Source organism: Pomacea canaliculata, linkage group LG10 (assembly GCF_003073045.1).
Source record: "Pomacea canaliculata isolate SZHN2017 linkage group LG10, ASM307304v1, whole genome shotgun sequence".
Lineage (NCBI taxonomy): Eukaryota > Metazoa > Mollusca > Gastropoda > Architaenioglossa > Ampullariidae > Pomacea > Pomacea canaliculata.
The window spans coordinates 12,336,764-12,398,094 of NC_037599.1; the positions used below are offsets into that span (position 1 = coordinate 12,336,764).

Here is a 61,331-nt window from a genome sequence, read left to right on the forward strand (position 1 = left end):
GCAAAATTTTAAAGGCATTTTTATTCTAGCCTAAAAGGGCTGGGTGAAAACAACAGGCAAGTTGACAAGTATGATCACAGTTGCTATCGATGATTCAGCAAGTTTAAGGATCAGATAAATGAACAATGCTAGTCTTGACTGGGTAGTCAGGTTTCATTTATTCATTTATCATTCGGTAGTTGATCATATCACACTGAACCATAATTTGAGATCATTTCGATATGTTCTTATCTTTTTCACAGTAGCATTCAATCTTTAATAAGTGCTAACACAAACACATTTCTTACCCCTTGGCCTCATATTTTCACGTTGGCAATGTCTGTCACTTTGTTGTCTTCATCTTACCTCAAGAAGTAATTTCATTTTGCTTTGTGTTATCTAAATTTATGTTGCTGTCTTTCAGAGGCAACAAGCATTCAAAATGAGTTCCGGCAAGACAATACTGGTGACGGGAGGTGCAGGATACATTGGTAGCCATTCTGTCATTGAGTTGATTGACGCTGGCTATGATATTGTTGTCATTGACAACCTCGTCAATGCCAGCATGGGTGAGATTTGCAGTATTTGTGTAAGAGGACTGTAGGTTTGGACAGAATTATTGTGACTTTGATTTGTGTTCTTGAAGAAGTCTTAGGCTGAATGTGTAGTTGTCAGAAAATGAAAGGCATTCTTGAAGTCAATGAAATTGTAGGATTTTAAATATTGCATGTGCTTTTTTCTGTGAATCTTTTGTGATATAAAAATTACATTGGTAGGCACATGGTGCTGTTTAAAGATTTGTGATGCTTATTGCTGTAATATCATATAGTGAACCTGGGGAACTGTTCTTTCCAGAAAGTGTTCGTCGCGTGGAGAAGATTGTTGGGAAGCAGATACCATCTTACAATGTTGACCTTCTCAACAAGCCAGCCCTGGAAGAAATTTTCAAAAAGGTTTGAATATGAAAGGTTTTCGATGGGTGAAAAAAGAGTTGATTTCTTATATTTATAGGGGTTGGGTGAGGTTGGGTTGGTGGCTGTAAATGTGTATGTGCATGCATGCATGTGCATCCTTCTAGCACCTTTATAATAATAAATGCGGAATTTGTAAAGCGCATACTCACATCGTAAGGAGTGCGCTCTTGGCGCTTGAGACAAGACATGGACAACAGACAAAGGAACGAAAGGATGAACAACAGTACTGATGACTAATAAAAGACAAATATAGTTTATTCTAGGAAATATCGACTTGTATAATGGGCAGTGGAATATTTCTATTTCAGCACAAAATTTCAGCAGTGATACACTTCGCTGGTCTGAAAGCTGTGGGTGAATCTTGCGAACTTCCTCTTCTTTATTACAAGACAAATGTTGGAGGCACAACAAACCTTCTAGAGGTAGGTACTGAATGTTTTTTAGTGAAAGCCTCAGAAAGATCAGGGGTGTTGTAAATTTTTTTGTTTGTTTTGGCACTCTTATTCAGCAAACCCACATCTTTGCTTTGCCTAGAATCTCTGGGATAATGTAACTGCATCTTCCTGTATTATTTTCAATGACAGCGTTCACTATTTACGTAAGTTGTTTTTAAATATTATATACACAATATCTGTTTATTTCTGAACCATTATCGTCTTATTAATGTACTTTTAACTACAGAGTTGGACTTATAAGTTTTATTGTGTGCTACTTTGAACTTGCCTACTTTACCTGTTTGTGTCAGGTGATGGAGGCCAATGGAGTTTTTAACTTGGTCTTCTCAAGTTCTGCAACAGTGTATGGCACACCTCAGTTCCTTCCCTTGACTGAAGACCATCCAGTGGGCAGTTGCACCAATCCTTACGGCAAATCCAAGTATATGATTGAACAGATCCTGCAGGACATTAGTTCTTCAAACAAAGTAAATTTACAGTCCCTTGTTTTTTAATTTTCATTTTAATTTAATTTTTGATTTAGTGTCAGTGTGTGAAGAGCTGAAGAGAGATGTGAAATAAGAGAGTGGATGTGTGAAGGAATAGAAAGGATAAATATAGACAAAATAAAATGGAATTGGTTTTCTTTTTTTATGCTTTTTTTCTTTTTTCTTGTACACTGTAGTACAGTTTGAACACTTTGATTATTTAATAAGTAATTATTTTTTGTGGAACAGATTTTATGAAAGCATTGTTTTTGGTATTTTTATGATCAGAAGTGGAACATAGTGATTCTGCGGTATTTTAACCCTGTCGGGTCTCACAAGTCTGGCACTATTGGAGAGGATCCTCAAGGGATACCCAACAATTTAATGCCCTACATTGCCCAGGTGGCTGTTGGACGCAGGGAGTTCCTCAGTGTTTATGGAAGTGACTATGACACACCTGATGGAACAGGTAATTAATTTTGTGTTAGCCTATCTTGTGTCTCCCCCTTGATGATAAGCTACTTATTTAGCTCAGATGTTTGTATTTATGTATATAAAGTAAGTTTCAATAAGGAAGAATGAAAACATTTAGGAGATACAGGATTAAGTATGCTAAAATATTAAGAATTTTTGACACATTCATATTCCTATATTTCAGAATAATAGCTTAGAAATGTCCTTACTTGCCTTGTAATTGGGTTTAAGAGTTTTAAAATGGTAATCATGAACAAAGTCTACGTTTTACAAATTTTAAGGTGTGGCATGCAAATGTTAGCAATATGCAAGATGATTGTTGTTCTCTGAGCAGGAGTGCGAGACTACATTCACGTGGTAGATTTGGCACAAGGTCATGTGGCTGCAGTCCGTAAACTGGATGAGCAGTGTGGTCTAAAGGTTAGCCTGAGGCATATGTGTTAAATTATTTTCTAGATCACTGTTAGTGTCTAATTTCATTGTCTGAAATGCTTTTCATGACTGTTGATACAACTTTATGGGTCAAGAAAAATGTATACATTGTCAGGTGTGTACCACATTACCACAGTTTTTAATTCAAACATGCACACACACACACATGAATAAACACACCTCCAAACCCCCACTTACACACACTCTTTTCCACACCAAACTCACACAACAAAGCATGCACCAAGAAGGAAACTTTTGGTTTTTTATTAACTGGCTGATTGATTGGTTGGTTTCAGATTTACAATCTTGGAACAGGTCAGGGTTACTCAGTATTAGATATGGTAAAGGCATTTGAAAAAGCATCAGGCAAAAAGGTGAGATAGAGTAACGAGATCAATAAGGGTAAGTGTAACTGAAAAACAATGTTGAGTGCACTGGCACTTTTTATTTATACATTTTATTTTTTGACAAATGTTCTACTTGATAGTAAATAGAATAAAATAATTTGTTTGTAGAAGTCAGTATGAAGACAATAATTTGTTTTAACCTCATTGGCATTAACCCCCAAGACGTACTCAAGAAATAAACTTAATGCTGCATTTGGGGTCAAATCAGGCTGCACCAAGAAACACTTAGGTTGAACTGTTTCTATCTAAAATTCTAAGCCTGAGTAATGGTTAGAGTTAATTTCAAAGAGATTGAAATTTTACATATCAACATTTGTGTGTTCGTACACTTTCCACAGGAATTGCAGAATTGTTTAACACTAAAAATTGAATTTTTTTTCCCCCCAATTAGATTGCCTATAAATTAGTGGACAGACGTCCAGGGGACGTTGCATCCTGTTTTAGTGACCCAGCTTTAGCTGCTAAAGAGCTGGGCTGGACAGCGAAAAAAGGGCTGGATGAAATGTGTAAGTTTTTAACTTTTTGGCATAAGTATCTTGTCAGTAGGGAAGTGTGGTGTGTTTGTTCTTCTTGTAAACAATGACCCGCTGGCTTAGCTCACATTTTGCTATGGTAACATTCATCAAGTTGGTTAAGCTGATGGAAAGTATTTTTTTTTGCTAGGCAGTAAACAATTGTGACAAACAAGGCTACTTCAGTATTTTAACATATGAATTGTTTGCTACAAGTTTTGTCCTTTACAAATATCAGAACAGCTGTCTTGTGAGGAAAAGCAAGGGAATAGCAGAATGTGTTAATTTATGTATTTTGGTGCAAACATACATTTGCACACAAGTGAGCAAAGCAAGGTGTTGAGTTGGGGGTGGGGGAGAAAGAATAAATTTATGTTGCACCTAAAATTGTAATACTTTAATAATATTATAATATTTCTTTTTTGTTCAGTCCCGGTCTTAATCATTCTATGGCAGATAAGAAATTCTTGCCTGATCATTTAATGACTGTTTCTTAAAACCAGTTGATAACAGGTTTTAAAGATTCCTGATTGGCTTTTTTTTTCCAGGTGAAGATTTGTGGCGATGGCAGTCACAAAACCCTCAGGGATTTAAAACAGTAAAAAATTGACATACACCTTAATGCTTAATGTTGTGTTTTACTGTCACACAAAAATGTTTGTGCACATATCCCCTGCTTAAAAACTACGATGCTGTGGCTGTAACTGGACAATCATTTGGAAAAAAAGAAAAGAAATCGTTGTACTTTCTTTGCTATTAACGATGGTAAAAAAGTTTTTGACATCTAACAATATCTGACAAGTGTGAAGTTAAAGCAGCTCTACACTGGCTCATTGATTGCAGATGGGCATAGTTTGGTGAGAACTAAAGTGATAAATTTATGCTATGTAGAACTGATTCATCAGAATTAAGTGAGGCAGTTTGGTTTATCCTTTATTACTATAACATCACTTGAAATTTGTACTTTGTTGTGATACATGGCAATATGTGATTCGTCTTTATTATGAAGCAGCTATAAATGAGGCATGTCGTTAGTCTTGTCACCCGAAGACAGGTTTCTGGAAGTGACACTGTAATGTGAATGTTGTTTAGTGACATCTGAATAACTATGCAATACATGTAGATTTTATTTTTTGTTACAGCTTAGTTCAGGTATCAGCTTAGTTCTGCCATCATACCAACATTCCATGAGTTGTTTTTTTAAGTAAACTAATTGCTAAGGATGCAAGATAATTTATAGTTTAGTTTTCTAGTTCCCAATATGATGACATCAGAATGAAAAATTACAGTAGTTGAGTAATATAAATAGAAAGAGAGAGGCACAGTCCAATATTTTGTGCCTGTTTTGGGGTTAGAGTCCCAGTCTGGCATGATATTCTCTGTGCAAACACAGAAGAACTTCAGGCTAGCAATATCTTAGATGAAAACCTGGAAAATTTCTCCAGTATTTGCAAATGCCTATTACTAATTAAATTTTGTAGATGATTGTTTTAGATTATTTCAGTGAAACTCTAATCATCATTAGTTTAAAAAATAATGCTTGCACATAACAGTTATGAAAACTAATGTGCTCATTTGAGCGATCACTTCTTAGAAATTACCTTGTCATTTTAATGAACAAGGAAAGTGTTATGAAAATTAAGCTTGCTTCAGTAGTAGATTTTCCATCATCATCTAAAGATTTTTGTATCTGATTAAATTGTCAGATATATCATTCTTTTTTTGTAGCAGACATATGAGCTGCCTTATAACTCATCATGTTCTTCATGCAGGCTATCTTTCAATAACTATGCTATTTAAACAGAACTATATTTTTCAAACGTTTTAAGTTACTTCCAGTTCTTGTTAAGATAGCTGTTAACCTGAAATTCATTGAAAGAGTATTATGCACAGTATTACTGATGCAGGACTTTCATTTCTCCACCTTTTAGTAGATTTCTGCCTTTGGAAAATAGTTTTACCATATTTTTTTTTCTCCCTGAAGATACAAAAAAATGAAGTGATGTCATACGAGGGTCTGTAAACCATTTGAAGTTTTACCAACTGAGTGAGCGTGTTCTATCTCTTTTCTCATTCTTTTTATCATCCCAGGTGAGATCAAAAGGCCACTAAACAGAGAAAAAGTTTAGAGAGTTAACAGGTGGAAGAGGGTTTGCTGGTGTTAATTGGGCTAGGGGTGGAGTGGGGGTTAAAGAAAGAACAGGAGGAACTGAGAGCAATAATGAACGCAATGCAAGTTGTTTTTAATCAAAGATAATGTGATAAAGTTTAAGAATGTTTTTGTGAGAGCAATCAAATGTAATCTGATTTGTAAAAGAACAGCAGACAATATCTGCAAGTCTACAACATGATAGAATGTCATAAATACAACACTGGCTGAGACATAATATATCAGCAGCTCATTGGAGCTCAATGAAAGTAAAACCACTTAAGAGTGAATTTCAGAAGAGAAGATTGAGACTGTATGATCAAAATGCTGGCGATTTTCTTTAGATTTCAAGTTAAGACTGCTTGTGGAGATAGTGGTAGTAAGGAAGGAAGATATCATTTTGATAATAAGAACTTTTTTTTTATGATTCTGTGTCCTGTTTGTGACTGGGTGATTTTATGCTGATGTTAAATTGGCTAAACTTTATGTCTGACTAGTTTAGAAGAATTTTTGATTGTAAAGTTTTATGCCATTAAGAAAATGAAGCTTACCTATCTTGGATTTAAAAGTGGCTTTCTTTATATGTAGGAGACTCAGAAGTATGGAGTGTTGAACGTGACTGATCTCCAGAAGCTCTTTAATGACTGCTTTATTTCATGACTATTTTATCAATGCAACATTATGTTGTATTATATTTTAATGCTATTTTTGTCTACACAGGAGAAAACATAGGCAGCATGTTTTAGACATTTCAAAAACACAAAAGGCCACCTTCATAATGCCTACCTTTTCATTCATAGCTTGTTATAAAGTCTTTCCAGTGAGACATACCATCATTTCATGTCACAAATAAGTATTAGTTTTATCTTTTGTTATAATTCATGACTGATTGCCATGTCAAAGTGTGTTAAACAATAAATAATTTTGGTTTCTGGGAAGTGTGCATCACTGAGATGGTGTTAATGTTTATGAGGGTCAAAGTAGATTAGTATGGTTGTACTACATGTATCTAATATTTAAAATATTGGGTGTTTCAGACATCTTTTATAAGGATGAAATTTTGTATGGATTGGGTACCTCCTATATTTTTTATATCTTCTTGCTGGTCCAATAAATCCAGTTCTTCTGGTTTTAAAGCCCTATTTCTTGGTTTTTGATTTTGTCACTAACATTACATGTATAAATACTTTCACTTTCTTTGTGTGTGTGCATGCACACATGCATGTGAAAGATAGGGTGATTGAGATGAGAGATTGGCAGTTAATTAAACATGGGAAGTGGTCAACAAACCTACTGCAATCTATTTTGACGGTGTCCAGACACTTAATCCCCAGACACTTCATCCCCAACGCTTCATCCTTAAAATGAAATTTTAACTATAAAAATTATGAAGCCGGCGAATTCAAACACATAAAACGTTTGGAGACATCCACTAGACTTTTAATGCTTTTGTTGCGCGAAAGAACACACAAACGTCGCGTGGCAGCAAAACAAGATGGTGACACAAAATCAATATCCTGACTTTTTTAAGTGTTGAGATGTGTTGCAAATACGTAAAGCAAGCAAACGACAAGATAATGGTAAATCCAGTCGCCGCCTGCAGCCCCCCTGGCCACACCGTGCTCATAAAAGTCTCTGCGGTTTGTCCATCGCCTCACCTGGCTTTTGAAACACATGAGCGTCGACTCCATCAAGGTAAAATTTTGAAAACAATACATTATATTAGGAAGTATTCACGTTGTGTGATATGTGATGCACGTACATTTAATGCTGTATTTTTTTACTTATTTCAACATTTTCCAGTTTATACAGTATTTTCTAAAAAACATGATATTTATGATGACAACAACTTATTAAAGAGAAAGGGAACATGTTGTAATTTTGGAGAATTAATTTAACTAGTTTATGTGATTTTTGTCTCCATTTAAATTCATGTTTTAAGCATGAGAGGATCGACGAATTGCATCCAGTTAATATTGGCTAATGCATGGAATCAATTTAATATAACCTAACAAACTTGAAAACACAGCACCAACGATACAAGCTATTTTCTTCTGACCATATTTTTTTTCACTTCTCTTATGTATCAATAGTCCCGCAGATATTCTTACACATTGTCTAGAATGTTTGTAGGGTCATCCTCTGTAGTTTCATCAAATTTACAGCGAAATTACTCAGCAATGTCCAATTCTGACAAGACAATCTTGATGACTGGGGGAGCCGGATACGTCGGCAGCCACACGGTGTTGGAGTTTTTGCAGCTTGGGTACTCTGTTGTTGTCGTGGACAACTTTTCAAACTCTTCTGCAGGTAAAAGATATCAGTGTAAAAAGCTGTCAGCCCACGGATGTGTGTGGGTATATATATATACACGAAAATATACGTCGGCCCGCGACTGGAGGGGCGCCCGGTAGTGTAATTTCAATGACACCAAGTCTTTTTCAAACAGTTTACAAGTTATGAATTTTGAATATTTTGCTTTGGGTAATTTTATTCTTGAGATTAAAAATTAATAAAATTTTGACTTTGAAAGGTCAATACACCAACAATTAAGAAAGGAGCACTTAGAAATCGGCATCTGTCTGCACTACCTAAACCAATGAATTGCTTTAATTTTTTTTTCAAGACACCCGGATACTGAAAAATATTAGTAATACCCCTTCAAAATTTGGATTTAAGGCAAACTTCAGTTATCTGAAACGTTACCCCAGCATTCAAAAACCAAAAGAACCTGCAGTAGTATTGGTAGTATTGGTTGGTCGTAGCAGACATTATCAAGGAGCGGCTAATTACATCGAGAAGACCTTTCAACAGTAGGAAAGTTAAAAAGCCTTCCGTTGAATTCCATCTTAAAAACACACACATAAGTGCTTTAAAGATATCATCAAAACTAAAACTAAAATTTGTAATAACAAATAGCAGATTTAGATAGAAGCTAAGGCATGATCAGTTAAGTCTTTCGTAACGTTCACATACCTGCGGATGTAATAATGGTAAACCTGTATAAATATAAAAGTATAATAAATGTGATATATGTGTAGTAGGAATATCTACATTAAGTTGTACAAGTTGTTCATTTTTCCTTCACGTTAGAGAGTGTAGTTCGTGTCGAGCAACTGACTGGCAGACATGTGTCTACATATCATGTGGACCTCGTTGACAAGCCTTGCCTACAGGATGTTTTTCAGAAGGTAACATTTCTTAGTCTTGATGGTGGGGACATTCTTACGAAGACACAAGCGTCTGTATATTTGTACAAGGTTGTTTTCTCGCATAAAATTTGTATAGATTCCTTTGTTTTTTCACAGCACAAGGTCTACTGTGTGGTGCACTTTGCAAGCTTGAAGGCAGTCGGAGAGTCGTGCAAGCGTCCGTTCATCTATTACAAACAGAACCTCATCGGTCTCCTCAATCTCGTCGAGGTAACATCTCAACCTGTTTGTACATTTGGTTCTAAAGCTTTCCAAAGTGTTACTAACCCAATACTACTAACTGATGTACGTCATCAACCCAGATAGTGACACCTAACATCAAGTACTTGCTAGTCACCTCTAAGTCTAATGTCACGTGGTGTAAGTGTTTATTTACGCTAAAATTTTTGATCATAGAGGTTCAATATATTTTATTCCGTTATTCCTTATTTGATTCCTTTATTCATAAAAGAGCACTGAGAATATAAAAAAGTATATGAAAGGAATACTTACATATCGTGGCCTTTTTTTCTCTTCTCCTCTCTTGCTCCTTTCATCTCATCCCTCCCTCCTAGTCCTCCCTCTATCCTCTCAATATTTCCTACACCACCGTCATTAGTCATCATCATGTCAGTCATGCCTTCTGTCATCTTAGTAACGTCTCACTCTAACATCCCCCTCTCTCTTTCTCTCTATCATTTTCAACAGTAGTTCGCATCATGCATAACCACAGAGACATGCTTACCCCACCTCTCTCTCACACACACACCATGACAATTGTCTGTGGCATCCCGCAGGTGATGCGAGAGAACGGGGTGCGGAACCTTATCTTTTCGAGCTCGGCGACGGTGTACGGGCCACCCAAAGTGCTGCCACTGGTGGAGACGCTGGAGACGGGTGGCTGCACTAATCCGTACGGTCGCACCAAGTTCTTCATCGAGCACATTCTGCAGGACATCTGCCTCGCCGAGGGGGTGAGCATTGCACTTTGCACACGATAAAGGAAGCTCAATGAAGCAGAATAATGACAGTATGCACTCATATATGTGCATGTATGTAAAATACTCCGAGTAATCATCCTTCATGATACACCTTATAGAGTGTCATATTCTCTGCCGAATTTTCACAGGACTGGAACATTGTGATACTGCGGTACTTCAACCCTGTCGGTGCTCACGAGTCGGGGGAGATCGGAGAGGACCCTCAGGGTGTTCCGTACAATCTCATGCCTTACATCGCTCAGGTGGCCATAGGTAGACTGACTGAACTGGAAATATTTGGTAACGACTTCGATACCCCAGACGGCACAGGTAGTGATAATTTAGTACAGCGGCCATAAAAAGCAAACAAAACGAGAGAGCTCCAGAATATAAGATTCTAATAATACTTTATTAAGAAAGATTCTGCAAATCGTGTGTATGGCTGCGTGACAGTGTATGAGAGCTCACGAGAGAAAGAAATAATAGAAGGGAAAAGGAAAGAGGAAGAGAGTTCCTTCATATTTATTAATGAATGATAGCGTTGGTTTATATCGATAATATCAGTGCTAGTGGCGATAACGATGATGGCGATGTGTCTCCTTGTTTGGAACAAAAACTGGTAAACTATCTCTGACATTCGCTTGTTCCTCTTCGTCTAGTGTCTATCCCCACTGAGTATCGACCTCTGACTTTCTTTTTTAATCCTCGTTTATGGCTGCCTTCACAAAAATGACAAGTACTTCATGAAGCGACGTGATGTCATAAAACCGTTCGTTACAGGAATTCGAGATTACATCCACGTGGTCGACCTTGCCAGAGGCCATCTGTCAGCCATGCAGAAGATCGACGAAGACTGTGGCTTGAAGTATACTGGCTGACCTAAGGCTGTAACAGGACAATAAAAATAAAAGTACTAGTTAATTGATAATCACTGTTTGTAGGAGCACACCTGAAGCCTCGATAGCACGTAGGTAGTAACAGGTGCGAGCGTGCTTAATGTTATCTTTTTTTTCTCCTCTCCATATTTCACAGAGTGGCGCAACGGTAGGTCAGGTCACAGTGACGATTGACTGTCCTTGCTTCAGCTCGAGCACGGTGTTTTTTCTCTGCATATGGCATCTGTTTATAGGGCTGGCTGCCTTGCCGTGATATAACCTTAGTTTCTCGGGGTAAAACACCAATTCCACCTTCTCTCCCTCACATTTCACAGTTGTTCTGCTTCCTGCGATTGCGTGCGCTTGCCATACGAAATCACTGAACTGAGTTCAGAACAAGGAATTTTTTTTAATACCAAATTTGGGGAAATAACCCCCTTCTGACTGTAATTGTAGTCGCAGGACAGACATTAATAGTAGGAGTCCCCGTGAGTCTCTCTCTGGTACACAAATAGTTTTGTTTTAAAAAACCGTTCTCTAAGCATTACTTATTCGAATCATTAATTTTATTTCTATCCCACGATTAAAACTATAGACTCTACAGACAATGTTTTTCTATGGCGATCTCCAGGCTGAGCTTGTGTGCCTTTCACGCCGTAGAGAGACAAAACCATGAACACACTTTTGTTACACGGTTGGATGATTTTCAGATATACAACCTCGGAACTGGGAAAGGCATCTCGGTGCTGGAGATGACGAAGGCGTTTGAGACGTACACTGGAACTAAGGTAAACAGTTACAAACTAAAGCAGACCTGGGCAAGGGGCGGCCCGCGGGCCGCATCCGGCCCGCCTCCTGTCTCTGACCGGCCCGCCCGCTGGCCTGCCCGCCAGTATATATACTATATATGCAGTATTGGGTAAAACTGTGTTAACTATATTAGTCCGGCCCTCTAAAACCATCCCAATTTCTCATGCGGCCCCTTGGGAAAATTAATTGCACACCCCTGCTTTTAAGAGAGTGACGTGAGTGACGTGACTACGTCTGTGTCCACAGATTCCATACAAAATAGTGGGCAGGCGTGAAGGTGACGTGGCCGCTATGATCGCTGATCCCGGAAAGGCCAACAGAGAACTTGGCTGGAGAACAGAACGCGGTCTGAAGGAAATGTGTAAGCAACCATTCATGTACAAAATGCGCCCTTCTCTTGCTGACAAACCTTCTACTAATCATCATGAAATCTCCAACACGGCTTTCCAGCATCATCTCAGTGTTGACCACTTTTCACATTGCTTATAAAGAATTGCGGAATTCATTATTTTCGTACAAAGAATAAGATGCAAACAAGAGTTGTTTTAATAATAATTATACAATTGAAAAGAGGTTTATATTTACTCAGCCAGTAATATCAGTTTCAACCTCTTGCAGGTGAATCTCTCTGGAAATGGCAGTCAAAGAATCCACAAGGTTACAAGACCAACAAGTAGTTCTATAGTCAAAACGAAGCTTTGAGGGTGCTCTTATTGCTCAAAAGTAAACAACCAATCTCTCCATAAGAAGAAAATTCGCGATTAGTTTACACTTTCTACATCACTGTGCAATACGGTATTCTCCCTTTGATGACTCTTCAGTATGTCCTTCATTAGCAGTAAAAGTCTCAAGCAGTCCGAGATCTTTACATATCTTTTGTTTCGTCCCGTTTTGCGTTGGTGGAAGCTTCAAGATTGAACTGTACACAACCTGTGGCGAAAAAGTGTTGAAAAAGAAAAGAGAAACTCGTTAAGCCTTCATATCTAAAATACCTTCAACACCCCTCCCCCTACTACCACCTGCACCCTGCTGTCTCAGCGCTATCTTTGTTTTGAGAGCATTAGCATAATCTTCCTTGCGGGTTATTTTCCAGGAAAAGGAATGGGGTCTGACAGGAATATTGAATTAAAGATGAGTTGGGGGTATTGTTGCGGAACTGGTGGCTGAGCCAAAAATTGATCTTAGTAATCGGCTTATAGGTGCAATGGGAGGTCATGTGTTCTGTTGTGGTCTTTGCTTGCTTTGAAGTTATGGGTATGGAGGTTAGTTCACATAGTTGTTTGAAAACCTTCTTGTTGCTGTCGTGCCTTAATTCAGGGCTTGGGAGAAGGCACCTCTTGCATTTATGAGAGGTCGAGAGGGAAAGGTGCGCACACCGTGTTGGTTGGCTTGCTTTGCTGGTGGAAGTGACTGCCTTATGTATGTGGTGTTTATTCCCTGTAGTGCCAGACATTGTATTTTCATGTGTATTTGTATGATTTTGGTGTATTTGTGCATTATGGAATAAAATGAAAGAAGAAAGATTTGTTTAAACCCTTCTCAAATGAAAAACAAGTAGTGCTCACGAAGCGTTGTAAAGTAACCGTATCCTGAGATTGCCTCTAGAGGACAATAATTGGTAAAGGCCAGAGAAAAAGGCCACTTTAAATTTGCGGTTCATCTTGTAATCAGTTTGGTTTGAGAAATTAACAAATAACGTAAAAAACTTATTCCTGTTTGAGATTCGATGTAGGACAATGAAAAAAAAATCCCTATCGGTCTTAGTATCCCCGCGTAAACTGTAACTCGAAAAAGTTGCTGCCTCAGCCTAACACCCCAACAACCAAACCAAACACCAGCAAGCTGCACGTGTTGAAATATAAATATTTATGTCATAAGTAATACCAGCGGCTTTATAGACAGGTTTCCATATTCTGACCGTGCTGACACGTGATTACCCTTCACGTTTTGATGGAGTTTGCACATCTGAGCCATTAGGTTACCCTTGTCAATATTTTCTTTTCAAAGCCTGCGAAATTCTTATCGATGGCCAGGTTGCATTGAATGTTGTAAATAGACGTTGGAAGTTAAAAATGTTCTCACCTGCTTCAAGGGCTGATGGTCTTGTGTAAGATAATCTGAGTTTTGTTATCGCAGTAGTATGTCCACACTAACAGCTTTATTCAGAGATCAAAGTAATGGGAGCACTGAGCTGGAGGGCAAGCAGAGGGCTGAAAGAAAGGAGTGAGTATAGATCACTGCCTGTTGACGTAACCTCGGTTTTTGACGCGTTGTTCCCTCGCACAAAAGAACAGTTTTCAACGCTGTGACGAAGCGAAGATGACAGCTGCTGACGACATACGTCAGTACGAATTATAGACAGTCCCTCCATCCCCCACCCTCTATCTCACTGTGCCTGCGTGAGAGTGAGTGTGTATGTGGGTGATATGGCGTTGGAAAAATGCTCACACCGCAAACGGCTCATTAGAACTGGTGTACACAGTGGTAAAGTGTGAAAAACAAAGTGTTTTTGCAGCAAAGCGTGGCACAAACTTTAGATGGTTAATCTGAAGCATTGAGTATAATCACGAACGAATATCCCTGGACTGCTGGCATTTTAACTTTCTTGGAATGAATCATTTTATCTGGACTCGATATCCAGCCAGGGTCAGCTAGAGTTTCCTGCAACTGCCCCTGGAACCAACAAAGAAAAAGAAATCCCAATCAAACAGGATGACCAAGGTCATTTATCTCTCTACCAGAAAACATACTCTCAGCTTAGGCTTTGAAATGATTTACTTGTAGAAACAACTGGCCTTCAGACGTGCATAAAACATACAAGGACATATTTTAAAATGCTTTTAATGATTATCTGTTGTCAGCCCATTTACGTTAATTTTCCAGGTTGAACAGAGTGGACGTGAAAATTTAACAATCCCAAGGAATATAAAAGCCAAAAGTGTCAGTATTAGTGACAATTACATGGTGACAGAATATCACAGAGGGAGTGGGGGTTGGTGTTTTACAGTGAGTCAGCAACTAAGACTTTATCATGGCAAATTAGCCGGACTTGTCAACAGGCACTACATACAAACATGCTTGAGACCATCATAGTGCATGGAACAAAACCTGATGAGATTTTAAAAATGATTTTCAAGAAATGCACAAGGATAACACATCATCATAGCTTCTTTATGCTACTGCACTTATGTATAAAGAAGTGCTAAGATATTAAACGGCAAATGCATCCATAGTGGGGTTTCAATAAGACAGATTTTTTACTTGTTTGCAAATAGCCTGGCCATTTTATTCAAACTTTCTTGAGGACAAACCTAACAGGCAGTAATACTGCACTTTCCTTCGCATTTATTCAGTTGTGTATAATACTGATTGTGTTAGTGCAAGTGACATTTCTCAGATCAATTAATGGGTGAAGCACATTAATAAACCAGGGAAGCTTTAATTTATTACTTCATGAAATTCTCATAATAGTGATGCATAATAATATCTGAAGCTCCATTTTTAGAGAAAAAACCCCCCAGTAAATAGATTTCTTCAGTTTGGGCTATGTTTTGTGATCGTATTCGTATAATGAGTGTGATTTTAATAAATGGGTGACTAGACAATGAGTTTTATCTTGTTTACTCTTGTGCATGGTAGAATCTGGTTTATTAACCTGCATCTCCGTGTTGTGCACTCTCAAAATTAATTGCTATTACTATTTTATTACTACTAACATTAATTACTGTGCATACATGTAAATTGAGAGAAAGTGAGGAATAACAAAATCTATTATAAATAATAATGGAAAATGAAGATTTAGTAAAATAAATTCTTCAATATAAATATAGCATGATTCCATTATGGCAATTCCTAGTTTCTGGGATCAAATGAGAGCCAGATAAACAGTAAGACAATCGATGTATATATTTATGAAGATGATATATAAAGTTATTGGTGCTACTCTGCTCATATGACTGTCTTTTTAATAAAGGGATAAAAAACAATAAATCAGCATAACTCTTATCTCTGCCACTGCCATCCTACTCCTGACCATCATCAACACTATAGTCATGAACATCAACACCATGTTTCCTAATATCCTAAAATTTCTTAAAAAATTTTAAAGGCACAAGGTCAAATAGAAATAAACTATAATACAAATCAAATATTCTTATCAAATTCACAAAGTCTTATTGAAAAATCTCCAAATAAATCAATAAAATGAAACATTTAATAAAAGTATTAAGGATGTCATTTGTCATCTGTTCAGCACAGACATATAAATGAATAGTATCTACACATACTAGGATAGACTAATATCTCAGCCTATTAAAGATCAAAAAAAAAATAGTGGGTGATATATACACCAGGTGGTTAAGTGATACATAGTTCCTGTCAGCAACAATACCAGAACCAACTCAAAGATGATAACAGTTCAGATCCACATATGGTCAACAAGAGTAAATATACAAGGTATATAAAGGTTAACTTCCCTACAAATTGCAGTGTGGCCTGGTGGTTGTATGCTAAAGAGTTTATGTGTTAAAGTCATTTACGAGGATCAAAATCAAGTTGGAAAACATTGTTATAGTTGACACAATTTGCATTATTTTACCAACAGCCAAGTATTATGCCTGATAATGCAGATTAAACAAGTCTGTCAGATTGTTTTTATTTAACATTTAAAAGCATTTATTCCAAATATTTTTTGGAAAAAAGATCACTTAAAAAAATTCTTGTTCAAACTTATTGTTCAAGTATGTAGTACATAGCAAGTCTTAAATAAAAAAAATGACTTTTATACATATTACAAGTGCTTGCACTGCTCAACAGGTTTCCATTTAAGGTAAAATAAGTTGCAACAATTTAGAACTTGAAAAGTCTACAAAAGTAACAATTACTCCAAAAAAGCAGAGTAAAATGGCATGAAATGTATGCAAGATAAGTGCAGAAAATTTTTGTAACAAATTTCCTGAAGTAAGATGATCTTATTCTGATGATTTTTTAAAAGTATGATGACGATGTGATGCTGTCAATTACAAAAGCTTTAGATGTTAACAAAAAATGCAAGATTAGTGACTGGATCAGAAAACTCAACAAGCTGTAGTTCACCGGATACTTATGTCATCCAATCAGACAACTCTTTACATTTGACTTGAATACTTATAGCTGAAACAACCATGTCTACAATTCTGCAGAGCAACCAAACATTTCTAAAAAACTAGAATTGAGAAATGAATGTAGCCTTAAACTGAAGATTTTATGAAAAACCCAAAACAAAAATCAGAAAAATGAATACCTTCACAAGATATATTTCTGATATAACAAAACCCTTTGTACCAAATAACTAGATGTAAAAATTAAAACAATCATAGGAACAGTATCTTAAAATAATGCCATAAAGTTGCCACAAGGCAACATTTGATAAACTTGGACCCAGAAAGCTGACTGCATTCTTTTTTCAGAGGAAAAAATATTAATTTTTCTCTTTTCTGACACAATTAGCTAAAATTTCCTTAAGAATGTCTTTTCGATCTCGGGGATCAGTTTGAAAATACTTTTTCTGTTCTTCCGAGTATCTTTCATCAGCCACCACAATGTCTCTGTAGCTCCAATCGTGATAGTTAAAGTTAAAGGATTCTAGAAGCATTTTCCTGTCCTCCTGGCTTGGCAAGCAGTCCACTGGTTCTATGCGAGGCAAGTCTGGTTGATGGATGCTTTTGAAGATAAAGACCCCCCTCAGTGCAAACCAACCCCCATACTTAGGATGTATGCTGAAGCCACCCATTTTCTGAAATGAAAGAAGAAGCAAGACATCAACTAAAATCTTAATAAAAGTTATAGAGGCATTCTAAAACTCATTTTTTAATGCAATCTTCTACATTTTTTATGACATCAATGTCTTGAAAAGATTACTGCCATAGTACATAAAAACTGTCAGGAAAACAGTCAACATATTCATATGAAACATTAACTTTTGAAGTTTGGAAATGCTCAAGAATCAAAAATCCAAGATAAACTGCACACTTTATCTGGGTACCATGCTTCATCAGTAACATCCTTCTTTTGGTAGTAGTAGGCAGCACCAGCAACATGGCCAGCAGTCTGCACCAAGATCTTTGGCCTTCGTGTGGGTGTCATCTCAAAATCATGAATAACATCAACTTCTTTGTCAGGAAATGCCTACAAATGATAAACAAGTAAGTTTGTAAATACAGTCTCAGCTTGTTATCTTGCCACCCATTATATCACATCACCTACCCCACCTCTAGCCAAACTGTGGGGCAGAACAGATTCACCCCATAGTTATTTCACCACCCTTACCTCTCACAACATTTAGATGGGTGATTGTCAGATATTGTGTTTTGGCTGTTTGAGAATCCAAAATGCCAGTTATTTGAGAAGCTTTTATACGTGTCTGGAAAAACCTAAATATTACAGTAACATTGCAAACCTTATTGCAATACCTGCACACAGTGCTTCATACAAATCTGCTTCACCCTAGTAGAAAATTTACAGAGTATATACATTTATAAATTCTTTTGTAGCTAATGCACCCCTCTTAACGGTATAATTTTAGAAAATCAATCATGATTTTGTTCATCCCTTAAAAAAAAAAAGTGACAGGTAGCTTGTATGTTGGTTGCAGATTGCAGGACACACATATTTATTTAAGTTGTTTTTAATTTTTTACAGACATTGTATAATTTATAAATCAGTGCTTAACATACTTCCTTGATTAGACCAAAGTAGTATCGCATACATTGGTCTATAGGATCAGCTGGCCCTTCACATGATTGTCGATAAATAAATGGCTTAAAGGCCTTGTCAAACATGGCTGGAGTACTTAGGACAACAAAAGCAAGAATATCTCTGTCATATGGCAATTTGAATTTCTCCTGAACAAGATCATTGTACCATCCAATCTGAAAAGAGAACATTTCCACAGAAAGATTAGTGAATTATAATCCCTAGAACAAAGGCCACATTTCATTAAATGAGTTTGTTTGCTAAGCAATGTTGGAAATATGTATTGTTCAAACGATACAATATCTATGGTTTCAGGATACCATCATGCACTCAAATCATGATGCTCAATCATTCTAGACTATGCAACTTGTTGAAAAAGTGAAGATACGACTTTATTCGGCGGACAATTAGATGCAGCCCTCTATATAGAAACACAACAACAAACAACAATACATGTACCACAACACATTTCATAACCGCTCCATTAAACAGACCATCGTACATTCATTGTTCAGGTTAGTGAAGAATTATTTATTATTTCGTATTGGTACAAAAACTGTGTGACAATTTTATTCCTGAGAAAAAACATGGACTGAAGGGCCTTTACTGTAAATATCGAGAACAGACACGGTTAACTTAGAACACTAGACACGCTACTCGCCTGAACATCAATTACTACAGACTAGTACTCACGAGAAAAGGGTACACCTCAAATCCAACCGAGTTCAAAATTTCAGAGATCTTAGTGTGCAAGTCTGTGAGGTGTGTCATTTCTAGTTGATGATTGATTCACAATGACAAATACATGTTTTAGACTAGTAATACTCTAATATAAGCAACTAAGGGAGGCCACTTTGCAGCCTTTTGATTATGTTCCCTGCCTTTAGCAGACGATATTTCACCTTTTTTTCTCTAAAAAACAACTCCCTAATATATTAATGTCACCTGCTGCCAGTCTATTAGAGAAATTGGCCAATAAAATCTTCAAATCTAAATGTCATAATTATAATTAGATTTGCATGGGAGTAGATGCAAATATTACCGCATAAGTTAGATAAAAGGAATATTTTCTGTCGCTCATACATAGTGCCATGCGCCATATATTCGAAGAGAGTTCATTTTTTTTTTCTATTTGATAACAGCGGCGATTGGCCTATGACCTACGTATATTTCACTCGACTGCTTTCTATTGAAAGAAAATGTAGTTTGGTTTTGTTTAAATACAATGAGCAACGAATGTGTCATTACTCTGAATAATATTAACTCGGTATATATAGTCGAGTCGACTGAGGCAACTTGTAGAATCCACTCGCTGGGTTGTGGACAAATCTACTATAAGAGTCGTGGTCGAATCGGTAAATGGTCGAATCAATCGTCAAACGTCTCAATCTATCATTGAGATATGTATTCGTGTTCAGAGGCTTTACTGACATCAGGGCCAGTTTAAACAAACAAACAAAAAACCGCTGATGTGCGTTGCGCCATTGTGACGAGAACCAAACGCCTGCATGGTTTTATCTTATTTAAAATAAATTTAGTTTTAAAAATCTAAAATTGCATTGTGCACAATGCTTGTATAAAATTAAAAACGTAAAAAACTATAAAATTGATTATCGAAATAGATTTAACGCCTAAAGTGTTAAAATTAGAAATTTCTTGTGCGTTTTAGACCTTGAGCACATGTATACTCTCCCTTTTGACCGGGTCGGGGAGTCTGGCGGTTTTCTTGTGTTGTACTATGGACGTGTAATAGTGGTTGTAAGTCATGACCACATTTGTTAAAAGAGTTCAACGCCTGCTGAAAACAATCACTTCAAAATTGAATAATTAATGAGGTAAAATATAATTTTCTGAGAGGATCGAGGGTTGACCATTCTGGTTCTAAAGTCAAGTGACTTTTAAGAAGTGCTCACTAGGAAAGGATACACCTCAAATCCAGATGGGCTAAGGATGTAAAAGATTATAGCGAAGCGATTCGTGGTCACCGTTTTTAGTGCATTTAAGATTTTCTACGAAGTAATAAATGCGAATAAAGGCCTGTTGCCTGATGTCAAAACAAGAGGGGAGGTCACCCTTTGTCCTTTCACGCTATTATGTAAACTGTTGTTGTCTCCCTTCCTTCTCTCTCTCGCGCAAGATAAAGTTCATGTTGAGTTCTGGGTCTGTTGTACACACTTATTGTTGTGAGTTCAGACTGATTTCAATGATATCGTTAGTCATCTGTAGCTTGTTTATGTGACTTTCTAACACGCACTTACACTCACGATCCAGTGGTTCTTTCACCCGGGTGTATGTGTATGCGTGTGTTTACGTTCAACATGCATCGCGATGTCTTGTTTCTTTGACATGCTTTGTTATCATCGCGAGAAGCGTAGTTTGACGATAAGATAACAATTTCAAGGTAAACAACATTATAAATCGTATATTTTATGTTTCGGGATTTTTTTTAGTGCTTTCATCATGACAAATTTAAAACTTATGATCTAATATCAGCGAACGTCTAAAAATGACAGCGCGGGGGTATCTGTTGTAAAGTTTTGGAGGGACTAACAATATGAAACTCTAGATTTTTTAAAATTTAAAAAACCCCACTAATGATTAAAAATAGTCTTTAAAAGTGGTAAATCATGACTTGCAGACAATGTGTAATAAAACGTTACAATCAGTGTAAAACTGGTCATCTGTGTAAAAGCGTCTTTACTCCTGGTCTAACGTTCTGTCCATTTTACTCCGATGAAGAAGGTCCTTAACGCTGTGACCGAAGCTGTTAAACGTTTTGCTGTGAACGTTTGAAGTTTTTCTGTGTACAGTTTACCGGATAAAAATTCAATCTTTCCCTTCCTACTATTCTTTCACTCCTTCAGTCCCTGTCGATCGCTTTAAAATAAATACAGTCGACACCAGTGACAGTTTATTTACTATAAAGACCAATGCGAACAGTGTCAAGTGAATTTCATTGGCACAGACAAGTTCATCAAACCAAACAGTCTGTCGCTAAACTCGATTGATAGCAACAGAAACAAATGAGTGCACAAAAGATAAAATTCACCGGGTCCCTAAGCCCCCCCTCCCAAATGGTAAGTTGAGTTTTGCACCGTGCCAGCAACTAAGGCTATATCACGGCTAGGCCCCCAGGTACACTGACGTTGTAGTTAGATTTTAGATACCGTATCTGAAGGCCTCTGGTCCCATAATTAACAAAACAAAAAAAAAAATTGCTTTCAACTATAAGATGTTTATTAATGGATCCTCTTTCAAAATAATTTGTGATCGAGAGGAGCACTTAAAAATCCGTAACTCCTTTCCCATTTCAAAAAAGGTTCAACAAATGTCTTCAAAGTGAACACTGGTCAGCAGATAGATATGAAAACAATAACAAGTAAACAGACAGATAAGCTGACCAAAGTATTTGAGAAAAATCCGCATTTAAAGCATAGAAATGTCTGCAGAACACTCATACTGGCACAAAACATCGCTGACTGCAAAAAAAAAAACAAAACAAAACAAAATAAAAAATTGTGGCCTTTTCATCGAGCCTGCTAGTATTGATGTACATTACCGACAAAAGCAATACTAAATACAGCAGCGCCAACTTACAAAGTAGGTGAAAAGTATAAATTATCACTTCATGTGGGCCATGCTAGGAAGAGAGTGTACATACTTGTTTAACTTAACTTTCTGATCTGATGTGGAAGGCTACCAGGTTTGTTCTGACTTCTTGAAAATTTGTACGCATAAAAAATGTTCCCCGTTTCTGACTCTTGTGCAAAAAACAGCGAACTTATTATTCACAGGTCTTTTAGTGATGTGTCCTGAGAGTTATATGTTTCTCTCGCAATACTGCTGTCAATCAAGTTTAGGAGGAAATTAGAGCCAAACTAATTAATTTCTGCATCAGATCAGATGAGGTTAGACGGCTAGCTGAGCCGTTAAGCCGATTCAAATCAATTAAAGAGTCAGTAAAGCATTTGCTTTAGAACCACTCAGAAAGAGTTATTTCTCTCAATCTCCATGACACGGGAATGTGTATGTGTGTGTTATGAATGTTTATGTCCATGCCGAAAAGGTGTGTACTTCTGCGCCTGTATGTATATAAGTAAAGGGTTTTGAGTCCCGTTGGTGCTGGGGAAAGAAGATACATACATGAGATCATTTAACTAGTGTAAAGGAAGAATTAATACAACACAAAAGATGGCGCTAAAGAAACTATACAAGTTTTGAGCAAGGGTTATAAAAATATGCATTCTCATTTTACAAACTCACAACCACAAAGAAATCACAGGAACAGTCAGTTTTCATCACAAAAATCATTTCAGAAATTAAAATTCGGAATGAGGGTATCGGAAACTGCTCTTTGGCTGAAACGAAGTGATTCTGGATTATACAACAACATCATGATAGGTGAACGTGTGCGTCTTACCTGGAATGACCAAGAACCTCTGCTTGTAAATGTTAGGAAACAAAAAATGTCCTTAATGACAGTTTCAGGACATCAATTAATGAGACATCGTAATTAAACTACGGAATGCTAATATGACTTTAAAGTTTGTCTGGTTCTTTTGCACGAAGATGATTGTTTAAAGAGTGATTGCACTCGCATGAATGTGGATGTATGTGTGACAGCATGCTGCAAACTCATGACAATATATAAACATAAAATTATACATGCAGCTCCGGTATTATTACTTAACATGCAGGTATTGTCATCACAGCTACTTTGGCTCTAATTCCTATAATTTCAATTGTCACAAAGGGAAAAGAAGCATTTTGTAATCAAAAGAAACCATTATATGATCAAAATAAATGTCTTCACTTGCGTGCAATGTTTTGGATGCTGAAGAGAGAACAAGTCGTGCAGCTTCAAAAAGCTGTTATTGTCTTATTCTGCCGACTAAGGAGATCTTTGATTGTCAGTGTAACCCATTCAGCAGCTTTGTGCAGCAAACAAACTCCTGCCACTAAGAACTGTGCCATCAAAGGTATTGGTACCAAGGGAAAGACACAGCAAGGTGCAATCAGCATGTCTACACATATTTCTGAAAACCTGGTTGGCCAAATACTAACATAAACATCAATTCACCGTTGACAGTAAATAAATTCACAAGAGGATGCTTAAGTCACCTGAGACTGAGGAATCGTGGGTAGGACAAAACAGCATGTTTAATAAATAAATAAAGACATAAAATAGAAGCGTTGGGTGACAAAGATGGCGGAAATTTGCTTCACCACTCATGACATGCATGAATGAGCAAGTGACGGAGGCAGGTGCCGATGTGTAAGCTGGAATGATTCTGACACACCTTCAGTGCTGGGTGAGCTGCTTGATAAATGTAGCAGGCTATACACACACGTCCTGAAGTTAGCAGAAGAAGTGTAAGATATATATATATGTGAGAACATTGCTCGTCGCAAAGTCACTCGAACTGGGCCAGAACGACAGACTGGTGGAGGAGGCTTCCTGGGTACAGAAAAAGGCGATTGAAATCACCTAGTCACAAACTGGAACAGCTGGAATCCGTGTGTTCGGGTTTTTTTCGTTTTTGTTTGCTCAAAATTGTTTATTTGGAATTCTTTCCTTGTCACTGCATGACGTCATTCACTCGGATGAACTCCACCATGCAGAAGGCGAAGCTGGCCAGAGTAATGACGGATGCGATGACAGCGACGATGAAAGACCAGCCGACGAAGAAGGGTCCCAGCGTGTCCACGCCCTTAGCAAAGTACATGAGCACCACCCAGTCGTCACGCTTGATGTCGTCACAAAAGTCTCGCCCTTTGACCCCCATCACCACTAAGGCCATCAGCACCATGCAACCTGTTGATCAAAGCAGCAGTCAGTGTTTTGCAACGGTGATTAGATTATCAGACCATTCGACTAGCAAATGACAAGCATGAATAAACAAGTGATGGAGGCAGGAAAGTATGTTCCGTTTTGTGAGCTGGTTTGAATTACCTAGTGTGTGTGTGTGATATGTGGAATAGAAATTCCATTATATATAATATTATAATATATAAAATATACACATCATTTATACTACGTGTTTCTTGGACCTGAAAATGTCAGTAGAGGATAAAAACGACACACACTGTCCTGATGTTCTGTGAAAACTGATAGCAGACCAAACCGCTTGAGGGAAAAAAGGAGGAAAAAGTAATAAAAAAAGACTGTTCCTAATTGGACTTGATTTGGCCTGGAATTCTTCGACCCTCCACTCGATTTATTTCTTTGGCCATCGACCGTCCTAGCCAAGGAAATGCAATTACATCTTTGTCGTATTAGATGTCACAGGGAACGACTGATCCAACGATTAGTCTGGTCACTTCTGTCCGAGCTTGTCGGGTCAGCGCGTGACAAGACGCCACAGACCTTTTCAAATGCTGAAAATTTTATCACGAAGTTTCTTCTCTAGCGGCAACTTCTTTCTCAGTTCTTTATTTTATTTAGTTCACAGTAGACAGAGGATGGTTGGGGACTTCTATTTCTTTTACATAAACAGAAATACGTGAATGCTTGTGCTTCTCCATAAAATTAACGTGGGTCACTCACCTGCTGAAAAGGTAAGAAGACACAAGGCGATGAGGATGCCACGGGTCTCCTGTAGGAAGGGCACGGCCAGGTAGGCCACCAGGATGACCAGTGAAACCGCGAAGGTCAGTAACCCCACCACGCAGAAGCCCTGAGCAGCCCTCACGAAGTCTGTAGAAATGCATGTCTTTATTATTTCAAGACTATTATGGACACACTTCAGACTATTCTGGTAACACGGAGGCAACGAGAAATAAAATTTTAAAAACCACACAGAGAACAGACTTCCAGAAAAGTGCGTGTAGACAGAATTTGTATCATTTATAAACCAAATCTACTGTTTCCCGATTCGAAAACCACATTTATCAAGCACTTTTTTTTGCAAAACACTTTCAGTTTGGAAATTAACCAAAAGGAATAAGAGATTTAAAAATGCTATGTTCTATGTATCACCCATAACTAATATCAATTCGTCCGAGAAGATTTGTTTTCCCAAACTACGTCTTTGAAAGCATTTTCTGCTCCAAATTGAAGAATTATATTTGCATCTGTGATATGCAAGATTGGAAATTAGGTTGATAAAGGTTACTTGCTTTGTCCCTATTAGTTACACACTTTTTTTTTCGTTTTTAAATCGAATTCTTTGGTGCCTCCATCATTCTTTCATGCTTCATTAAAAATATCTTTGCAGCATTTGCTCTTTTTCATTTCCATAACTTATTTTTCAATATAAAGTGAAAGATGAATGAATTAACCTTTACAAAACTGTCAATAAATGTTGATTATTTGGCATTGTCATGGGGCAGTCTGCGACGAAGCCTTTCCCTTTCCTTTCCCTTTCCCTCATTAATGCAGGAAATGACATTTCAGTCTTTTTACCTCTAACCATTGGCTTTTTGTATTTGATATATGTTGTGCATGTTGTATATTTAATATATTATTTGTACATTTGTATATTATTTGTACATTATACGTGCTGAAATAAAAACAAAATATACAAGTAGGATCTTGTACTCATTTCACTCAGAAGAATGGTCTTTCTAAAGTCTATTATATAAGCATCAATCTTTAAATCCATTGTCGCGTGTGTGAGAAACATTTAGGTCTCAAGTAAATGCAATAAATCATCATATATTTTTACATACACTTCGATACCTACAGGCAACAAAATCTCTATTGTGATCCACAATTGTTTGGTCTGAGGTTCTAAAGTGTGTAAGCGTCTCAGCCTAATGAGATTAGCAGAAAGTATTCTTCAAAGCTTTTTTCCTGTTTGAGAAAAGGGATTGAAAGCTATCCAAAAAGAAAAAAAGAAGAAAAAAAAAAAAAAAAAAAAAGAAGAAGAAGAGAAAATCTCTGCGTTGCTAGCGAGGACAAAATGGCGACCTCTGCTCCTGGACCATGAGCCTCCGCGAAGCTTCTGGAGCATCCCGACCGGAGCGAGCAAACTGCCGGATATTGATTTCCTCGCCTTCAATTCAGGAACTTCATTTTTGCCAAGAAACCCTGCTTTGCTTTAGTGTGAAATCTTTATGAATTTTTTGCTTTCATTGCTGAAAAAATTTCTGCAAGAGGAGTTATTTGAAAGGAAATTGCACGTTTGGGGTTAAATGGACATGCCATTGGTATTGCACCGAGATCAATTTGCCTATTGACTAGTCATTATCTTCTTTCTCCACTCGAATTTAGAAAGGTTCCAGGCTCAGCTATAAATGCAGTCGTGTTCTGATAATTCATCATAATAAAAAAAAAATATCAGACATTAAAAAAATAAAGACACAATTTACCAGAAGCAAGATAAACAAAAATCAAATAAACAAACAGCTAAGTAACTATTTTTAAACGATTGAAATTACTATAAATTAACAATCTATGTGTGTGTATATAGCTACCGCCTATGCTTATATTTGTATAAGGCATGTGTCAGACTTTCAAAAGATTGACCTGTCAAAGTGTTCCGACAACCTTTCCTTACAAATTGATTTGAAGACATGACCGGGAATGAACTGGTCGATCAAGCTCTCGATGAGGCTATTCGAGAGTTGACGATCCCTTCTTTCCTGCCTTTTGAATGGACATCGTACCTATTTATTGCCATTTCGTGCCTTTAACAGACATGTCACACACCGGATACAGACCAAAGTCTTCAATCCGACTACTAGGCATACGACTAGCATCTATGTTTATTTTAGGGTCTACAAAAGGCCATCCTCTTTCCCCCAGAAATCAAAGAAGCTAAATACAAGAAACTGTCAATTTCGCCATGCTGTACCCCATGCCTCCCTGCCGGTGTGTAAGCCGACATCAGAGAAGGGAGGGTTGGAGGGATCGTGCACCACGGCACTAGTCATGCGTGAAGCGTCTTCAATTATTTTCCAGGAACGGTGATGGCCTACTCATTTAGAAAGAGCATCCTGGGAAATCCAGATTTCTTGAACCAGAAAACTAGGTACTACCATGACGTCCACTACGAGCTCATCAAAACGCATTTTGTTTTCATTCTTTTGCAATGGGTTCTGTTATCCACGTTTCTAACGTATCACCACTTCGGAGACGACCAGTCATCTCTTAAGGATAAGGAGTGAAGGGGCGAACGCGCGTGCGTGCTTGAGTGTTTTTTTTCTTTTCATAGGTGTTAAAGGAAAGGTAATCCAATGATTCAGGAAGACTGGGTTTACCTTTTTATTTATTTATTTTTATGTGGGTAGAGGGGAGGTAGTCAAGAAGAGAACCAGCGTTCGAAGCCGGAGGCAAGCACACTAGGTTAGTTCGAAATTCGGCTGAGGCAGCGCACGTCTCCCTGTTGACCCAGTTGTTGAACAGTTTCCTGGCGCACGTGTGGGGGTTGGTTGGAGGAAGAAATGAAGAGTGGAGACATGGGCACCACCCTCACAAAAATATCTGTCCGTGAGAAAAGTGCGCTCTTTAACACCTCACACCCCAAAGACCGAAAATCCTGAAGGACTACCCTTTTCTCCTAATTGGATCGTCTCCGTTTAACCATGTAACGCCCTGTAATGGATTGCTTGAGACAGCCGAGAGCACTTTCCGGTCGTGAAGATTCACTATAGTTGTGAGGGGCGGGTACACACTTTCAATAAATAGACGAAAATTCAACACTCCATTACCTTTTACATTTACTGAATTTTCAAATTCAATACTTAACCATAGAGTATTTATCGTTGTTATTATATATATATTTTCAAATTTAATTTTTTCTGACCTATATTTTATCAATCAATTCGCATTAAAACTTTATGCTGATAGCATTTTAATGCTTTATATTTTGAAAGAAGAGCTTTTTCGTTAAATAGCCCCAGCTGTGTTTTGTTTCAAAAATAGTAGTAAGAGGTTTTTTAATGTTCTTCTAAAACTGGCACAGACATCGAAAATGTTTACATCCTTATAAATGACCAACGGGAATAATAAAATATCCATAACTTTTGATTTGAACAGTTTTAAGACAAGTTATTTTAAAATCGCAAACGGTAAATACGAAGATCTACTTATTTGCATTGTTGAGGATGTATTACGAGGTGATGACTAAACACATCACCACAAGACCGTATTCTCAATCCTTGTTCTTTCATGTGTGTTCGCCACAGGTAGCAATGCTCAGTTATCCTACAAAGAATAAATATGAAGGCTCCAGTCATGAAAAGAGGATAAGCATATACTTGCTGCTCTGTTTGCTAGGAACCTTGGGCCGATTTTTTTCCAAAGATTTTTGCCTCATTGCTGTTCTAGACGCTCATTCATTCCTTTCCTTTCATTCATTCACACGCCCCTTGACTGGTACCGGTCGTTGGTCGTGGGAAGCACAGAGACAGATGTGGCAGCTGACAAGGCCCTCCATCTGTCTTGGGCGATGGTGTCTTGGTGTCCTGCACGGATAACCAGTTCCTTCTTTAATATTCGTAAGCCAGTTCTTCCTCTAGGCACCTCGGCGTTGACTTCCCTACAAAGTATATTGAAAGACTGTCTCCAACAGTCGTGTCGGGTCATGTGGCCAAACCAAAGCCAGACCATACCTAGCCCACCCATTGCCGATGTTGCTGTTGCCATCTGATGTGGATATCTGTCGTGGAACTACCGTTTTGGGAGAGAGTGGCTCCAAAGTATGTTGAACTCCTTGGTCTGTACTTCAGTGAGTATTCCAAAAGATTCATTGGTGAAGAAAGTACATCATCTACCTCCCACACCCCTCATTTTACTTTCACCTGTCATATCCTGGTTTGAGATTGTATTCAACTGAGCACATAAACAGAAGTTTAAACACTAAAATGAGTTAGAATTTCCAAAGACAACGACATGATTCCTTTGACAAGATAATAGCATTTTGGCAAAATACAAAGAATGTGAATGGACAGAATAAGATGAACAGACAAATAGGTTTTACCAGGTGTCCGTTCCCACGGCTCGCACTTCCACTCGCCGTCCACGTAGCTCTTGGAGCACGAGCGCCACAAGGAGAGGGCCAGACCGTCCTCGATGCCCACCCAGTCTGTGGAGGCGAAGGCGAGAAGAAACATCGCCAGCCCCGTGATGAAGGTGCCGGTGGCGACGGCGCCCATACCGGAAATGGTGGCCATGACGCCGCGAGCTTCCCGATCGTCTTCTTCCTCTTCCGGCGGTCGCTTGCGGCCACTCAGCATCGTCCTCGAGCCACTGTTGCCCTCTTCCAGGCGTTGCATGTTTTTGAAATCCACAAAAGGCTTGAGTTCAGTGTCTCTATGGAATACTCATCTGTGTTGTCAGGGATAGACGAGGATAGAGCTGCTTGCAATGCGACTTACATCTTGAAGGTGGTACAACGTCCTGCAACCGAAAAGCACCCAAAGCAAATTAGAGAATTTTAAACAAAAAGAGATCAAAAAAGATGTTAGTAAAAATAAAATATATTCATCATCATGTCTTTTAAATAAAATGAGACGTCCCAGCTGGTTAAAATATAATTCCAGATCAGATGAAGCTAATCGGCGATCGACATATGTTCTGACAAGGATCTCATCCGATGTGTTATATGCATGTCTTCGTTTCACTTCCTGTTCTTCACTGTACTTCTGTGATCCTCGATCCTCTCTTTGGCCGTTACATCAATCCCCCAGCAGCCCATCACTTGCGTGACAGTAGAATACCCGGCAAGGCAAATGACCTGGAGGCAGTGGCGTCAACGCCCTTCTCATTCTGGAGCTCTGCTCCGTTAAAAAAAAGATGAACGCTGTCCTGTCTCATTAATAATTACTTCGATTGTAGTGCCTAAGCCTTCGTTCTCGAATCGAAGCCACACTGATGCCCGCGAGGGACTTGGGAGGAGAGGGGGGAGGTTGTAATCATGTAGAAGTAAGCGAATGACAGAGAGGAATCAAGCGTTGAGGAATTCTGGTTCGAATGGATTATCGGACTTAATGCTGTGTGTTTCTAAAAGTTTAAGTCCAAGAGTCATCAGCTTCGAAAACAAACAAACAAAACAAAATGTACAAGCTCAAATATAATCAATGCTTCATACACAGACACACGCTTGCACCATATACAAGCAGTGGGGTTAGGGGAGAGGGAGGGATCGACGAAGTGATGAAAGGAATGGATGCACAGTCACGAATGCTTTTTATTTTAGAATCATTTTTGGTGCCTGTTAGGCGGTAGTGTCGACGTAAAATAACCGTGTACACCGGTCACTTGATTCCAGCCAGACATGGATTAGTACGGTATATCTTTTTAGTGTATCTACTGATCCAAATTTTTTTTTTGGAGTAGGGGAAGTGGGGTATAATTTCTGCTATGGCTGATATGGCTTTAGATTGGACATTACTGCAGTTAGCGACAAAGATAATTAGTGAATGTGTCTTCCTGTCTTGACAACACAACAGTGGCCCGGATGTTGGTGAACAGGAAGGTTAGTGGCCCGGATGTTAGTGAACCATTCATCAACAAATATTTCTCACCAAAGTCACAAACCGTCATGATAAATCTATATAGTCTGTATCAATTATCGAGAAATAAGCAAAGACTTTGGCAATTTTTGTTCTTTAAAAAGGAGGTAGATGAAGAGAACATTCCATGCTTAGTTGATAAAGAACCATGGACTGTTATCTAGAGTATACAACAACGCTACATTTAAAAAGAGTAACAGAGAACCCAAAATACATGTTTTAGTCTGGAATAATACAAAATTATATTGCTTGGACATTGGAGATTCAAATTGAAATCATGCGAATAAAAGAACTTTTACAAGACGACCAGCTAACGAGAAAGAACCGTCGGTAAAACCAAGACTTGAGACTCGTGGCAAAAAATAAATCCTGAGATATCCTTCTTGGAAAGAGCCCCCTAGCACTTTGTATCTTGACTATAATGCCCAACCACAACCATCCCCTCCACAAATTAAAAGGCAAAAACACTCGAGTTACCACAAGGTCGGTTTTTAGTGGCAGTCTGCTGAAAATGGAGAATGTCTCCTGGCGTCTGCGTTCGTCTCGTTTTGTCAGATGCTCGTGCGTCACACGTGCTGTCGATGCTCCAGACATTCGTACAGACACCGAAAAAAACCCACAGTGTCAATGGGTCCTTTATTTAGAAGCTCCATTTCGGTCTCCCAAGATAAGCTAACATTTCCCAGCATCGTCTAATTGAGACTGGCTGAGGAACGTTGGTGAGGTTCACTCGATTTGAGAGCTGATATTGCCTCCAAGACACACCAGACTGCCTCCACAACCCTATAACCACATGTGACATGAAGTCCAGACTCTCTTTGCATTCAGAGTCAAAGAAAAAATACTGCATTCAATTAAAGAAACAAATATTAAAAATGTCAATCTCATTACACGATTATACAAGAGTTCATTCATATTTTCAAAATCTTCATTATTTCTTTTATTAACAATCAAATTTTGACCGACTTGTCTTTCAGGCGATACCTGATTGATTGAAAATAGCAACGGCTAAAAAGTTCATGTTGTAAGCTAAATTTAGTAAAATAATAACATTTACCGATTCGTGAAGAAGCTTCATTGCATTGTACACTAAATACAACATGACAATGTCAAACAGAATTTTCATAAGATAACATTAACTCGACATGTAAACATTCATCAGCGCATTCTTGCCTACAAGGATCTGTTCACTACTGTGTTTAAAGATCGAGTAGGATGTAAATCGTCTCGATGATGATGATAATGATTATGATAACAATAATAAAGTTGATTGAGGGATCATTTTATCCACCATCAAAGGTAGGCTCAAACACATCACTCTGCACAGAAAATATCAAAATCTTGAACTCACGTTTGTACACAAATATCCTTGATTAATATCTGATCCTAGTTTCATTTTCATTACATACACAATCCTAATATTTGTGTCATTGAACTATTTCTGCGCATGTGGATATTTTTAGACGTGTACTCGAGAACGGAAGGAGAGATTTGGGCAAATAGTGTCTTTCACTGAAGTTTATCCAATCATTAAAAGAAAATTGACCATACTAGTCCTTTAAAGTAATGACAGTGAATAAAGTTCCCAGTGTTTATGGGTAACACGAGTGGAGTGACGCAAATGCCCGGGGGCTGGGTGCAGAGTCTGAGTTAGTTGTTGCTATGCAATGTCCGTCATCGACCCAAGGTGCTTCCGAAATAGTCTCTCCACGAAATGGGAGGAAAGTAAATTACCGGTAAAAAGCTGCTTGCCCTTCAGACATGTTCTGGTCGTGGGCACGATGCAGACAAAGGTGGAAACGGAATAAGACTGTTTCTTGTTAGCTATTCTTGAGATGTGCCTTCAGGAGACTTCACAGGTCATGCAAAAGAAAAAGAGGAGAAAAGGTGAATATTGCATTGTCAAGAAAGAAGAGTGAATAAGTTTGTCTTTAATTGGAGTAAGTGGGTCGACGTGCCTCAGTCTTCAATATCTTGAATATGAAGTTTAAATACAGCACAATACATATAAAACACACACACACACATGCACACGAGCACGCAAGAGCCAAAAATGAAAATCCATCATCCACACACATTTATACATTCTCTCTCTCTCTCTCACACACATACATTAATGTATGTGTTAGTGAATGAACGGAGATTCATGTAAAGAACAACAAAAATACTAAATATCAACAGTTTTTTCTCTCCTCTCTGTCAGCAGCGCCAGATAGCACAGAGGGACAGGCCGAGCGAGAGTAGGGTGGAAAACTACCCTGGAATGTCCCGCCTCCTGCTGCATGAGTGTGCTTGTCACTGCGTGTTGTGCCCCCCATTTACTGGCCGCTACCATGGATAATTTTTTTCCCCTTGCAACCTAACCCGTCTATTTGCAAAATTATTCTCATTTGCAGGCGAATTCCATCTGGCAACATGTCGCCGGTCTTTAATGATATTAAACGGTTGCCTAGCAATGAAGCAATGAAGTCCTCCCCACTAACCCTCTCTCCCCCGAAAAAAAAATTCTTTGCATCCTAGCAGAGTGACTGAACTAAATTTGATCTCTCACAGCACCTTTTTCTTTCGAAGTTCATTACCTGTTTCTGGCCGTGCAGTGACGTAGGTGCACACAAACATTTTCATCTAGCTTTTCGTCAGTCTTCCCAAACCCTTTTCTATCCGCTGTTATCTTAAAGGCTAATCCGAGTGCTCAGCAAAAATCATTGGAAATACAGTATAAAGTTTTCACAAGAAGCAGGAGAAAAATTATATTAATGATTTTCTGTTAATCACACCTGCATTTGCCAAGAAAACAGCGATGAAAGGGTAGCGTATCTAAAAATAGCCTCATCTGCATGAGCTAAATTTGGAGAGGAAAGATGGAATCCTGCTTAAAAGAAAACAGACCAGGACACGATGAGCTGCCGCTCGATGTCGACACTCAGACGGAGTTTGTATTTATTGTCGTTTCCTAAAAATACTGGCTACAAACACCAGTGAATTGACTTTGTTCAGAGATTTGTATATGAAGATCTCTGCTTTGTTTATGTGTCTGTCTGCCGAGACTCACTCTCCGCTGTCAGTCTCGGCGAGCCAGAAGACGACCCGAGTTTCGGAAGAGCAACGCGAAGATGAAATTTAACGAGACTTTTGATATCCACAGGAATCTTTGATAAGTCAGTAAAGTTCTGCATCCAAAAATATCTGAAAGTTATTATGACATTTGTATGGAAGATCATCTCGCAATATTCTGTGCATTGACCCCTGAACGTGGGATATTAGTTCGTGGTTACACGTCACGCAGTGGAGCTCTCCAGTGTAGCGGGTAATTTTATTCTGCTTTCCTAGTGGCAGGTGAGAATGCCGCTGTTTTAAGGTTTTTATCTTGAAAATTAAGCATATTTACTCATATTTTGGCAGTTATTATTGAAAAATGAACTTAACCCAATAATAAAGAAAAAATGCTACACTTGGGTTAGCTTTAATGGCATTTACTTTTATTTTCATCTAGCTTTAGTTTCTCTCCTAATTTCCATACTAATTTTTATTTTAGCTGTCAAAAAAAAAAAAAAAAAAAAAGAGAAAAGAAAAGAAATGAGAGAGAGAGAGAGTGAAATGATGCGTTGCTCACAAGAAAATTGTTGTCGCTGGACCAGTATCACTCGGAAACAAAGGAAACAAAGAACAAAAAAACAAAACAAAAACACAACAACAAAAAACAACAAAAAACAACCCCCCCCAAAAAAAAAAAAAAACAAAAAAAAAACAAACAAACAAACAAAAAATAAATAAATAAAAAATTAAAAAAATAAAAAAGAGAAAAGAAAAACGATGATTATTTTCCTCTTTTTTCTTCATCTCCGTGATGTCTAAGCCACCCAATCATTACATCTTCTCTCTAATTGGATACAAAATCTTATCTAAAATGTATACATGTGTGTGTTCTCGCCTGTTATGGTCGTGCATATAAACGAACAACGGCTTGCGATAAAGAAGAGACACAATGCCAGACTGGTCAAACATCGTCCATCCCAGCAGATAGACGAGAGTATTGCTGTGCACGCACCCGTGACGTGACACGTCAAAAACAGTCAACGGGGGCAAGACCGGGCCGAGAGCGAGGTGCGAACGCAGAAGGGTAAAAAGAGGGAGAGGTCAGGGGAACTAATTAACCCTAGTGCGGGCTGCTGTGGTCTCCCCTGAGACATCTCCAGATCAATGGCAAATAGGTTCTGTGCCGCGCTGAAATCAGCGGAAGTCCGATGCTTTTGAAGATGCCGCTGCAGGAGAAATCAGAGAGGCTTCGTGACGTGACTGCAGCAGACAGCCACCGGCTTCACAGTTTCCCGGCTTTGAATGTTGAGCTTTTATTTATTTTTGTTTTTGGTCGCAGACGTTTGCTTGCGTTTAGCGGCGGTGCGATGAGCGTGAAGAAGACAAGCAGTCCGGTTTTTTTTCTTTTGATGAGAAACAAATCTCTCGGACGATCGTTATAGGTACTCCAGACAAAGATTGCAGCTCGGGTACCATCTCTGCTGCTTTTTGACACTTCTAAAAGTGTTTACTCGAAGAAAAAAGTGATTTTCATAAACGAAAATGGCAAATAGCAAACCAGTTGTTCCCTTTTCGCATAAACATATGTTGTTGTTTTTTTCGGGGACAGGAAGTCATGCAAGTGTGGAGTCATTTCATTTGGAATTCACGATTTTCATGCGTGGGTGTTCTACATAAAATTTTTACTTATTTTGAACCACGCAACGAGCTGGCATGCAGGGGACTGACATTAGCCAGGTTCTGTGAACTTAGTTTCAGGTTTCACCTTTTTACAGCTGTCATCTCTGAGTGGATGAAGCCAGTCGCACGACTTTCTTAACCAGAATGGAGGATTGCGTGCGAGTGCAACGGCCAGAGCTTCGCCTCCAGCGATCGTGTCTTCGTGTCTTGGTGACCGGACACCCACACCCACACACCCAGCACTCGCTACATCCTCAACAGATGGAGAACAGGCTGAAGACTCTGGCATGACTGCTTCAAATTATCTGACTGCCGAACTGTAATGTTTCAGTAAAGATCCTAATAACAATAATCTCCTTGCTCCTGTGTCCGTGCCATTTCATGGAGTATGGGTCTGTGCCATATCTGATGTATATTACTCAAGACATTATTTGTATGTCATGCTCTGAAAGGTTGATGAAAATGTTGGCGGATCAGTTTCCTGCTGAAAAGAGGGAAAATTTAGACGAGAGCCGTTCGTAGCTACGCTCGAGGCCCTTGTAGACCATAGATATATATCCAACGGAAGCTGGCTCTCTCATGACATTGTGTAGGCGCATTCTTTATAACTCGAGTACGGGACTGAAAACCTGAGCCAATCTACCCTGTTTAATTGAATAGTATTAACTTCGGTAATTAGCAGTAAGTTGTAGAGCGGTCACTAAAACGTGGTTTTGTATGCGAAGTTTGTGATTTCAATTTTTTCCCATTTTATTTCCTTTTTGATGTTGGAGTTTTCTGCGTTATTTTTTTTTTCATTTTTCTAGCTCGTGTCTTCAAGACTAGAGCTAGGGATAGAGTCTATGTTAGCAGAATCACATATTACAAACTTCTTATTTATGTGTTAACGTAACTTTGGCTTCTCATATGAATCTGAAGACTGGTTATGACTGTCAGTGGGGACAGATAACTCATTTCTATGCCGTTATCAACGTGACGGTTTCAATATTTCATCGCGGCTGGTGAAAGTCCGTGTCTCTTCTTTCTTCGTTTAAAGAAAACTAATTCCTTTGCTCGAAATCAACACCAGTCTGATCTGACGAGAGTACTAGTGTGAATTCAGCAATCCTTCTTAATTAAAGCCACAGAAGCGAACTGAACCTAAGAGGAAGCAATTTCTCAGCAGTCTTAAAGGTCTAGTAGGGTGCAATATTTTTTTCTAATGGCTGGGTAAAGGGCAGAGCGAGATAATGTTTTTCAAAATCTCAGTGAATACCCTGCTTCCCTTCTCTACAAAAGACCTCTACAAATATCACAATGAACAGAAAAAGTCAAAAGTCACGTGTGTATATAGATACACCGCTCTCCCACCGGCCTTCACAACGTTATCCGTGTACACTCCTGACATCTATATCTATTTCTGTACATGATGATGTTTGTAGATAAATATCTCGAGAACGAAAATGATGGAGGGATGAGAGATAATGCACACAGAGTTCGTGCCACAGTATCTTGCCTGGAGCTGAACCCAATCACTAGAAACAATTTTGTACCCACCAGACCTTTAACGTCTGAGTAACGTCTGGAGGAGACTTAAGGAGGATACACCGCTCGCGCCGCACGAAGAGCTGTGACGTATTTATGAGCTTGACGATGGCCAGAACTCCCCCGCCCCCTAGCGACATCAGCAGATATCGACTCAGAGCTTGGTGTAGTCCCAATGACATATTTCAACTGCGAAGCTCTCGTCATAGAACCTCATCAGACGCGCTGATTTAAGGTGGGATGAAAACCGCTCCCGCAGACCGTTACTATAGTAACTGAGCAGGATTTTTGCCGGGTTTTACATCGGAATGTCGCCTGCGCGCTTAATGGCGGCTTTTGTGCTGGCGCCGCTCGGGAGTTCTTTTAGCGCTTCTTCTGGACGCCAGGAACGAGCGGATGCTGTACGAGAAATTCCGCGAGAAACGGCGAGACTTTGCCGCGATTATGATTCACGTTCTAACGTTGATGGTCGCTGGCCACCAGGGAGGAAAAAAAAAAAGGAGTTGGGGATGAAGTTTCCTCGTGCGATCAGTACGAAGGTGGACGAGCTATTGAGATATTCTCCTGCAAAACAAACCTTGCGCAAGAAAACACTCTGAATTACTCGCGTTTTCCATTTGCTAAATGGCGGCTTATTTGCCGATCAATGCCGTCACAAAGTTTCTCCTTTCTCCGTCTTGGGATGTTCTATTTTGAGGAGTCTTTAGCATAGTCCTTTCTTGAGGGGAGACCCATAAATATTGTGAGAGTTCTAAAAATAGTACCTTTCTGTCGCACAAAGCGAGGTTATTGTTACAGGAAAAATAACTTTCACGGTGACGCAGCTCTTGTATCAATGGCCGATTTTTCAAAGTCAAGTTGGCAAAAAAATAGCTGTACAATTCTCGGTTTCTTTTCTTGTCTTTGTGTTTTGTTTTGTTTCCAATTCTGTTTCCCTCTCTGTCGGTTTTTTGTTTTTATTTTATTACTGTCAATTACTCTCGGTTTCTATCTCTAAGTACATTACAATACCATTTTTGTTTTCACTGATTAAAAGTACTGTGCAGAACTGTAACAGAACTTGCTGAAGCCACTGTGCATCCTTCTTACCTCTCGTAATGTGACATAAGCCAGCATAGAACATGAACATACGACCACCTTGATTTTCAAAATCAAAGAACAAAAGCAGTTTTCCCCTTCAAAAAAAAAAAAAAACAAAAGAAAAAATTAATCAAAGAAATACACATTCTACGTGAGCCATTTATGAAAAATAGGAAAATACACTAGTATAGCATCCCTAATACTGAGACAGTCGTCTTACGAGGGTAAGATGGTGGCTAGTCTCTCCATTAGATATTCTCTGTTCATAGTCCACTACTGACTCTGTTTCTGCAACTGTCTCTTGTCGCTCTCCTTGCACTGTCAGTTCACTGTCACTCTTTCACTGTTGATGTCACTATTTGTCAGACAACACTGTCACTGTTTCTGTGACACTTTGTCACTGTCTCTGTGACACTTTGTGACTGTCTCTGTGACACTTTGTCACTGTCTCTGCTCCTCACCTGTCCATCCAAGTTGCTGTCGCTCCCTGACCTCGTTTCCAGTCAGCTTTCCTGTCGCTGCTCGCCCTCCTTCCTTCTCTCTTTCCTCCTTAAGTTTCAGCGCCTGGCAGCTACCGATGCCTGCTGCCATCAATCTCCAATTACCGTGCATGTAGGTCATCTCTCAGCCATCGATTCCCTCTAACTTGAGGACGACCGGAGCGGCCACTCAGCTTAACATCAGGGCCCCCCATCCATCACCTCATTTCCGGCGAGACTTTCACAGGATTTTTCGACGTTCCGCGCCTGGAGGTTGCCCTAGTGAATGTGTGTGTGTGGAGGGGCAGGCAGTTGAGTGATGACCCTCATGCTTTGATGGAAAGGCGAGTGCTAAGTAATTGTTCCTGGGCGCCTCGCCACCATAACGACCAACGGCGTCAGCGAGGTCGCAGACCCTCCACGATAAAGGCCGGTGCACACAGGTGAGCGATCTGGGCGCGAGGAACCAGACTACACCAGGCCAGGACTGGACTCCTCTTTGTCGAGACAATGAACTACAAAATGGGGAAATCATTAGTGGGGGGTCCAGGCTACAGCTATCCTACCAGATGCTGGTCCTTGTGCAAGACTCTCCCCTTGCTGTTCCGCCAGGCTTCAAGCGACTTCTGTTGATTCACCTCTTCAGAATGACCTTCCAACACTCCCCAGCGCCTTGAACTGTTTTGACTGGATTAGTGCAGTTTACATTTTTTTCTAAACTAAACTAATTGCGGTTAATTTTAGGACTAATCTGTTGGCAGAATTCAGACAAACCACTTCCACCTACACTGTTTCCCTCCGCACTCTACTGAGGCCAATGCCGGGGAGCAAGAGCGTGTACTAATTGGGTGAAACGGAGATTTGCAGCGGAACCAGTGCCCGAGAGAGCTTTTGATTGACGAACTGAACCAGAATAAATTTACAAAATACAGCTGACAGAAACAATCTGAAACTCAATTTGTAAAACGCTGCCGCAGGATGGAAGAGAAGGGGGATGGAAAGAAAGATAAAGCAAAATTTTGAAGGGAAAATTCTCGTTCAAGAAGACAAAAAGGAAGAAGTAACCTCAAGCCGTGAATTATTAAGGGGGGAAAAAACCAAAGAGAAAGTTTCTCACTTAAAATGTCAATGTTCTTTGTCATGTAAGGGAGATTCGCCGGGTTCTAACATTCTTAACATTTCTGGAAATACGAGGACAATTACTAATTATCAAGGAATAAAACTGGTTGTCTTGTGCAGAAAACAGGCTTGTCAGACCATGGATGGAGGTCGCTGTTGGCAGGTTTACCAGTGTAGAGGGGAAGCGAGGGAGAAATTAGAATTGTATTTGGTGGATAGCAGCTTTTCACATAATGAACAATAAAAAAAATTCAAAACGACAAATGGTCCACCTAGATTTTCTCTTGGTGGGAACTAATTTTCTAGGTGGAAAAAAAAACCACCGAAGGATCTTTCTAAGCCAACCGCTGGTTGGTCAGATGGAGAAGGTTGCGGTTACAAAAAGGGAGCCACAAGACTTTCTTATTTTCCAGCAACCGGAGACACTTCTGTGTCTGACATCCTGTACGTCTGATACTTGGGGTAGGGTCGACCAATGATGTACTGGGGAAGGCCATTCAAATGGATCCCCACTGGCTTGACCACCATCCGTGGATTTCTCCTTCGTTGCCTCGAAAGCCAAACTGTTATATTCCACAACAGGCAGCACAAAGTAATGGAATACCGATAGAATCCAAGGATCAGTGATGTGAAATAAGAAATTTTAGCATATATTTCATTACACTAAGTTCTACTATAACGGATGTAGCCATTACAAACATTAACAACTACAAATAACAAGTAATCCAATGTCTAGAAGATGAAGAGTGAGACACGAAGTAAACATGGCGTTTGCATGAACGATTTGGAAGTGGAAACACGTCTAAATCATTTCTTATGTACATTCCGTTCCCCAAGAGCAGAATAATCTAGAAATAATAATGCTTTCTTTCTCCTGCATCTGGACTGGAGGAGCTGGGAGGATCAATACACAACAGACCGCAGGATGTGGGCTTACACTGCGTGTGGACAGCCGGCGTTCATTGTGCTGTGTGAACGTGAGTAATGGCGAAGACTGATTTGAGAGAACTGAAGAAGCGATACCGTTGTTTTCACGAAATGTCAAAGTGTGTCTCTTCCTGATACTGATCTTCTCACCTTTTTGTCTCTGATAAATTGAGTAGAGGAGCCACACTATGACCTTGTGCCATGCACGTGCAGCGTACAACGACATATTTGTTGTTGCGGATTTGATACAGAAAAGATATTCAGATTATTTTGTCATTATTATTTAGATTAAACAACATGGTAGATATGAAGGGTATTTCTTTGGCGGCAAAGTCCAAACTGTGAATTTTCTATCTTTCACCCTCTTGCAGCACAGTCTACAAACCTGAGAACTTCTGATGAATCTTTAACTGCAAATAGCCACTCTCTCTCTCTCTCACACACACTCTGACACACATACAATGCATAAAGGCGTAAAAAATGGAAAGAGAAGGAGAAAATGAAAGAAGAATTAATCACATAACCAAAGACTTTCCCTCTCCTGGTACCAGCAGTGCTTGATTGATTGTATTTACGAAGCATCTCTTACATCTCCTACAGTCGTCTGGATGATTTCTATTTTCGTTCTCACAACATCCCTCTCCCCCCTTACTTTTTGTATTTTTTTCCATCCTTTGCCAAGTGTCTCCCAAAGATATTCCTACAGCATCCTACACACAAATAACAAATACAATACAAAATATCTCTAACAATCCTTTTCAGGAAATTGCTTTGTCTGCCAACATGAAACATTAACACAGGCCATAAAAGGAACATAAACTGACTACACCCAATCCATAACAAATGAGGGAAACACACTAACGAGAATGCTTGTTGCCGGACGATACAGACTAGAAAGGGAAAGGCAAGGGATGTAGCAAATGGTGATGAGGTGATACACACCGGCATGGCGGATCCTTTCCACTCACAATTTATGGTCTCGATAAAATCGTTCACTGACAATGGCATCTAAAATACGATTCTGGCACAGCCGGTTATGAGAGGTTGCAGTTTTTTTTGTCGAAAGAAATGATCGGCATATACATCCAACACAAGTGTTTACTTTCAGTCGCTGAAGTGTTGTCGTCAGAACGACGACAACCTCGATTTCGAGATCGCGCTGTAAAAATTGGAACCACGTGATGAAACGTTGAAAACATGGGAGAAGGTTGCAAGCAGTGAAAAGACTTCCAATATGCCAACTGCATGATTTGATGTGGCAGTAGATGCCAAAAAAGTTTATCTCTGTTAAAAATAGAACAAATGTCATTTCAAGCTGAATAATCCCCTTCAGCGTGAATACAGATTTTGTCACATAAACCAAGCCAGCGCACCCACGCACCTGCTTTTAGTTTTTATTTTTTCAAAGGACGTAGCCAAGTCTGCTTCATCTTTACCTTCTGCAGACTGCAAGCTGTAAATATGTCATGTGGTCAGTCAACCAAACCACTATAGCCCCCCAGTCCCTTCACTGGTAATCTTTTTTGTCACGTGGGTTTGTCGAGGTCACGAGCTAGAGTCAGTTTATTTTCCTGCGTGAAAGAATCCGCTAAATGACGGTCGTCGTGAACAGTGGTGAGTTGTTTTAGAAACCCAAAACTGCAAGCGGAGTTGCTGTTGTTGTATTTACCCTATTCGCCTGAGTGGGATATCCACACATGACACTCTAATTCTACTCCCAAAATATGTTAAGGATGATTTAATTACAATGAACGCTTGACTTCAGAATAAAAGAAAATCGTCGGACTGATCAACCGTGACGTCCTCAGGAAAGATACCAATGCCAGAAGCTAGTCTGAATAATTAACAATGCCTACTTCTAAGTGTCTGAAACCTGTAGACAAGAAAGAAGGCATCTCAGGTCTACAAACTGTTTATTCATTCTCAATGAAGTCTTGTTCAAGCTGTCTTTGTCTCAAGGCGCTAATCCTGGACGACCGGCCTTACGGACGAACACACGCATGTGTGTGATGCCAGGCACAAGCTAGCACGCGCACAGACCAGCTCACACGACTTAAACAAACCCACTTTGTGGGAAAAGACAACAGTGGGGAAACATCGCCGACAAGAGAAATCGATTTGGGAGATAAAAGTGTAAGATGTTAACGCCACGCACAGCAACTCTCCAAAACCTCGCCAGCACTCGAGTCCAGCCACGAGCTAACATGGCGAACTCACTGAGAATGTCACAAACTCACGGAAAACTTATTACCTGAGAGAAATTTGTGGAGATGATGGGATGTCTGTGTGTGTGTGTGTGTGTGGGGGCGTGTAGGGGACGTGCCTGTGCGTAGTGAGTGTGTATTCGGGTGAGCTTAAATTAACCGACTTTGCTGTTCTACAATTAGCTTCAAACTCATTTGAATCTTACCAAGTTTTGAGCTCAGCGCGGACAAAGGTAGGTAGGGTTAGTGAGGAAGTGGGGTACAAAAAACAAACAAACAAAAAACAAAAACAAACAAACAAAAAACAAAAACAAACAAATAAAAAACAAACAAATAAAAAACAAAAACAAACAAGCAAACAAATTAATCAGTCCTTTCCTCAAGCAAAAAGGTCGATGTCGGCCACAGATTGGCAGTCAGTGTGAACAAAAACACATTTTTGGTGATTTGGTGACTAATCGCCATCCATATTTAATTTAATGAAATGTTTAAATAACCAAGACATCGACGTTGACAAGTTCTTCTTAGAACGGACTCTTTACATTTATCTTTTAAGGGTTAATCCCGTTAAAATCGCCAAAAAAAAAAAGTGTTTACATATCGAAAAATAACTATAACTTTGTGATCTGATTTTTTTTACACTGCGTTCCTTCACAGCCAAATCCTAAAATTGCAACCGTGAGAGGATAGGGTATACATTTTCGGATGGTCTACACAAAAACATGACATTTATGGTTTTTTTTCCCAAAGCTCATAATTAATTATAAACTAAGTACTATCTGCAACATTTTTTTTTATCTCGCAACATTGTAAACAGACGAAATCCCATAACTTTGAACTAAAGACCCTTACAGCTCTTATTTTTCAAAATGTGAGTTTTGTGAAGATACGTGACAGCAATGAATACTGTCCAACCAGATATGTATAAAACTTATCTCTAAGTCCAATAAAGTACACAACAAATATCTGTGATTGTTTGCTTTTTGCTGCAAGCCAGTCATTAATCTTATTTCATATAAAATCATACAACATAACACTAGCTTTATGTACATCTTTACATCAGTATAAATATTATTTTTTGCTACAGACCAAAATGTGTAATGTTTCGGCCGCAATTTATTTTTACATAATCACAAGTAATTTGATAAATAGCTTGAGATATACTGTTCCGCCAAATTTATAGCATAGAAGAATAAAGCTAAACATGGTTTGTACTGTCTCCATAAAAAAAAAAAATGAAAACAAAAACAAAAATGTCCACAGACCAGCACATTCTATGTTATTGGATTGCGAGAGGGATCTCTTATCAGCCACTTTCATCGGATGCCGAGTTGAGCATCAGATAGGGGCATGGCAGGCCGTAGGGAACCTTTCGGAAATGGCCGGAGAAGATTATTAGAATTCGTTTCCACAACACCACTAGAGTGGCTTGACGAGCAACTGAGCATCATTGAGCGAACGTTGAAGCTCCTTGATGCGACTCGTTCATAAAATGGACGCCAGTCTTTAATAATTCACAAATATGACTCAATTCCTTGCCCTGGCTTGATGCCGGTTCCCCTAGTATCACCAGTGTGACTCCAATCATTTTTTTTCCAAAATTCTAACCAGGTCATCAGTGTGACTCGAAACTTATTCTAGTAGGTATGATGCGAATTCTCACATTAGTAGTTTGCGCTGGTTGTCCAGTGGTAGGGGACTGACGTGTGTTCGAGTCTTCTAGTACCGTCACGGCCTGCACAACGACTTTCGGTCAGCGACGGACCTCAAATGTGACGATGATTCAAAGAAGATAATGGAGAAGATAAACAATTTCCATCACCTTCGTAACATAGTAGATCGACGCACTACTCCCGTGTTTGTGGAGATAACGGTCCACACATTCTTATATAAAAAATAGAACTTAACATTAGTATAAAGTGAATATTATTTGATAATGATATTAAATGACTATTTGTGAAAACATTCTGTGTCGTTCACCCAACGATAAAATTGCTAAACAAGTGAAGCCCTGGCTGTAGTCCATAAATTTGATGCTAAAATGTGTGACGGAATCTTCGCCCTAGTAATTCCTAATTTTGATGGATTCTGATGCCGTAGTATCATAAATGAGACTCCAATATTTATCCTAGTATTTCCTCGGGGTTAGTGAATCTTTGCCCCGACAGTTCATACATGTGATGCAAATCGTGAACCCCAGTCGTCTCAGGCCTGAGGCCAATGACGCGCTGTCCACCAACTGAAGTGTCCCTTGGAACAAGGGCAAGACCGAGTTCTGTAGCTTAGTGTTCTCCATCCAATGTGTTCAACCAGCCTCAGAAATCTCTGACAAGATCAATAACCTGTTCATTATTTAGAGAGGGAACCCAGGGAAAATGATATCTGTTGCCCGCTGGTGCTCTGGTTTACCGTTATTCTGACACGTTGGTATATTCCCAGGCACACTGTCTACGTGATTTGAGGAGTCAGCTTACGAAAGCAAAACAAATAAACAGTTTTTCTATGGAAAAAAAATCATTGTAGTCTTTCGGAAATTGTGTATGAATACATACATCCAGATAGTTTGTTTACATTCTTTTTCTTCGAGTGTTTTGTGTGATGTATAGAGGTCTAGAAAACAATTAGGACTGACATTCATTTCTGTTTAAACACAAAATACTTCAGTATTCACTCTCCATCTTTTCCCCAGACAAAGGATGTCCACGTCGATACGACTATTGCGGAAAGCAAGCCGCGTGTTTGCTTGACCCCGCGCGTTTGTTTGACCCCGACACGACGCTTCCCATCAGCAGATTACGTCGAGGCTAGCAATGACGTCACCGTCCTCAGGTGTTGATCAGCTCGCACCTGACGGCCTGCCAGACCTACAGCTCCCCACAGACGGTGGTAGAGTCAAGCTTGGCTGGCCGTCTGCTTGTTTAATTTGTAAGACTGCAAGACTCGGCGCGATGGCTGGCCGTGCTGCCAACACTGTACCGTTACACGTCAGGTAGAAATATTGAGCGTCACGTACAGACTCATTAGCTTGATGCTGATTAGACGGCGTGCATGTCACTTTCAAAGAATAACCGACAAGTCTTTGCAGGTACATGACTATTATAAGAGGATCTGGGTAAAGTCGATGCTAATTCTGCTCGTGAAGCGAAAGTGAAACGCGGGTATATGGACTAAGTTTTTGACAAACAGGCAGGCAGGCAGACAGACGGACAGACACACAGACAGACAGACAGACAGACAGACAGACAGACAGACAGACAGACAGACAGACAGACAGACAGACAGACAGACAGACAGACAGGCAGGCAGGCAGACAGAGGAAGAGAGTGGGCACACGGTACCTGATGGGAATCTGCCACAAGCTGTCCCTTAGCGGCTGACTTATTCCTGCATGGAGCGACTGTTGCGGAAGCGTTATCTGCTGCAGCAGCATGCCCGTTAGCCCGCTGGCATCGATCTGCGAGGCAGCAGCACCGTCGGCCACGCCTGTTGGCGCCTGTCTGCACCTAGTTACGCCTAGCTGCGCCTAACTCCTCGGTTCGGTGTCGCGCGCTTCCTCCCCAGACGAGGTCGCCGGCTGGCGGCTCTGAACGTGCATCTCCTGCCCCGCCGCGACCACCCCAAGACTCGTCTGGCACGCAGCGCTTGCAGGCGCCATGCACTGTGCGTGCAGCGCGGGAAGATCGGTGTCTGCTGCTGTTGGTTGCTGCGGGGCCAACAATGACAACAGCAGCAGCAGCGTGGACACCGTCTCCCCCGGTGCACGGTTGGCACTCGCCATGGTAGCGACTCTCTCAATCAATGATTCGGCGTTTGTTGCATCAACGTGAGAACGACTGACAGCTGAGAGGCACCAGCAGTCATGCGTCTTTACTGTCGTCGTCGTCGTCATCATCATCATCATCATCATGTGTCACTTCTGTCAGTTGTTGTTGTGGGGGTGATATGTCAGGTTCAGGTTTTGACACTTGAGTTCACGCTCTACTGTTCTATTCTAGATTTCGCGTTCAGGCTTCATGTGCACACACATAATTCAAAACGTACATAGTTCAAAATATACATAATTTAAAAAGTTTTATACAACTAAAAAACAAAACAAAACAAAGCAAAAAAAAAGAGCAAACAATAACAACAAAACACCCCACCCCAACAACAAAAAAAAAAAAAAAAAAAAAAAAAAAAAAGAAAAAAAACAAAACAAAAATACTAAGCCTAGGGATCAATGTCGTTAGAATGAGGCTGTAACGCTTCCAAGTTAACCTCACTGGGGCTCATAACGAGCGGTGCTCGGAACGAAACATTTTATATAACAGCGAGAAGTTAAATGTTGCGTCTGCAAGCTAGCCCCAGGAAGATTAATATCAAGAAATTCTCTTGAAACTGTTATATAATTATGTCCACTCGACAAGAGGCTAGATTTCAAGAATGAGTCTGGCCATGCAAACCTTTCCTCCTTTTGTTGGATTTAGTTGCGAGTTCTTAATAATAAGCAACCGAACAAAATGCGTCGGCTTTGGGTTCTTTTCTCCGTTGTATATGCATAAAAGAGCCTATGTTCCCCTGATACATTTATGGACAATTTTATGTAGGGGGAAGGTATTGATACTTAAGCAGCCAAACAATTTCACTTCACTTACACTCAAAATGAGTCCTACTTCACATGGGCACCAGGAACGAAATTTTAGCAAAATGCAGACGATATTGTATATACACACACACACACACCATATTGATACCTAAAAAAACTTGAATGATTTAGGATCGTGGATAAAAGTAGAAATCACTTTAAGTGCAAGACCTTCCTGATCAGGGAAGAAAACTGCCAAGGTAACGCATGAAAAAAACAACAAAAAATTAAGGTAAATATTTTAAAAGCAATTTATTTTTATGACTAATGAAAATAGAACACACTGAACAATGGAGAGTTGATTCTTTTCTAAACTTTTAACCTGCAGGTTGCTTAGTGCTAATAATAAATGATAACCCATCAGAACACACTTGAAACTGCTTTAAAAGAATCACAACAGTGAATTAAAAAAAGGGCAATAATAAGTAAGGGGAAGTAGCCGCTACAGAACGATCGATAGTTGGTTGTCGCAGTTGTCTACCTTATTTAAGCAACATCTTGGGCTGTGAACTGTTGAAAACCAGTTTTATTATTTGCGGATGTTGACTGCAGAGCTTTTCATATTGAAACTGACGGTTTGAAAAATAAAATTTTATATTTAGTGGTAGAGAGGTAATTCAATAGTCTATAGTAAACAAGATAACGAGTAAATCCCATTTGCAACAGTGGACTGGTTCCGATAGACTTAGACCATAGGCATACAAGCAGCTGCTCCGTTACAAGTCATAATTATTCAAATGCAATCAAATGTATCGTAAATTATTTTTTTAATAGGCCATTCCCTTTAAAAAAAATTGTGGAAAATAATCTTCGGGGAACAAATTGACGAGTTCGTTTCGGGAGAATCTCTGAGTCACATCTTATCATGTGACTCACAAATTAAAGATGGCGGACGTTTGTTTTGTATATTGGTCTGCTACTTTTGTGATGTGGTCATATCTAACGTTGAACACGTGAAAAGGTGTAATGATGGCGGGTGTTAACATCAGGGTCACAGTTATGTTGAAAGAGATGGAGCTGAATATATTCCAGATGACGTGGTTTCTCTAGATTCGTGGTCAGATCCGTTTGACCAGACGGCAGACTATCTACCGCTTGATCACGACCCATACAGATTCCGTTCAGGTTCGAGTGGTTCTTCGTCAGGTCTTGCTCGTACGTCATCAGGAAGACGCGTTTCTAGTGTCAAAGGTGAAAGAGGTGCGAAGCGAAAGTCACAAGACCATGCTTATGCGTCCAGGGGCAGTGGCACAGATCTCATTCCATCTATCTCTTCAAGTCTCGAATACAGTAATTACCTGGGCGACTTAGCAGCAGCAGAGGCAGCTTCTTACAGACCCTCTTCACGTGATCAGAAAGGACACTCTGATAAACCAGGTAGCGAAATGCACGCACATTCTCCATCAAGAAGATTACCGGATGGGCCTTCACATTTCTTATCAAATCGACGGCATCATCATGTTCTTGATCGTTTCTCTTTATTTGGACATAGGCCTCGAAATCCTCATTATGTTGATCATTATGGACGTTCACACACCAGCTCTGCCAGTGAACCAAAAGGTGTGATGGTTGGAGAACATTGTGTGCAGTTTCCACATCCACATGGCCAGCATCATCACACTCTTCTCACAGTGGGGGGCACCAGCTTCGCCATCATCACCCTGCCAGCAGACCCTTGCATACTAATGGAAGTCATGCACATGTTGATCCTCACAGTCCAGAAAAATTTAAAACCAAAATGAAATCTATGTGGAATAATGTCAAATACGGTATGGTTTTCATTTTTATTTTATTTCATGCAGTTTCGCAGCTAAGTGTAATATTAAATAAAACATTTAAAGTAAGAAATGTTGAATAACAATTGTCAGTACATTTCAAATTGTTACACTATTGTAACAGCATTGCCAGTTTTATTGTATCATGTAATCATATACAGTTATATACAGTCCAACAACTGTAAATCTGTTTCACTGACATCTTGATCTATGAGTTTCATCCCACAGAAGAATGATCTGGCATTTCCTTTAACTTTACAGAACCACAGAAATTTTGTTTGTCTTGTGTTTTTATGTTTGTAATGCATGGAGAGTCTGGGATGCATGAGATATAGTGCTATAAAAGCACACACCATTATAATACCATATTTTAAAATTTTTTCATACTTGGATCGTTATAAAAGTTAAATGTCCCATAGCCTAGAGGCCATAAGCAATGATGTAGGAACTGGGGGAGGTGGGTAATGGGGGGGGGGGAGAGCAGCCCTCTCAAAAAAAGATACTAAGGGTACAAGAATGTGAATGTGGATTTTGTCTCTCCCTCATCCCCAAAGCTGACAATCTTCCTACGCCTGTGATAAAGGCATTGAAAATATATATATATTAAAGGGCTCACCATGTCTAAGACACAGCATGGGAAAAGCAGAACCCACCTGTTTCCTTCTACTGTACTTTCTGTGGTACATCAGTACCCATTCTTGCTAAGTAGCTTATGGGTGGGCAAGTAAATAAAATAAGCAAAAGACATTTACTATTGTTTGCTGTATCTGAAGCTGCTATTAAACAGTTGGGAATAATGATTTCATCACATTGAAAAAATGATTATTGAGTATCATTGTAAATCTAAAGCCAAAACAGATTTCAGAATATGGTTTGATTACTTTGGACTTATACTTCCTACAGGAATATTTTTATTTTTCAAAGGCTAGAAAATAAATTACTGGCTAGAAATATTAAGAAAAGAGTATGTATTGAAATTCAGGATTCAGAGAAAAGTGGAAAGATGAAGAGCGGATTTTATTTTGTTTACAAATTTTGTGACATTTTATGCTTACAAGTAGCTGTGATGAAAATATTTTCAACAGGATGGACTATCAAAACTAAAACAAATTTCAAGTATGACAGCCCTATCTTTTTACTTGGTCGATGTTATCACCGGAGAGCTGAAGGTGAGCAAACAAACTGTATAAATGTAATTTTATAACATCTTTTCATTTACGATGTAGAAAGTGCATATGTGGAACTGTCATTGGTGCAAGAGAGAAATTGCTGTTTTATGCCAAGCCAGCTACTAAGGCTATATCAGTGCAAAGCAGCTTGCCCTGTAAACAGATGCCAGATGTCACATGCCACAGTGTGCCCAAAAAGATGTCAGAACTCATGGCTGCTATTCCTCACAGTATTGGTGACAGGTGCTAACTGTTGCACCATCGGACTGCTCTCATTGTTGTGGAGTATAGGCTGACAAAAGTTTTCTTAAATGCAAGTTTATGGGGAGAGGGTAGTAGATAAAATTATATTTTTCCTTATTAACACTTAAAATCTTCAGCATGAAATCTCTGATATGAGGATGACTTGCTGCTTATGTCTACAATTGATCCTGGTTTACTTTTTTCTTCCCATTTTTTGCTGTAGCCTTGTGTGCATTGAAAATATGAAAAAATACATAAATAACTTGATGAGCTTCTGTGGTGTTAATATGAACATTAATTTTGAAAATAACTCTGGTTCATGGTCATTTTGATGCAGATAAAATTGCCGTGAATAAATTTACTTATTATGCTATTTAAACAAATGCAGATTTCTAGCTAGAAATGTTACAGTTAGCTTTAAATGCATGAAATATTAATTTATTTTAAGCAGAAAGTAGCCAGCAAGAGCAAGAAGGACACATGCATCAAACACAGCAAGAGGAACAAGTACAACAGCACTACAGAATATCAGCTCTGGATGAATTTAATGCGGATTTCACCAGTCGCCTGTGGTTCACCTACCGAAGAGAATTCACACCTATTGGTAGCTCCAAAATGACTACAGACTGTGGCTGGGGCTGTATGCTTCGCAGTGGTCAGATGATGATGGCTCAGGCCTTGGTGCAGCATTTTCTTGGAAGAGGTTTGTCTGATCAGAGTTAATAGGTGCATGGAATGTCAAAGAGAAATAGAAATAGTTGTTGATATAAAACTGCTACTTAGTTTGAAAGTGATGTTTACCTAAACTAATATCTCATAATTATTATTATCCATGTTAATATAAGTTATTAAAAGGCTGTATGCAGAAACTTCTAAATCTGCATGATGAAACAGCAAACTGTCTTGGTGCCTGTTGTTTTGATATGGTAACCTTTTTACCCTTTCAGACTGGAGAGTGTACAGTGAGCAGAAACCAGAAGATCTTACTTTCTATCGGGAAATTATTCGCTGGTTTGGTGATTATCCTTCTGATAAAATGCCATTCTCTCTTCATCATCTTGTGGAATTAGGCACTTCTGTGGGTAAAATGCCAGGAGATTGGTATGGCCCAGCGTCTGTTGCTCATATTCTGAGGTAAAAACCATTTGCTGTGATACTTTGACTATAATATACATTCATAGAAAACTATTGAATTTATGATTTAAAAAAATTCCCTCTATGTTTTTGTAGAACAAGTGCTAAAACTAATATTCTAAATTGAGAACTTGAGAATGTGTTTTTCTTGTAGAAATCTTTTATACAGTCTACTTATATTTTTGTATTTCAGAGATGCACTTGTGAAGGCATACCAGCCTCTCCCACTCCTACAGGATGTTTCAGTTTATGTAACACAAGATTGTACAAGTAAGTTCTTGTACAAAATGGCATTATTGTCCTTTTCTGATAAGCCACTTGCATTGATGTTGAAAAGTAAGACATATTGCACATAATCAGTGGGTCATTTATAGGGACAGTAGACACCTGGAGCTACTTTTTAGTTTGGTTTTAAATATTTGCAAGCTACTGGTGCAAGATCTCTTTAGCAATGTAGGATTTCTGCTGCTTGTGAAAGACAGTAGACAATATTATTAGGTACTTGAGTGGCAGTTTGTTGTATTCCAGTTTATGTGCAAGACCTGATCAACCTGGTATCTCAGCACCCTCGTAAAGACTTGGATGTGAATAGCAGATCCTTTGAAGAGGAAACAAGCACAGTACAAAAACAGCTGCAGCAGACTGAGTCTGAGCAGAAGGAGAACTGGCGGGCTGTCATCATTTTAATACCTATGAGGCTGGGGGGAGAAGCACTGAATCAGATTTACATTCCTTGTGTGAAGTCCATGCTTGCCCATGACAACTGCATTGGCATCATTGGAGGAAAGCCCAAACATTCCCTTTACTTTATTGGCTGGCAGGGTAAGTGGTTGCAAGTAGTATAAAGGTGGCTACTAGGATGTTCTTGCTAGAAAAGTGATCATTTTAACGTTTTGTACTGAGTTTTGAAATTATTAAAATCTCTGTCAGACAGGACATTTTTGACAGTGAACTACTTTGCATGATTAATGTTGTAGATTTTTATTGCTGTTAACAGTTAACTCACTTGCTATCTACTCAGGGGCTGACATTGTCAACAGGCAGTTATGAACACTGCCAGCATGGTTGGTTTAAAAATTGCTCATCACATGGTTGGCAGCAGGCTGTTGCTTAGTTGTTTACTGCATAATTAACTCAACATTTTTACAGCAATTTCTCCCCTTTGACCATTACAATAGCTTCACTGCCTTTAAACATGTACTATCACCGTATCTCTCATCATGAATGTGAGTGGTGGATCAGTTTGTGATGTTTTGCCAGCATAATGGATTTTTTCTGTCTTTAACATTTTAATTTGCTCATACTAAGTTAAACATATGATGAAAAAGACATGTTCATTGTGGAGTTCCAGAGGAAGATGACATACTCTTTATAAAAAGAAAATAGCATCAGTCATAATTAGGACACTTAAGAAATATATTTTGATCTGTCATCATGTTTTGAGTTTTAACAATTTAATGATCTCAGTGAAGATGACAAGGGTGTTGTAACTTTTCCCAAATAATGGAATGAAAATTAGCAGGACCGATCTTAATATGTGTATATTTATTGACAAACTATTTTTGGAATAAAGCCATTAATGTGAGAAAACCTCACACCATTTTGTATCTAATTTCCCAGTTTGGTGGCATGATGAAACTTATTGTACCAAACTGCAACTTTTTAAGGGAATTCCGTTTCTCAGGGCAGATTGCAATGTTTTATAATTTTTTTTAATAGAAATATTTAAATGAAAAAGCATTTAGTTTTATGATTTTAATAATATGTGATAGACAGAATGTAATGTAGTGATATGTAGAATCTAATATAATGATCATTGAAAGCTACAACTGATTTTTGAACAGATGACAAAATGATTTACCTGGATCCACACTACTGCCAGGATGTTGTTGACACAACAAAACCTACCTATCCTATTCAGGTGTGCTCATTTTATTTGCTGTCTTAAGTACATGGAAATGAAAAACCTTGTTCATAGGTTGGGGGTGGGGCGGAAATTGGTACCTGTAGATATGTTGATATATGCATTATAGTCGTCACTGTTGCCTTCCAGTCATGAAGTTTCAGGCACAATATGTAAGATAGCAAGGATGTATGTAGAGAACTAATGCAGGAAGCTGTTTGTTGATATACAGAAGACAAGACATAATCAAACTAGCCAGGGTACTGATCTCACTTGGGTACCTGTCTTAGGTATCAGGCTTCATTTAGACTGATTTCTGCTACTCTCAACAGTGGTTTTATTGTCAACTTTTGATAGATCACTTCATTGTCAAGCTTATTCATTCAGGACATCAGTGTAGCAAAATAATAAGACACTAGTACTTTTGACATTCCCTTACTTGATAGGCTGACAATTCATGTTTGACAACAGGGGCAGGATATTTGATTGAAAGGGGAGATAAAAATGGCGGTATGGTCAGCAACTCTGTTAGTTGCTTGCTACATTCTTTGTGTCCTTTCAGCCCATCCTAATTTCTTATAGTATTTTATCAAAGTACCTACATACTTTAACTATGCAGATTTTTTTGTAGCCATAACACCAATTTTCACTTTAATCTAGCCAATCAGAGGTAATACTGTACTAGACAAATAATTTTAGGAATGATGTACAAAATTTTTTTGTTGGTGAATATAAGATTTCTGGAATAGACTTCAGTCCTTATGTCTTATACTTACTGACAATATTTTGCAGTCTTTCCACTGCATGTCACCACGCAAGATCTTGTTTACAAAGATGGATCCTAGCTGCACTGTGGGCTTTTACTGTAGAAACAAAGAGGAACTTCAGACCTTCCTGAGGCAGGTTCCTGATGTGAGTAGCCCTGTATTGTTTTTATTTTGCAAATGTGATTTTGCTATTGGTGTATTTAAGTGATGTGTGCTTACAAGACTAATAGGCTGCTTTGTGATGTCTTTCTGTGTTTTTGTTCTTTTTTTTTGCTGTTTGGCACCTGAATGTTGTTTATATGTCATCATCATGCACAGAGAGTGTGATCTATCTTGGTTGTGATACTGCACATTATAACTTCACATTGTTGTTATTACTGAATAATCTAGTAGTTTTGTGCCCTTCTTTCCGAGGGATTAAGACTGTCTTAGATAATTTTTTATTATGTTGATACTGTTGTGGCAGTGTTGATTGTTCTTTCATGTACTGGCATTTGCATGTCCAGCTGACTACTACATCACTTCTGATGCCTGTGAGGACAACTATACCCAGGTTTCTTGGTTTGTTTGCACTATAGTTACTCTATAAAAATTGTCAGGGATCTGCTGTTGGCACTTGATGAAGGAAAACTGTCAGCTTAACTCTTTTGGATTTATCTGCAACCTTTGAAACTGTAGATCATATTCTACTTAACAGACTGCATCATGTTATTAGCATTTAAAGCATGGCAATAAGTTGCTTTCATCATACCTGAATGTCTCTAATGATGGCATCCCTGCATATCTGATCACTGTTCATTGTGAAATACCTCAGGGTTCCATTTAGGTCTTGTATTGGTGTCCTTGTACATTTTTTATCTTGGATGATCCCTGCACACTCAGTTATTGATCAATTGCATATTTTTTCCCCACTGACAAGCATAAATTAATAAACTGAGCTTTGTCACATTGTCTTACCATCTCTTGCTCTGCATGTCCTTGTCTTGGTGTCTGTGCAACCTGTTTTATTTCAAAGCCTGATAACCGTTTACAATATAAATAATTATATTTCTGTCTTGAGATATTTCCTGTGGTATTTAGAAACAAAGATGTCAGCATATTGAAAGGTAACATTTACTTTCATCTTGAATTTTGTTTTCAGATGGTGGTTCCTCCAAGGCAGAAAGGACAGTACCCATTGTTTGTTGTTACAGAGGGCACCAGCAGTGAGATGCAGTCCAAGGAGCCACCATACCGTGAACTTGGCCGTCTTCATATCAGACATGTGCGGTGTGACCAGGATGGAAACCGAATACGAGCGAAAACAGTTGACTCTGATGACTTTGTGATACTGTGATCATTTGCATCCTGTGCACACCTGCATACTGCAGCTATATCTCCCTATTCAACTCTGTGTGTGTGTGTGTGTGTTTGAGTGTGTTTGTGCTAATAATCATCACTGCACATGCTGAGGCACATAGATGATGGATCTTTTAATCTGTGATGTTGATTGACATGGAAATTCTGTGTAAAAGTTGTTGGGATATTTCCTGTCAATACTGCTTAATTTACCATGCTGTGGCTGAAGGACAACCTGTAGTTCGCTTGAGAGATGCTGTCTTATTTTTTCATCATGCTGTCCTTTTAGACACAGAGAGTGGAGGGCACGAGGACTAGCAGAAAAAAACTGAGTTTGAGCTCAGGAACAGTTGTTGGCATTATATTTTATTTATTTTGTCGGCTCTTATTCTGCTTAGGTGTCACAAAAAATACAGGTTGCAGATGCATCTTTTAGTAATCCTGGTTTCATTTGAACCTGCTCAATTGTTTCCTCTTAATCAAGAAATGGTGGCACCATGTAAGCTGTTTTGTGATAGATAACTGTGGTATGGTGGTATGGTCTTACCACAGGTGTAACCTGCTGATACCCAGACCTGGGGGTTTGTTACAGATTAATGTATGGGGCAACTAGGGACCATATGTGCTGCATGTCATAGTGTACTGGCTGGATTGTTAACAGAAGGCACGTAGCTAAAATGCACATAAAAAAAAAATGTAGCCGACGCTACACATTATTCATCCAGCTTGTACTTCGTCCCAGGCCACTGTATTTTTCTGAAAACACACTGAATACAGAGGCTCATTCCAATAAGATGGTCAGGATTGCTCAGATTTTATCCTGTTGGTTACTGCATGAAGTAACTGAAGATTTATTTCACATTTATTCCCACATGCAAGCTTCATAAACCATATTTATTCTTTTTGTTTTCTTTTGGAAGTGAGTTAAGTCTGGAAGAAGCTATTTGGACATCACTATCAAGATCAATTCTTTCAATCCCCTCAAAGTTTTATTGCTTTAACCCATTCATTAAAGAGAGAAATATTTAGTACATTATAAAAGTTCACATGGTCAAAAAAAAGTTGTGGATTAACAATGGAAATTTTGTTTCTGCACCTTGTTGCTCAGCACATTAATAAAGTTTTGCAGTGTATCAAATTTAGGTGACCATTTGTCTTACTGCCGCTTTTTAAAATTATGGATTTCTGAAGAAATTAGTAAAACAATCAAGAAACACAGTTACCTATACCTATATCTTGGCATGTTTCCTGAAATTTTAGAGTGATTAGTATGCCAACTGAAATTTAAACCAAGAAAAAAAATTTATTTAGTGAGCCTTGAAAAGGCATTTTGATTTCAAATTTCTCCATTTAGTTCTCATAAGTAGTCACTCGGCTTGGTACTGCAACATGAAATAAAAGATTTCTGTCACTATGACTAAACTGTTACAGGACAAAGAAACAAATATGATCTGTGATGGTGTCGTGTGTGACATTGTCTCCTAAAAAAGCTCTTTGTTCTGTGAAATATTTTCCTGGTTAAGAATATTGATACCAGTCAAGCAGGATTTACGTGCAAAATAAGTTTGTCATTGTTGAAAGAAATAATTATATTTATCACATGTTGCTAGAAAACATGTCATTTTTTTTGTATGTGCAATATGCTTTAATAAGGGCCTTCCAATTTCACTGGATGTATTGTTTGTAATTTTTTCTCTGTGTATACTCCTGTAGCTGTTATATACTTTACTGTATCAGTTTAAATGTAAATCTGAATGAAGTTTTAACCTAGTCACTGACCCAACAGGTTAGCATGTTGCATTGTTGATAAGAGGACATAGTGGGGAAAAAAGCATAGCTTAAAACGAGATTTACAAGGCATTTAAAGTATCCCTTATCTTACAAACTATTAAGGTTTGTCAATTAACAGATTGGTGCTGGAATGGGCTTGTGGGATATCTGTTTTTAAATATTCAGATACGTTTGTCATGATTTTGTTCACATTTGAAAATAGATTGACTTGCATATGGTTTAAAGTTTAAACCAATATTATTGCTCTTTTATGTGTCTACAGTTCATGCAGTGTTTGTCTAAAAATGAGGAAGGTATGGTTCAGGACATGTTGCTCTCGATGAAAATCTAGAGCTAGTAGTGGTCAGAAGGTTATCCGAGGGAAGTATACCTGTTTCGGGGAACATTGATATATGATCATGTTTAATGCCGTTATAAACCTTATAACCCTACTGATAAGATGCAATAATATATTGACAGGACGGTAGATGGGGATGAATCAGCATATTGTGATTTTTTTTCCTTGACTGTCCGTGGCATGTTTTATCCATTAAATGATATATAAAAACAATTAGTGCCAAGATCCAGGTGATACAAAATGTACTAAATTTGTCTTTTATATCAGATTTTACTTGAATGATAATAAGTGGTATTTTAATTTTGTTTCATTTGTCTTGAAGTTTTAATTTTCTGAAATGGACAGTATGGCTGGGGAGGGAAGCTAAAGGGAAGAGCAAGTTATTTCTCTTGGACTAGACCTGCATCAAGGGTTGGCGTTGTGACAATATCCTAGTCGTCATGTAGACAGAACATTAATCTGGGTCTGCTTGTTATTATTTGGTTTCTTCTTTTGCTGTTGAAAATTTTAAGCAAAATAAAAATTAACCAAGGCATGTTACGAAAACAGTTACAGAAAGGCTGATAGATTTTCGGGATAACAATCATCAGTAACTCAGGAGAGGTGACTAGCACCATGTATAGATAATTCACAATGCTGCCAGACAAGAGGTTGTACACTCAATTGCTTGTCGTTGTCACGTGTTTCAGCCCTCCGTTTGAGCCAAGTTTTCAAACATGCGCAGGTCGTAAAAGGTACGCGGGAAGGGTAAACAGATACCCGAGTGGTTACAGCGCTGGCGTCCGAAGTGAGAGCGCGCTGTTTCGAAGCCCGGTCAGCGCAGCAAACTTCCCCCAGTCGACCCAGCTGGATGGAATATGTACCCGACTCCACAGAGGGTTGGGGAAGATAGTGTAGCTCACGTAAAGCTGGCCCCGAGTAAAAACAACCCCCTCTCTCAGCGACCTGAAAAGGTTATAGTTAATCGGTGCGCACGCGCAGAGAGAAAGCTGAATAGAAGCATATCGATAGTGCAGAGTATATTAGTAAAATAGTTATTTTGTGCACGAAATCCAGAATGTCTCATTATGATCTTATACGGACATTATGAGAGAGAAGCTGCAGCTAGCAACTACAAATATAAAATGAAATAAAATTTCCAGGATCAAAACATTTGTACGTGAAATTAACAATGAAAGACTTCATGTTGAAATGTACGAGCCACTAATCTCACTTAATCTACTCAAGCGTATCTGTTGCGACCTGCACGTGCGCCTTGTGTGTTTGGAACGATGATTCCAAGGGTCTGCGATTTTATCGTTTTAGCTTGCGGTTTAATTCGGCGCAAGGCAATCTGAATGCGCATGTCCGGAAACAGTTTGAGCGTCAAGGGTCAAAGGACTGTTTCCGGTCGGCCTGCCAGTGCCTTTATAATTTCTGGCTGGAGTTTGTTAAGTCTTCGGCCTATTCATCTTCGTCTTTCCTTGCTTGAATTACGTGCAGCTTGCTTAAAGCCAGTATAGATACGGGAGAGGAAAATTGGGAAGCGGGTGTAGAGGAGCGGTCATCAGATTTTGCTGGGGGAAGATTCCTCTGCCAAAAAAAGATTGGGATATTTTAATATTGAATATAAATGTCAGGAGGCAGTTAACAGTGAAGTGTATAGACTGGCGACTGCTGCAAGAATGTTGGGGGAACTGTGGTAGATGAAGAGACTGCCGGGTGGGTGTCAGTTTGGTGACGTCACAGTAAGAGGGTGTGCATGTGTTATCGCGATACTAGCTTATGGTGATATTAGTGGATGCTGTTGAAGAACCACAAAGCGATTCTTATTCAACTGTTGTACACGATGTAGCGAACGGTACAGATCTGTGTATGCATGACTGTAACAGGGAAATGGACGCATGCTAATGGTGATAGCTGATTTGATCTGTGTTAATACCCGGGCTACAAATTAAATTAAAGAAGTTGAGCTCAGCGTTCATATGTTGCTTGGATGTGTTTACGTGCTTGTGCATGAGCAAGATACATTTGGTTCGATGAATTATAATTCAGAGACTTACGACAAGGAATGCAAGGGCAAACAAATTCGAAAATCACAAAAGCAGACACACAGACATCTGGCTCCACAAACTTTCACTCCTTACCCGGGCAATAAGAAGTTGAAGTCTGCTACTCCCTCACTCACTGTGTTGCGGACTTTCATCTGCAAATAAAGTTTTGGTATCGGTAACAAGTGTGATTGGCTGTCTCTTGACTCCAGCTGCACCAGGAACCAAGGGTTACGTCCGGTCTTGCGTGACTGGCCATCTTCGGGCCCCAGCTGCACCAAGACCGAAGGGTCAGGTGGGGCATCCGGCAGACTTGGGTTTGACCCGAGGGAACTGCATAATGCTGACAGTCGCGAAGAAATGTCTTTATTGAACATCCGTGTGTTGACGATTGCAATCATGTGGTTTTAATGACAACTTCGTGCTGGCGACCATGCGTCACGAAATCACTCAGCGGGCAGGCCTAACATTTCCTCTTGTCTTTATTGTTTGTATTTTCTTTATTTTATTATTACCAGTTTTTGTGTCTACTCGGTGATGACAGCACATGCACAGGAAACTGAGCTTGCAAAGCAAAAGAACGAAATTAAGGGAGGGGGTATTCTGTTAAAAAAAAAAAAATTATTATGATGTGCATGTTTCAAAGAAACGGATTTCTGCTCCAAACAGTGTGATGAAAATAATCATACTTAAAAAGAAAACAAATGTGTTGTACATCGTAAGTATAGGAGTGAATGCATTTGTTCACGTTTTAGGAGTATTTGAGTTAAGCAGGAAAATTGTGAAGTTTTGTGTTACATACGGGTGTTTATATCACAGTTTACGACTGATACGTGTTTTTTGTTATAGACCAAGTTACATGTATATTTGTATTACAAACAACGAAATATGTTTGTGTTGAGAAAAACGATTTATATGCGGTTTGTGCCATAGACATAAATTTGTATGTATTTTTTTAAAATCAGCTAAAAATAGATATTTACTGCACAACACAGGACACGAGAAAACATTAGTTTGACAAAGCTTTTTAAAAAAAATATGTAGAGGTAAGGAAGGGCTGAGTGATGAAACTCGGGGGTTCATACTGACATTTACAACTGCCAACGACAACTCTCGTCCTCCATTCAGATTTTCTAGAAAAATTAAATAAAAACAAAGAGTAAATTAAGTTTCGTGTTAGAAGCAAACAACAGAATTCTAGTGGAGGCGAGCAGAACACAAACGCAAAAATGAAATAGAGAAAAACATATAAGAAAAAAAAAACCCATTTCAACC

General features: G+C 39.0%; 5 protein-coding genes across 9 annotated transcripts in view; 3 read left to right on the plus strand and 2 right to left on the minus strand.

Annotated features, from left to right (window-relative positions):
- LOC112573492 (UDP-glucose 4-epimerase-like) overlaps positions 1-6,991 on the plus strand; it is a 15,424-nt gene extending 8,433 nt beyond the window's left edge. For all 3 annotated transcript variants that reach the window (XM_025253932.1, XM_025253931.1, XM_025253930.1), the window contains 9 exons: positions 404-548; positions 835-932; positions 1,262-1,375; positions 1,699-1,875; positions 2,164-2,344; positions 2,684-2,769; positions 3,078-3,155; positions 3,580-3,694; positions 4,249-6,991. In XM_025253932.1, coding sequence (XP_025109717.1) covers positions 422-548; positions 835-932; positions 1,262-1,375; positions 1,699-1,875; positions 2,164-2,344; positions 2,684-2,769; positions 3,078-3,155; positions 3,580-3,694; positions 4,249-4,310 — 1,038 coding nt within the window. In that variant the 5' untranslated portion in view covers positions 404-421 and the 3' untranslated portion in view covers positions 4,311-6,991. The remainder of the gene's footprint in view (positions 1-403; positions 549-834; positions 933-1,261; positions 1,376-1,698; positions 1,876-2,163; positions 2,345-2,683; positions 2,770-3,077; positions 3,156-3,579; positions 3,695-4,248) is intronic.
- A 328-nt stretch (positions 6,992-7,319) lies between these two features.
- Positions 7,320-13,238, plus strand: LOC112574266 (UDP-glucose 4-epimerase-like). 2 transcript variants are annotated; one of them, XM_025255212.1, is made up of 10 exons: positions 7,320-7,544; positions 8,015-8,159; positions 8,943-9,040; positions 9,158-9,271; positions 9,838-10,014; positions 10,170-10,350; positions 10,801-10,884; positions 11,604-11,683; positions 11,952-12,066; positions 12,324-13,238. In XM_025255212.1, the coding sequence occupies exons 1-10, from the start codon at positions 7,524-7,526 to the stop codon at positions 12,380-12,382; spliced, it is 1,074 nt and encodes a 357-aa protein (XP_025110997.1). In that variant the 5' UTR covers positions 7,320-7,523; the 3' UTR covers positions 12,383-13,238. The 2 variants fall into 2 exon arrangements, with proteins under 2 accessions (XP_025110997.1, XP_025110998.1); XM_025255213.1 differs by lacking the exon at positions 7,320-7,544 and having other exon boundaries at positions 7,706-8,159; positions 10,170-10,293.
- A 1,292-nt stretch (positions 13,239-14,530) lies between these two features.
- On the minus strand, positions 14,531-19,307 carry LOC112574267 (methylmalonic aciduria and homocystinuria type C protein homolog). Its single transcript, XM_025255214.1, has 4 exons — positions 19,131-19,307; positions 18,419-18,613; positions 17,715-17,870; positions 14,531-17,478 (listed from the first exon to the last, which is right to left on the minus strand). Exons 1-4 carry the CDS (start codon positions 19,206-19,208, stop codon positions 17,164-17,166), a joined length of 744 nt encoding a protein of 247 aa, XP_025110999.1. The 5' UTR covers positions 19,209-19,307; the 3' UTR covers positions 14,531-17,163.
- Positions 19,308-21,333: 2,026 nt separating this feature from the next.
- Positions 21,334-46,822, minus strand: LOC112574396. Its single transcript, XM_025255450.1, has 4 exons — positions 46,284-46,822; positions 29,363-29,781; positions 24,985-25,134; positions 21,334-24,252 (listed from the first exon to the last, which is right to left on the minus strand). Exons 2-4 carry the CDS (start codon positions 29,655-29,657, stop codon positions 24,017-24,019), a joined length of 681 nt encoding a protein of 226 aa, XP_025111235.1. The 5' UTR covers positions 29,658-29,781; positions 46,284-46,822; the 3' UTR covers positions 21,334-24,016.
- A 2,387-nt stretch (positions 46,823-49,209) lies between these two features.
- On the plus strand, positions 49,210-59,977 carry LOC112573761 (cysteine protease ATG4D-like). Of its 2 annotated transcripts, none has more exons than XM_025254350.1 (9): positions 49,210-49,338; positions 50,430-50,513; positions 51,205-51,459; positions 51,704-51,890; positions 52,084-52,160; positions 52,419-52,712; positions 53,735-53,811; positions 54,586-54,705; positions 55,702-59,977. In XM_025254350.1, the coding sequence occupies exons 1-9, from the start codon at positions 49,308-49,310 to the stop codon at positions 55,894-55,896; spliced, it is 1,320 nt and encodes a 439-aa protein (XP_025110135.1). In that variant the 5' UTR covers positions 49,210-49,307; the 3' UTR covers positions 55,897-59,977. The 2 variants fall into 2 exon arrangements, with proteins under 2 accessions (XP_025110135.1, XP_025110136.1); XM_025254351.1 differs by having other exon boundaries at positions 51,208-51,459; positions 55,702-55,896.
- The last annotated feature ends 1,354 nt before the right edge of the window (positions 59,978-61,331 follow it).

What these genes read in the sequence shown, in the direction of transcription:
- LOC112574267 (XM_025255214.1), bottom strand. Translation starts at nt 19,208, where the DNA reads ATGACACACCTCACAGACTTGCACACTAAGATCTCTGAAATTTTGAAC. An exon ending in TTGAGGTGTACCCTTTTCTC is followed by an intron (nt 18,614 to 19,130) that starts GTGAGTACTAGT and finishes TTCTCTTTTCAG; the next exon opens with ATTGGATGGTACAATGATCT. An exon ending in AAGCATGGTACCCAGATAAA is followed by an intron (nt 17,479 to 17,714) that starts GTGTGCAGTTTA and finishes CTTTCATTTCAG; the next exon opens with AAAATGGGTGGCTTCAGCAT.
- LOC112574266 (XM_025255212.1), top strand. Translation starts at nt 7,524, where the DNA reads ATGAGCGTCGACTCCATCAAG. An exon ending in AGACGTACACTGGAACTAAG is followed by an intron (nt 11,684 to 11,951) that starts GTAAACAGTTAC and finishes CTGTGTCCACAG; the next exon opens with ATTCCATACAAAATAGTGGG. An exon ending in ACGCGGTCTGAAGGAAATGT is followed by an intron (nt 12,067 to 12,323) that starts GTAAGCAACCAT and finishes AACCTCTTGCAG; the next exon opens with GTGAATCTCTCTGGAAATGG.
- LOC112574396 (XM_025255450.1), bottom strand. Translation starts at nt 29,657, where the DNA reads ATGCAACGCCTGGAAGAGGGCAACAGTGGCTCGAGGACGATGCTGAGT. An exon ending in GCCGTGGGAACGGACACCTG is followed by an intron (nt 25,135 to 29,362) that starts GTAAAACCTATT and finishes GCATTTCTACAG; the next exon opens with ACTTCGTGAGGGCTGCTCAG. An exon ending in TCTTCTTACCTTTTCAGCAG is followed by an intron (nt 24,253 to 24,984) that starts GTGAGTGACCCA and finishes TTTGATCAACAG; the next exon opens with GTTGCATGGTGCTGATGGCC.
- LOC112573761 (XM_025254350.1), top strand. Translation starts at nt 49,308, where the DNA reads ATGAAATCTATGTGGAATAATGTCAAATACG. An exon ending in GCAGCATTTTCTTGGAAGAG is followed by an intron (nt 51,460 to 51,703) that starts GTTTGTCTGATC and finishes TTACCCTTTCAG; the next exon opens with ACTGGAGAGTGTACAGTGAG. An exon ending in TCCTGAGGCAGGTTCCTGAT is followed by an intron (nt 54,706 to 55,701) that starts GTGAGTAGCCCT and finishes TTTTGTTTTCAG; the next exon opens with ATGGTGGTTCCTCCAAGGCA.